This window comes from Henckelia pumila, chromosome 1, assembly GCF_033568475.1.
Source record: "Henckelia pumila isolate YLH828 chromosome 1, ASM3356847v2, whole genome shotgun sequence".
NCBI classification, from domain to species: domain Eukaryota; kingdom Viridiplantae; phylum Streptophyta; class Magnoliopsida; order Lamiales; family Gesneriaceae; genus Henckelia; species Henckelia pumila.
The window spans coordinates 39,510,136-39,582,224 of record NC_133120.1 but is presented as its reverse complement, the minus strand read 5'-3'; the positions used below and the strand labels follow the sequence as shown (position 1 = coordinate 39,582,224).

Genomic DNA, 72,089 nt, shown 5'->3' with positions numbered 1-72,089 from the left:
CATTTTGCTAATTTTCTGGTCACAAGCACACTCCCACATAATCTATCTTTCCATCAGAAGAAAAAAATTTTATCGGATGTCAAGCACTATTTTTGGGAGGAACCATTTTTGTTTAAAATATGTGCTGACTCAATGATTCGGAGATGTGTGGCGGAAGGAGAAATTCAAAGCATCCTCAGTCATTGTCATGATCGTGAGGTAGGTGGCCATACTGGGCCAATCAAAACTGCAGCGAAGGTACTGGAATGTGGGTTCTATTGGCCCGACCTTTTTAAGGATGCGCGCCGGTATGTTTTAGCTTGTGATAGATGTCAGCGGACAGGTAATATCTCTAACCGAAATGAAATGCCTATGAATAATATCATTGCGTGTGAGATATTCGATGTTTGGGGAATCGACTATATGGGACCATTTCCACCTTCTTTGACGAAAAAATACATTTTGGTCGCAGTCGATTATGTTTCAAAATGGGTAGAGGCTGAAGCTTTTGCAACAAATGATGCACAGGTTGTACTAAAATTTTTGAAGAAAAATATTTTTAATCGGTTTGGTACACCCCGTGCAATCATTAGTGATGGTGGCACCCACTTTTGCAATAAACTTTTTGACAAACTTTTAAAGAAATATGGTGTCAAGCATAAGGTATCTACCCCATATCATCCCCAGACCAGTGGCCAAGTGGAAGTGTCCAATCGAGAGATCAAACAGATCCTAGAGAAAAGTGTGATTACTAATCGGAAGGATTGGGCACTTCGACTTGATGATGCCTTATGGGCCTATAGGACGGCATTTAAAACCCCTATCGGCACTTCCCCTTATAGATTATTATTTGGAAAGGCATGCCATTTACCTGTTGAATTAGAGCATAGAGCATTTTGGGCTATTAAGACTCTAAACTATGAATTTGCTGCTGCAGGTGAAAAAAGGTTGTTGGAGCTAAATCAACTGGAAGAATTCCACGACAATGCATATGACATGGCAGTTTCGTACAAGGAACGGACAAAGAGAATACATGACAGGCATATTCGTCAGCGGGAATTCAAGGAAGGAGAGGCTGTGTTGCTGTTCAACTCCTGGTTAAGACTATTTCCCGGGAAACTGAAGTCTAGATGGTCTGGGCCCTATAAGATCACTAGGGTGTATCCATCAGGGGCCATAGAGATCAAAGATGCCCGCAACGAGTCGTTCACGGTCAATGCTCAAAGGTTAAAACACTATGTGGGGGTGATGTGGATTCCATGCCAGTCATCACCACATTGACTGACCAAGACTAGTTTGGGGAGGGTGAAAAGTCAAGCTCTCGACTTTAAATTGAGAACTTCATTCTACTTTCCCTTTTATTTATTCGCGTTTTTTGTTCATTTTAGTTCAAGTGTTAGAATTTTTAGTTAATTTCCTGTCTTTCTCGAGTTGAGTTCTGTTTTAAAATTTTTTGGAAAAAAATGGGGTGCGCTCGCGCGGCAGTTTTCTGCCGCCCGCGCACCCAACTCTCGGTCTTAAAATTTTTTGAAAAAAAGGGGTGCGCTCGCGCGGCAGTTTTCTGCCGCCCGCGCACCCAACCCTCTGTCAAAATTTTTTTAGAAAAAAGGGGTATGCGCCCGCGCGGCACTTTTCTACCACGCGGGCGCCTCGCGCAAAATCAAAAATTTAAAACACCCGATTCCTTTTTCCCTTCTTTATTTTCTCTCTTTCCTTTCTCTCTAACCCTAATTCCCTCACAACCGCCATCTCCCTCACTCTCAATTTCTTCTTCTTTTCTCAATTTCGCAGGTAATTCACTCGAGTTCTCCCATCTCTCGACATGGCGCCAAAGAAACAGAAGATTTCCACCTCTAGGGCCAACCCATCCCACTTAATAGATGGGAAATTTATTTCTGAAGAAGCAAAGGCACGTTATGAGGAAGCCAAGGCCGCTAGGAATCCCATTCCGGAGCGAGGAATTGATCTTTTTGAAAACCGCACCGCCTCCCTTGGCATCGTAGCTCGAGGATGGGCCGAGTTTTGCCGCCAACCTGTCGCGGCATTAGTCCCCTTGGTCTGTGAATTTTACGCCAACGCCGCCGAGCGTACCGATAGCACTACCTTCGTGTGGGGTAAGATTGTTTCTTTTACTCCCGCTGCTATTAATGCGTTATTGCAAACTCCGGAAGTAGACGATAGCCAATTTCAGGCTTTTAAGGCCAATCCGGATTATAATGAAATTTCGAATGAGTTGTGCTATGAAGCTAATGTGTGGAAGGATTCGGTGAAGTTCATATCTTTTAAGAAAAAACATTTGCGGCTGGAACCGGCCTTGTGGTATGCTTTTCTGACCCACAGGTTGATGCCGGTGTCCCATACACATGTTGTGACAATGAGCAGGGCGGTGCTTCTCTATGTTGTGCACAAACAATGGCCGGTTAATGTTGGACAAATTATCAACCAAGAGTTGTACACTTCCATTCGCATGTCCAACATTTCAATTTTCTTTCCGACCATTGTTTCTTTACTGTGTGTGGAAGTTGGTGTCCCATACAAGGACACAAAAGAATGGTTGGACCCAATGCAGGCAGTGGATAACACAATTCTGAAAGCAAAACATGCCTTCCGCGTACGCGAGTTTTCACTTCCTGGCCAGGCCAGCTCTGGCCCTGGTCAATCATCACGGACTGCACCTCGGCCACCTCCTGCTCGCCGCACCACACATGAAACATTGAGTGAAATGTCGGCATGGACGCAACATCAGGAGCACTGTCAAGAGGTAAACGCCGCCTAAAATGAATCCACCCATGCCATGATGCGAGGACTGCTCGCCAATGCTGGGATGGACCCGACCGTTTATCCTGCACCACCGCCATATCCTCCACCGTTCCAGTTCCAATATGCTCCACCGGTTCAGGATCTGCCCGAAGACATGGATGAGGAGGAGTCTGATTAGTACCAGGGGAGTTTTTATTGTTTTTTTTGTTTTTATTTTCTTTTAGTTTGTTTTATTTTTGGTGGTGTTAAGTAGCATTGGGGACAATGCTTGTCTTTAGTTTGGGGAGGGTGTTTGTCTTTTGTGTTTTCAGTATTGTTTTTCGTGTTTTTTTTGTTCGTTTGAGTCGTTTGTAATGTAGTTGCAAGTGTTTTGAATGAAAATCAGAAAAGCCAATGATGAAAAAAATAAAAAAATAAAAAAATAAAAAAAATTTTGGGTTCACTGTTTGTTTTTGCTTAAGTCCATGACTATCTTCTTTGTTTGACAAATCATTTTGAACTAGTATAACCAAGTCGATGAATAGGTCTCAAAACATTCTGTGAGGTACACTTGAATCTGTATTTGAAACACACAAACTTGGATATGATTGAGGCAATTTGTTTGATTTTTGGGCTAGAAAGAAATCTTTCGTGAATTACCTTTAGATGCCCAATTGAGCCTTCACATTTATATGAGCATGAGAGGTGCATAATCTGGATTTTATGTTGGTGTAATCATCGCTTACTACTGATGATTCTTTTTTCTGCACTAATTGAGATCTGTATGAGTTAACTGTGAATTGAGATTTGTCTAGAACAAGTTCGAACATCCCTTGAGGCGCAATACGGGCATACTGTGATTTAGGAGTGATATAGGCATTTCTTTCTGAATTTCGTTTGTGCCTTTCAAACTACCCTTGATTTATTTTGTCCCTAGTACCTTATTTGAGCTTAATAGAAAACGAATGGCACGCGTGAAAACGTGTGGAAAACCCCCATTCGACATTTTTCAAGAACCTACAATTACTACCCATAGCTTAAACACTCATTCCTACCTTGTTGGGAGTAAATTGAATGTAGATCATTGATGTGTATGCTCCTACTGAAAAGCTGAGAAACGAATGGTGTGTTGAGTATTGTTCAAAAAATCAAAAGGGGGTAGCAAGAAGAAAAGAAAAAAGAAGGGATATGTTTAAAAATATGAAAATATTGAGAAAAAAAATGGGGAAAAAGAAAGAGAAGAATGTTGGCAAAAGGCAAGTGAAAGGAAAAAAAAATCTGGAAATCAATGAATGAGAAGAAGTGCAAATTTGTAATTCGAAAAGAGTAGTCTGTATAGAATGATCATTATTTACTCCCTCTTTGAATTCGTGTCCTTCATTTGGAGCCATTAGCCTAGCCTAACATTATAAGCCGAATAAGACCTATTGACCGAGTTACAGTTGCCTAATATACTAGTGGAGAGGGGTTGTGAGAATATTGCCTATGGACTGTTGATAGACACAGTTAATGAATGTGGATTCTTGATCAAAAACATGCACACACTATTTTTCATTGAGTTATACCAGTCATGAGTGTGTGTATTATTGAATGTTTCAAAATCTTAATCCTGATATACCCGAAAAAGTCCTCATGATTCTAGAATGTGTGAATTGAATTTAGAGTAGAGTATTCCAAAATACGGAGTTGCGAGATTTTGAAGTTTGCAAGGTTTGCTAGTTGGTGTTACATTTTTAAAATTTCAGCATGTTGATCGATTGGATTGTTTATTTTGTGGAAAATATTCTGAGGCTTAAGAAGATTAATTTCACTTCCTTGTTTCGTCGTTCTGTTGTGTCTGCATGTTATTCTATCACCTATTTTGCTCAAAGGCGAGCAAAAGGTTAGTTTGGGGAGGTTGATAGGAGTCGTTTTTATGTGTTTTTATTTCTTGTTTTTTGTTTGTTTTGCTTTCGTTTCGTTTACATTTTGTCCGTTCTTTTCCATTCTTGCTCTTTATATTGTTTTATTATGTTCGTATTCACTCCTCTGGTTTATCTATTTTTATGGCAGGAAATCACCAAGAAATGCCGATACTTGGTGGGAAGGTGATGCACAGTAGAGGCCATGCAGATAGAACAAGAAGAAAGGCAAAATTCTGGAAACGAAGAAGGGCGCGCGGGCGGCCACTATCTACCGCGCGGGCACATACACTATCTACCGCGCGGGCGCCCGAGCAGCCAATTTCTACCGCTCGGGCGCGGTCACGTATTTTTGAGATAGTAGCGCAAGGAATTTCGAGGCGCCCGAGCGGCCAATTTCTACCGCTCGGGTGCGTCGCGCAGTTTTTTTTTTTTTTATTATTTCGAGAGTTTATTTCGGAGAGGATTCTGGGGAACTATAAATACAATTATTTCTTTAGTTTTTGAGAGTTACACGGGACGCATATCAGAAGACTACCGGCGGCTGAACGCCTGAGATTTCTCTTCTCCGTTGGGAGTTTTTCCTTTTCTTCTTCTTCTTAATTTATATGTTGAAAATCTTGGAGATTGAATTTTTGTAATGAATTCTAGTAGCTAAACTATTATTTTGTTGGAATCGAGGGGATCCTAATCCCGAAACACTGTAGTGTGATTGAATCACCGGACGTATTGGGAATTGATTTATGTTTATAATTGATTTTATCATGTTTTTCTTTCTATGTTAATGATTAGCTACCTTTAACATAGATTCGTAAATTATGAATTGCTGTCGAGAGATAGGTTTATAATTAGGACGAATGATATAATCCATGGACTTAAAATATGCATAGAGATATGGTATTTAGTACATGTTGATAGCCATAGACCACCAGGTTGAAAGTTTTAGAATTCATAGAACGCAAAGCAATCAGTCGTGATAAATAATTAGAGAGATTTAATTATTTCACTGATTTGATTAGTTTGGCATCACCTCGAGAGAGAGTGTCAATGTTATAGGAACTTCTGTTAAATTTATAAAAATAAATTAAGTTACAATCGTCCAGTTCAATTAGGGAAAAGGTGAACCGAAATTCCAACAAAATCATTTTGAATTGTTATTCTTCACTCTGAGATTTGTTGGCTTGGTTGTAAAATTTAAGTTAATTTATATTGAGTTTTAATTTTAGATGTTAGTTAATTCACAAATCACTTTTTCGATACTTTGTGTAGTTAAAAATTGAAAAGACAAATTATTTTCGTTAGTCCCTGAGGACGATACTCGTACTCAGTATATTATATTATAACTTGAATCGTGCACTTGCGATTTATTCGAGCTTAATTGATAGATATATTTACGTTGATTTTTCGTGGTAGTATTTGCTCGATCAACCTGCAAGAACCAGTAGATTTTGGTTAGCGTACAGTACGGTCCCTTCATCCATATATCCCGATCGAATCAACAACCATTGGTGCATCGAGAGTCGTTCGAGATTCGATAACTATGCATTACATCTTGGAGATCAAATAGTGACATCGCATGTGTTACTAGGAAAACCGAGTAACCTAAAACACATCATGTACTCTGGCCAGAGGTTCGTCACACTAATATCTCCTCAGATCGCATAGGATATCCACACTCACAAGTATGTGGTGAATCCTTGACAACAAAGCATCGACTCCTATATGTGTCGTAACTATACCCAATCCCGACACTTGTTGACCCCAATAGAGTCGGTAAACGAGTCAAAGTACAGTACTAGCATATAGAGTCTCAATGATGTTTCAAGTAGTAAGGATTAATGGTGTACAACCAAAACCGCGGACTTTATCCACTCGATAAGTGATAACCACTTGGAAAGTCCGAATAGGGTAGTTCGATCATTCATCATATGAATTGTTGGAAAACGGTGATCAGATCAATCAGAATTGATACCCGGTGCAGCGGAAGTTTTTAAAATTTTATATGGAACGATTCCATATCATGGGTTCAAAACTTTACGATTAAATTGTGCGTGTAAAAATTAAATAACAATTAAATTTTTACCTTAAAATCTCGAAACGAGATTATGGACACCAACAGATTACTCTGCTCTTGTTGTATATCCCAGGAACTGATGGACGTACAATTCTTCAATCAGGTACACGAACAGAAGTTTAATCCCTCTGATAGATTGCACTAGAAAATGTATCAGAAGTTTCTACGAAGAGAATTAACGAATTTGATCCGTTAAACCAGACTGCAAATTCAAAATTCACAGGCTGGAATTTTCAGAGAGAAAACACAGAGAGGGGGCGGCCACTATAGGTCTCAAAAACCCTAGTGTTCGAAATTATGAGCCTCTGTTGTGTAAATTCTGTACTGCAATAACTTATTTATAATGTGGGCTGCTAACAGCTTAGGGCCCATTAGTAATAAGTTCAAGCCTGACAAGCAAAGCCCGCATGTTCAGAAATTAATATAAAATTCATCGTGACTCAGATTGATAAACCAATTTCACCAATGTGCACAGAAACCATTTCTGCACCTTTTAAAGTCAAGATAAATTTTCTGAATCCGAATTCAGTGATTTCCAAAAATGCCCATCCCTATGTCATTTTAGGAAATCTTATTCTTCTACTCTGATATAAGAAGTCCCACTTCTTTATTCACTAAATTTAACTTTTCAAATTTAATTATCTCAACGGGGATTAAAAATCCATTACTTGTGTGACCCTCAATGGTTCAGGGATACAGCTAGCCGTGGGCTCTCAACTCCTTTTGACTCGGAACAACAATTTCCGACTTGCCCATCGAATCATGGTAAGAGCGCCTAGCAACATCGCCCCATGATTCCCTAGGTATCACTGATAGTGCCTGCAAGAACCAATAGATTTTGGTTAGCGTACAGTACGGTCCCTTCATCCAAATATCCCGATCGAATCAACAACTATTGGTAAATCGAGAGTCGTTCGAGATTCGATAACTATGCAATGCATCTTGAAGATCAAATAGTGACATCGCATGTGCTACTAAGAAACCATTTCTTAAAACACATCATGTACTCTGGCCAGAGATTCGTCACACTAATATCTCATCAGATCGCATAGGATATCCATACTAGCAAGTATGTGGTGAATCCTTGACAACAAAGCATCGACTCCTATATGTGTCATAACTGTACCCAATCCCGACACCTGATGACCCCAATAGAGTCGGTAAACAAGTCAAAGTACAGTATTAGCATATAGAGTCTCAATGATGTTTCAAGTAGTAAGGACTAATGGTGTACAACCAAAACCGCGGACTTTATCCACTCGATAAGTGATAACCACTTGGAAAGTCCGGATAGGGTAGGTCGATCATTCATCGTATGAATATCCATTTGCATGCTTTGAACATCTCTATGTTCCATACCAATGAAACGTGGTACTCGGCATCGCAAATGCTAGTCTCAATCTCGAACGATCCTTATCCTTATTAACGGACGGCTCAATCGACTAGGAACTGTTTAGAATATACAGTGACTATAAGATGTGTTTCATGATAGCCATCCCCATGTTCCACCACATCTTACATACACTATAGTATATTCAAGGTCTTCATCTAAACATCTTATAGTATGTCACAACATAATAATATGATAAAAGATAAAGTAAACGCCTTTATAAAAGTGTAAATTATATTAAACAAAAGATTGTTTATACATAGAGTCATAAAAGCCCTTAGCCACAAGTTGGCTCACCGGGCACTCACTCTTTCAATCTCCCACTTGCCCTAAAGCCAACTAGTCATACTACGCAGTCCCATTGTTTCGCGATGTTTGTCAAATAATGGTCCTGCCAAGGGCTTAGTAAGTGGATCATCGATATTGTCTGCAGAGGCCACTCTCTCGACAGTGATGTCTCCTCTTTCCACGATCTCCCGGATGATGTGGTATTTTCTCAGTACGTGTTTGGATCTTTGATGAGACCTTGGTTCCTTTGCCTAAGCAACGGCACCCGTGTTGTCACAGTACACCGGGACTGGACCAACAACTTCAGGAATAACACCCAACTCTTGGACGAAATTTCTCATCCAAACGGCCTCTTTAGCAGCAGCTGATGCCGCAATGTATTCTGCCTCAGTGGTGGAATCTGCTGTGGTGTCCTGCTTGGAACTCTTCCAAGAGACAGCACCGCCATTGACCATGAACACAAATCCAGAGGTTGACTTCGAGTCATCCACGTCACTTTGGAAGCTAGAGTCGGTATAGCCTTCCAATTTCAGTTCTCTTCCTTCATATACCATGAACATATTCTTAGTCCTTCGTAAGTACTTAAGAATGTCCTTCACGGCTTTCCAATGCATTTGACCGGGATTGGCTTGATATCTGCTCGTGACACTCAGAGCAAATGCTACATCCGGTCTGGTAGATATCATCCCATACATGATACTACCTATGGCTGACGCATATGGTACATGTGTCATTTTCTCTATCTCTTCATCAGTCTTGGGACACATGAACTTGGATAGAGAAACTCCATGACACATAGGTAGATGTCCTCTCTTGGACCCATCCATTGAAAACCTTTTCAATATGGTGTTGATGTAGGTTGATTGAGTGAGTCCTATCATTCTTTTAGATCTATCTCTATAGATCTGAATTCCTAGAATATAGGATGCCTCACCTAAATCCTTCATTAAGAATCTACCTGATAACCATATCTTTGTTGACTGCAACATCCCTACATCATTCCCAATTAGTAGGATGTCATCAACATAAAGTACTAATAATGTCACAGCATCCTTAATTACTTTCTTGTACACGCATGGTTCCTTCGGGTTCTTGATGAAACCAAAATCCTTTATTGTTTCATCAAATTTTTGGTTCCAACTTCTTGATGCTTGTTTGAGACCATAGATTGATCTCTGAAGCTTGCATACCTTATGCTCGCTTCCCATGGATGTGTATCACTCAGGCTGCGTCATATAGATCTCTTCCTTAATGTTTCCATTAAGAAATGCAGTCTTCACATCCATTTGCCATATCTCATAGTCATACCAAGCAGCTATGGCAATAAGGATTCTTATGGACTTGAACATTGCAACTGGTGAAAAGGTTTCATCATAGTCAACTCCTTGTCTTTGAGTATAACCTTTCGCCACCAATCGTGCCTTGTAGGTCAATACCTTACCATCAGGCCCAAGCTTTCTCTTGTAGATCCATTTACACCCTATTGGAACAATTCCATCGGGAGGATCTACTAAAGATCAAACTTGGTTTGTATGCATTGAATCTATTTCCGACTGCATAGCTTCAAGCCATAAATTTGAATTCGCATCAGAAATTGCTTCCTTGAAGTTTCTTGGATCACATCCAACGTCGGGTTCATCTTGATCCCCTTCAAGAAGAAGACCATATCGAATAGGAGGTCTAGAAGTCCTCTCGGATCTTCTAGGTATAGGCGTGTCCATCAATGGTTCCTGAGGTGTAGGATAATTATTTTGTATCTTGGGTTCTTCTCGAATTTCTTCGAGTTCCATCATCTCGCCTTTCTTATCCAATAAGAACTCCTTCTCCAAGAAGGTGGCATTCCTTGAAACAAACACTTTTGTTTCAGTATGATGGTAGAAATAATATCCGATTGAATTCTTCGGATACCCTACAAAATAACATAAGGTGGATCGACTATCCAACTTATCTCCCACTGTCTGCTTCACGTAAGCAGGACATCCCCAAATCCTCAAGTACGAATACTTAGGAGCTTTGCCATTCCATAACTCGTATGGTGTTTTATCCACTGCTTTGGTGTGGACGTTGTTCAACAACAATACCGCCGTTTCAAGCGCGTAGCCCCAAAACAAAGGTGGAAGCTCAGTGAAGCTCATCATGGATCGAACCATGTCCAACAAAGTTCGATTACGACGCTCCGATACACCATTCAGCTGAGGTGTCATAGGAGGAGTCCACTGAGAGAGAATCCTATTCTCTTTCAGATAGTCCAAAAACTCGGTACTTAAGTATTCTCCACCTCGATCCGATCGAAGTTCTTTAATACTTTTACCTAGCTTGTTTTCTACTTCAGCCTTGAATTCTTTGAACTTTTCAAATGCTTCAGACTTATATTTCATTAAATATAAATACCCATATCTTGAATAATCATCAGTAAAGGCAATGAAGTAGGTGTGGCCAAATTGAGTACCAATTCTAAATGGACCACAAACATCTGTATGGATCAAATCCAACAGATTTTGACTACGCTCAGGTTTCCCCTTGAATGGAGATTTAGTCATTTTTCCTTTCAGGCAGGATTCACAAGTAGGTAGAGAGTTAATATCAGACATATCAAACATGCCCTCTCCCACTATCTTGTTCATCCTCCTTGAGGAAATATGACCTAGCCTAGCATGCCAAAGGTTTGCCGGGTTTTGACTATCGATTTTCCTTTTGTTCGTTGTTACCGGTTTATCAACATAATTTATTGGAACATCTTTTAATTTTAAGTTATATAGATCGTTTTCAAGTTGTCCATTTCCAATCAAACATTCATTCTTGTAAATATTGCAAATCTCATTCACAAAATTGCAAGAAAAACCATCTCTATCAAGCATAGAAATAGAAATAATGTTTTTAATCAAATCTGGAACAAATAAAACATCTCTCAAAAGTAACTTAAAATCGTTCTGCAAAATTAAATAAACGTCTCCCACAGCTTTGGGTTCAACTCTAGAACCATATCCGAGCCTCAGTTGGGTCTCACCCATTCTAAGCTTGCGACTTCTTGTCATCACCTGCAAATCATTGCAAATGTGAGATCCACATCCGGTATCCAATACCCAAGAAGTAGTATTAAGTGAAACATTTATTTCAATATAAAACATATCCTTCGCAGTTCGCAACTGCTCTAGATATTCTTTGCATTACGTTTGTAATGACCGGGTTTCTTGCAGTGATGGCAAACATCCTTGGACTTTTCCATGTTTGAAGCCTTTGTCTTGTTCTTCTTCTCGGGTTCGGTTTTCTTGGATGGGGCAGAACGTTTCTTACCCTTTGTACTTGGCCCCTTCGCAGAAGAAGAGGAGCCCACCAAGAGAACTGGTTTATCCTTCTTTAAAGTGGCTTCATATGTTACAAGCATATTGACCATCTCTTCAAGAGAGGCCTCTATCTTGTTCATATTGAAATTCACCACAAAACCGTCAAACGATGAAGGAAGAGAGAGAAGTAATAAGTCCACATTGAGTTCATGCTCCAATACCAAATCAAGCATTACCAACTTCTGAATGAGCCAAATCACGCGTACCCCATGATCATGGACCGAAGTCCCTTCACGCATGTGACACGTCATTAACTCTTTTACAGTAGCGAACCTTTCAGCTCTCGATTGAGCCCCAAAAAGTTCCTTGAGTTGTACGTGAATGTCAGCAGCATTCACGGTATCCTCAAATCGCCTCTGGAGTTCAATAGACATCGAAGCTTGCATATAGCATTTGGCCTTGATATCATGGTCCCACCATATATCAAGTTTGGCCAACTCTTCCGGACTTATATCAGCTGGTGCTTCCTTCGGAGGAGATTTTTCTAACACGTAGAGCATCTTCTCCGAGGTCAAGACAATCTTCAACTTACGGAACCATTCCGTATAGTTTGCGCCAGTCAGTTTATTTTGTTCGAGAATAGTGGATTGCGCGAATTCATCTTAAAGAAATACTGAAAAGAAACAGACAATAATCAGTGATTGTTTAATTAATTTACTAAGACATAAAATAGGTGAAATTTATTTTATGAATCTCACTCCCACTATTTTAACGATTTCACTACCCTCTAGTGAAAACGGAAAACTGTTTTCCTTAGTGGGAACATGAAGTCCAATTGACAAACTATGGTCCCAAATAATATCAGCCAACCATAATTTTCAAAAGGTAGAGCCCAATTGCTTCCAAAGCAACCTCCACGTTTTTACCTCATGCCCAATAAGGGCCCAATAATATGACGCCGTTTATTGTGACACGTCAAGATGACCCATCAATATTAAGTTGTGATGGACGGTTGCCATGTGGATCCCCAATAATATAAGCAAATCACATGGGAGTTCCACTCAACTTACAACATGTGTCGATCCAATGTACAGCTTTCAGACAAACAGGCCCCCCCAATAATATGAGCCGGACCGTATCCGCGGGTAGCATCTCATACATTGATCGTTGATGGAAGGTAGGAACATTAAAACAATATTTAAATTCCCTTTATTTATCTTGATATCAATTTTAAATCATATTTAAAATGAGGGATTTTAATTTTGAAAATTTGTCTCATCATTTAAAATTTGTATGCTTGCGGGATTCATACAATTTAGTCTAAACATGCATACAACGATAATATCATATATTATATTTCAGGATGATCGATTCCATTACTAATCGACCCGTGGTTGCCAATCACGAGTCTAAGTCCAATCCTAGGTGATATGCAAGTATGCAATGCAATCTTATTACATTGTGCTTCCAATTTACATTTCTTCAGTCTTTATTGTCTGCTGGGCCCACCTCCGTCTTCAAATCTTCATCTCCCACTAAGTATAATGTATTTACAATAAATAACTATGACAAGTAGGGGATACATTTTAACGGGTGGAAACGGGTCATAAACCAGGCCCACTTTTATTACATATGACAATTCATATTGGGCCATAAACCAGGCCCATTAATAAATCCAACAACAATAAAAACAAATGTAAATTCCCTAACATACACCTACAAAATTGGTCATGGCAATCGATCATCCTTATCCAATAATATTTAATTCAAAATTAATTTATTGGATAACATGCAATGACAATTAAATTTAAAAAGGATAAAATCATATTCCATATATAAAATCTTATTTTACATACAAAATCATATTTTATCTTTTTATCAAATAAAATCATATTTTACATATAAAATCCAATTTTATACATAAAATCATATTTTACTCAATATTTCCATAAGATCATATCTTATCATCAATTGTACCAAAATAATTAATTTCATAAAATCTGATTTAACGGATAAAATCTATAAATTTTCCAAAAATTCAAATTTATCCAAAAATCAATTTTAAAATTTTCGGACTCGAACAATTCGATCCGACGCCTCGTGGACCAATCAAAAACAATTTTCGATCGGACCAAAATTAGAATTTTAACATATTAAAATTTTAATTAAAAAATTAAAAATAAATTTTTCCGGGCCGCCCGGGACGATCCCGGGCAGCCCGCGCCCCAAAAAGGGCTCGGGTCGGGCAGCCCGTCGCAGCCCCTTGGGCAGCGCTGAGCGACCATCGCTGCCCTGGGCAGCGACACTCGCTGCCCTTGGGCAACGATCCAATCGCTGCCCGTGTTTTTGCCCGTCAAAAATTTAATTTTAAAAATTTGTTTTGTTTCAAAAACCGAGGCTTAAAAATTTTTTGTACAATTGATTAATTTAATCGCTTGATCTGATCAACCTGGCTCTGATACCACTGTTGGAAAACGGTGATCAGATCAATCAGAATTGATACCCGGTGCAGCGGAAGTTTTTAAAATTTTATATGGAACGATTCCATATCATGGGTATCAAAACTTTACGATTAAATTATGCGTGTAAAAATTAAATAACAATTAAATTTTTACCTTGAAATCTCGAAACGAGATTATGGACACCAACAGATTACTCTGCTCTTGTTGTATATCCCAGGAACTGATGGACGAACAATTCTTCAATCAGGTCCACGAACAGAAGTTTAATCCCTCTGATAGATTGCACTAGAAAATCTATCAGAAGTTTCTACGAAGAGAATTAACGAATTTGATCTGTTAAACCAGACTGCAAATTCAAAATTCACAGGCTGGAATTTTCAGAGAGAAAACACAGAGAGGGGGCGGCCACTATAGGTCTCAAAAACCCTAGTGTTCGAAATTATGAGCCTCTGTTGTGTTATTTCTGTACTGCAATAACTTATTTATAATGTGGGCTGCTAACAGCTTAGGGCCCATTAGTCATAAGTTCAAGCTTGACAAGCAAAGCCCGCATGTTCAGAAATTAATATAAAATTCATCGTGACTCAGATTGATAAACCAATTTCACCAATGTGCACAAAAACCATTTCTGCACTTTTTAAAGTCAAGATAAATTTTCTGAATCCGAATTCAGTGATTTCCAAAAATGCCCATCCCTATGTCATTTTAAGAAATCTTACTCTTCTACTCTGATATAAGAAGTCCCACTTCTTTATTCACTAAATTTAACTCTTTAAATTTAATTATCTCAACGGGGATTAAAAATCCATTACTTGTGTGACCCTCAATGGTTTAGGGATACAGCTAGCTGTGGGCTCACAACTCCTTGTGACTCGGAACAACAATTTCCGACTTGCCCATCGAATCATGGTAAGAGCGCTTAGCAACATCGCCCCATGATTCCCTAGGTATCACTGATAGTGCCTGCAAGAACCAATAGATTTTGGTTAGCGTACAGTACGGTCCCTTCATCCAAATATCCCGATCGAATCAACAACTATTGGTAAATCGAGAGTCGTTCGAGATTCGATAACTATGCAATGCATCTTGAAGATCAAATAGTGACATCGCATGTGCTACTAAGAAACCATTTCTTAAAACACATCATGTACTCTGGCCAGAGATTCGTCATACTAATATCTCCTCAGATCGCATAGGATATCCATACTAGCAAGTATGTGGTGAATCCTTGACAACAAAGCATCGACTCCTATATGTGTCATAACTGTACCCAATCCCGACACCTGATGACCCCAATAGAGTCGGTAAACGAGTCAAAGTACAGTATTAGCATATAGAGTTTCAATGATGTTTCAAGTAGTAAGGACTAATGGTGTACAACCAAAACCGCGGACTTTATCCACACGATAAGTGATAACCACTTGGAAAGTCCGGATAGGGTAGTTCGATCATTCATCGTATGAATATCCATTTGCATGCTTTGAACATCTCTATGTTCCATACCAATGAAATGTGGTACTCGGCATCGCAAATGCTAGTCTCAATCTCGAGCGATCCTTATCCTTATTAACGGACGGCTCAATCGACTAGGAACTGTTTAGAATATACAGTGACTATAAGATGTGTTTCATGATAGCCATCCCCATGTGCCACCACATCTTACATACACTATAGTATATTCAAGGTCTTCATCTAAACATCTTATAGTATGTCACAACATAATAATATGATAAAAGATAAAGTAAACGCCTTTATAAAAGTGTAAATTATATTAAACAAAAGATTGTTTATACATAGAGTCATAAAAGCCCTTAGCCACAAGTTGGCTCACCGGGCACCCACTCTTTCATGAATATCCATTTGCATGCTTTGAACATCTCCATGTCCATTACCAATGAAACGTGGTACTTGGCATCACAAATGCTAGTCTCAATCCCGAGCGATCCTTATCCTTATTAGAGGATGGCTCAATTGACTAGGAACTGTTTAGAATATACAGTGACTATAAGATGTGTTTCATAATAGTGATCTCTCTTTATTCACTATCTCATCTTACTTACACTATAGTATATTCAAGGTCTTTATCAAAACATCAATAGTATATCACAATATAACAATATGAAGAAAGATAAAGAAAATGCCATTAGAATGTAAATTATATTAAACAAATATTGTTTATACAAAGAGTCACAAAAGCCCTTAGCCACAAGTTGGCTAACCGGGCACCCACTCTTTCAGTTGGTACCAAGTACTTTGCCTATTTCTAAAGCTCCTTATAGAATGGCACCACTTGAACTGAAAGAGTTGAAAGATCAACTTGAAGATTTGCTGAACAAAGGTTACATTAGACCGAGTGTGTCACCTTGGGGTGCTCCGGTATTATTTGTCAGAAAGAAGGACGGGTCGATGAGATTATGTATCGACTATCGCCAATTAAATCAGGTCACGGTAAAGAATAGATATCCATTACCTCGAATAGATGACTTGTTTGACCAACTGCAGGGTTCTTCCGTCTATTCAAAGATCGATTTGAGGTTTGGTTATCATCAGTTGAGGGTAAGAGAAGCAGATGTGTCTAAAACTGCATTTCGAACGAGGTATGACCACTATGAGTTTATAGTAATGTCATTCGGTTTAACAAATGCTCCTGCTGTCTTTATGGGTTTAATGAATAGAATATTTCAGAAGTACTTAGACGAGTTTGTTATCATTTTTATTGATGATATTTTGATATATTCTAAGAATAAAACTGAGCATGCAGAGCATTTGAGGATTGTTTTGATGATTTTGAGAACTGAGCACTTGTATGCTAAGCTGTCCAAATGCGAGTTTTGGTTGGACAGAGTTATTTTTCTTGGCCATGTTATTTCAGGAGACGGTATATCTGTTGATCCTAGCAAGGTAGAGGCAGTTATTAACTGGCCTAAACCTACGTCCGTACCTGAGTTTCGTAGTTTCATGGGTTTAGCCGGGTATTATCGCCGATTTATTACAGGATTTTCTAGCATTGCGAAGCCGATTACCCAGTTAACACAGAAGAATACTCCGTTTGTTTGGACACATGAATGTGAAGCTAGTTTTGTGGAATTGAAGAAACGGTTGACTAGTGCACCTGTATTATCTATTTCATCAGGTACATGTGGTTTTACTGTTTATTCTGACGCTTCTCATAAAGGTTTGGGTTGTATTTTGATGCAGCGAGATCATGTGGTAGCATATTCTTCAAGGCAATTGAAACCTCACGAGATCAGATACCCAGTACACGATCTTGAACTTGCAGCTATTGTTTTTGCGTTAAAGATTTGACGTCATTATTTATATGGTGAGACCTTTGAGATATTCTTTGATCATAAAAGCTTGAAGTATCTATTTTCTCAAGCTGAATTAAATATGAGACAAAGACGTTGGTTGGATTTACTGAAAGATTTTGACTGTGAGATTAAGTACTATCCAGGAAAGTCGAATGCAGCGGCTGATGCACTGAGTAGAAAGGTATGTGATTTATCCTTATCTACTATGCGTGTCTCTAAGTTGATTGAAGATTGTTGTGTGTCTGGTTTTGATTTTAAGACAGATGTACAACCTGTACACGTTTATGCAATCAAAGCTGAGCCGTAGTTGTTTGTTCGAATTAAAGAAGCCCAGAAAGCTGATCAAAACATTAAGAATTCGATTGAAAGAGTTAGAACTGGACATGAGTCAGAGTTTCAGGTCAGTATGGATGGAATTTTGTTTGTTAATCGACGTATTGTAGTGCTTGATATTGCAACATTGAGACAGCAAATTCTGAATGAAGCTCATTGAAACAAGTTTAGTATCCATCCATGGGGCAAAAAAAATGTATAATGATCTGAAACAGCAATTTTGGTGGAAAAGAATGAAAGCTGATGTGACAAAGTTTGTATCTAGATGTCTAAATTGTAAACAGGTAAAGGCTGAAAGGAAGCGACCAAGTGGTTTATTACACAGTTTGGCAATTCTTGAATGGAAATGGGATCATATTACTATGGATTTTGTCACAAGATTACCAAGATCTTCAAGAGGATGTGATGCGGTTTGGGCCGTGATTGATTGACTTACTAAGTCTGCATGTTTTATTCCTTATCAGATGATGTATCATCATGATCAAATGGCAAATATTTATATCAGAGATGTAGTGCGACTGCATGGTGTGCCTAAGTCAATTGTATCAGATCGAGATCCTCGATTCACTTCACATTTCTGGCATAGTCTACAGGAAGCTCTGGGTACTCGTCTGCATTTGAGTACAGCGTATCATCCTCAGACTGACGGGCAGTCAGAGCGTACTATACAAATTTTAGAAGATATGTTGAGAGATGTGATACTTGATTTTGGTGCGAGTTGGCAAGAATCTTTGCCACTTGTTGAATTTTCTTATAATAACAGCTATCATTCAAGCATTCAGATGGCTCCATTTGAAGAACTGCATGGTAGAAAATGCCGATCGCCATTGTTTTGGGACGATTTTTTTGAAACACCAGTTACAGGGCCAGACATGATCAGAGAGATGTCTGAAAAAGTGAAGTTGATACAGATCAGAATGAGAACAGCGCAAGATCGACAAGAAAAATATGCAAACGTGAGGCGTAGACCCTTGAGTTTTGTACAGGGTGATCGAGTATTTCTGAAAATCTCTCCTTTTCGAGGCAGTGTTCGATTCGGAAAGAGGGGTAAGCTATCACCGAGGTTTATTGGACCTTACGAAATTCCTGATAAAGTTGGTGATCTTGCATACCGACTAGCATTACCTCCAGCACTGTCAGGTATTCACGATGTATTTCACGTGTCTATGTCGAGGAAGTACGAACCCGATGCTTCCCATATTATTCATCCAGATGAAGCTGAGTTGGATGAAACATTGAGCTATTTTGAACGTCCTATTCATGAAAGAGTGGGTGCCCAGTGAGCCAACTTGTGGCTATGGGCTTTGATGACTTTTTGTACAAACGATCTTTTGTTTAATATAATTTACACTTTTATTAATGGCAATGACTTTATCTTTCTTCATATTGTTATATTGTGATATACTATTGTTGTTTTGATAAAGACCTTGAATATACTATAGTGTATGTAAGATGTGGTAGAACATGGGGATGTCTATCATGAAATACATCTTATAGTCACTGTATATTCTAAACTGTTCCTAGTCGATTGAGCCGTCCGATAATAAGGATAAGGATCGCTCGAGTTTGAGACTAGCATTTGCGATGCGGAGTACCACGTTTCATTGGTAGGGAACATGGAGATGTTCGAAGCATGCAAATGGATATTCATAGGATGAATAATCGAACTACCATATCCGGACTTTCCAAGTGGTTATCACTTATCGAGTGGATAAAGTCCGCGGTTTTGGTTGTACACCATTAGTCCTTACTACTTGAAACATCATGGAGACTCTATATGCTAGTATTGTGCTTTGACTCGTTTACCGACTCTATGGGGGTCATCAGGTGTCGGGATTGGGTACAGTTACAACACATATAGGAGTCGATGCATTGTTGTCAAGGATTCACCACATACTTGCGAGTGTGGATATCCTATGCGATCTGAGGAGATATTAGTGTGACGAATCTCTGGCCAGAGTACTTGATGTGATTTAAGAAATGGTTTCTTAGTAGCACATGCGATGTCACTAATTTGATCTTCAAGATGTATTGCATAGTTATCGAATCTTGAGCGACTCTCGATATACCAATGGTTGTTGATTCGATCGGGATATATGGATGAAGGGACCGTACTGTACGCTAACCAAAATCTACTGGTTCTTGTAGGCACTATCAGTGATACCTAGGGAATCATGGGGCGATGTTGCTAGGCGCTTTACCATGATTCGTTGGGCAAGTCGGAAATCGTTGTTCCGAGTCACAAAGAGTTGTGAGCCCACGGCTAGCTGTATCCCTGAACCATTGAGGGTCACACAGTGTAATGGAGTTTTTAATCCCCGTTGAGATAGTTAAATTTAAAGAGTTAAATTTAATGAATAAAGAAGTTGGACTTCTTAAATAAGAGTAAGGGAGTAGGATTTCCTAAAATGACATAGGGATGTACATTTTTGGAAATCACTGAATTCGGATTCAGGAAAATTTATCTTGACTTTAAAATGTGCAGAAATGGTTTCTGTGCACATTGGTAAAATCGGTTTATCAATCGGAGTCACGATGAATTTTATATTAATTTCTGAACATGCGGGCTTTGCTTGTCGGGCCTCAACTTATGACTAATGGGCCCTAAGGTGTTAGTGGCCTGCATTATAAATAAGTTATTACAGTACAGAAATTACACACAACAGGTCATTATTTTTGAGACAGGATTTTCGAAACCCTCCTCTCTCTCTCAAACATATTTTGGCCGAACCCCTCCCTCTCTGTCAGAGAAATTCCGGTCTGTGATTTTGAATTGCAGTCAGGAATAACGAATCAGATTCGTTTAATCTCTTCGCAGAAAAACTTCTGATAGATTTTCTAGTGCAATCTATCAGAGGGATTTAAACCCCATTCGTGGACCTGATTGAAGGAGTTCATCAGTTCCTGGGAGAGACAACAAGAGCAGATTAATTCTGTTGGTGTCCAATAATCTCGCTTCGAGATTGAAGGTAAAATTTAATTAATTGTTATTTGAATTTTACACACACAATATAATTTAATCGTTGAATGGTTCATACCCACACCATGGAATTGTTCCATGATAAAATTTTAAACTTCCGCTGCACCGGGTATCAATCGTGATTGATCTGGGAACACGCCAGTTTTTCCAACAGTGGTATCAGAGCCATGTTGGAAAACTGGCGTTCAGATCAATCACGATTGATACCCGGTGCAGCGGAAGTTTAAAAATTTTATTATGGAACAATTCCATATTGTGGGTATCAACCGTTCAACGATTAAATTTAAGTGTGTGTAAAATTTAAATAACAATTATTAAAATTTTACCTTCAATCTCGAAGCGAGATTATTGGACACCACACAGATTTCTCTGCGCTTCTTGTATCTCCCTGGAACTGATGAACACCTTCAATCAGGTCCACGAATGGGGTTTAAATCCCTCTGATAGATTGCACTAGAAAATCTATCAGAAGTTTTTCTGCGAAGAGATTAAACGAATCTGATTCGTTATTCCTGACTGCAATTAAAAATCACAGACCGGAAATTCTCTGACAGAGCAAGGAGGGGTCGGCCGAAATTTAAGAGAGAGAGGCTAGGGTTTTTCGATTTTTGCTCTCAAAATTATGACCAGTTGTGTTGTAATTTCTGTACTGTAATAACTTATTTATAATGCAGGCCACTAACACCTTAGGGCCCATTAGTCATAAGTTGAGGCCCGAAAAGCAAAGCCCGCATGTTCAGAAATTAATATAAAATTCATCGTGACTCCGATTGATAAACCGATTTTACCAATGTGCACAGAAACCATTTCTGCACATTTTAAAGTCAAGATAAATTTTCCTGAATCCGAATTCAGTTATTTCCAAAAATGTACATCCCTATGTCATTTTAGGAAATCCTACTCCCTTACTCTTATTTAAGAAGTCCAACTTCTTTATTCATTAAATTTAACTCTTTAAATTTAACTATCTCAACGGGGATTAAAACTCCATTACACTGTGTGACCCTCAATGGTTCAGGGATACAGCTAGCCGTGGGCTCACAACTCCTTGTGACTCGGAACAATGATTTCCGACTTGCCCAACGAATCATGGTAAAGCGCCTAGCAACATCGCCCCATGATTCCCTAGGTATCACTGATAGTGCCTACAAGAACCAGTAGATTTTGGTTAGCGTACAGTACGGTCCCTTCATCCATATATCCCGATCGAATCAACAACCATTGGTATATCGAGAGTCGCTCAAGATTCGATAACTATGCAATACATCTTGAAGATCAAATTAGTGACATCGCATGTGCTACTAAGAAACCATTTCTTAAATCACATCAAGTACTCTGGCCAGAGATTCGTCACACTAATATCTCCTCAGATCGCATAGGATATCCACACTCGCAAGTATGTGGTGAATCCTTGACAACAATGCATCGACTCCTATATGTGTTGTAACTGTACCCAATCCCGACACCTGATGACCCCCATAGAGTCGGTAAACGAGTCAAAGCACAGTACTAGCATATAGAGTCTCCATGATGTTTCAAGTAGTAAGGACTAATGGTGTACAACCAAAACCGCGGACTTTATCCACTCGATAAGTGATAACCACTTGGAAAGTCCGGATAGGGTAGTTCGATTATTCATCCTATGAATATCCATTTGCATGCTTCGAACATCTCCATGTTCCCTACCAATGAAACGTGGTACTCCGCATCGCAAATGCTAGTCTCAAACTCGAGCGATCCTTATCCTTATTATCGGACGGCTCAATTGACTAGGAACAGTTTAGAATATACAGTGACTATAAGATGTATTTCATGATAGACATCCCCATGTTCTACCACATCTTACATACACTATAGTATATTCAAGGTCTTTATCAAAACAACAATAGTATATCACAATATAACAATATGAAGAAAGATAAAGTCATTGCCATTAATAAAAGTGTAAATTACATTAAACAAAAGATCGTTTGTACAAAGAGTCATCAAAGCCCATAGCCACAAGTTGGCTCACTGGGCACCCACTCTTTCAATCTCCCACTTGCCCTATAGCCAACTAGTCATACTACGTAGACCCATTGCTTCGCGATGTTTGTCAAACAATGGTCCTGGCAAGGGCTTAGTAAGCAGATCAGCGATATTGTCTGCAGAGGCCACTCGTTCGACAGTGATGTCTCCTCTTTCCACAATCTCCCGGATGATGTGGTATTTCCTCAGTACGTGTTTGGATCTTTGATGAGACCTTGGTTCCTTTTCTTGAGCAACGGCACCCGTGTTGTCACAGTACACCGGGACTGGACCAACAAATTCAGGAATGACGCCCAACTCTTGGACGAACTTCCTCATCCAAACGGCCTCTTTAGCAGCAGCTGATGCTGCAATGTATTCAGCCTCAGTGGTGGAATCCGCTGTGGTGTCCTGCTTGGAACTCTTCCAAGAGACAGCACCGCCATTGAGCATGAACACAAATCCAGAGGTTGACTTCGAGTCATCCACGTCACTTTGGAAGCTAGAGTCGGTATAGCCTTCCAATTTCAGATCTCGTCCTCCATATACCATGAACATATTCTTAGTCCTTCGTAAGTACTTAAGAATGTCCTTCACGGCTTTCCAATGCATTTGACCGGGATTAGCTTGATATCTGCTCGTGACACTCAGAGCAAATGCTACATCCGGTCTGGTAGATATCATCCCATACATGATACTACCTATAGCTGACGCATATGGTACATGTGTCATATTCTCTATCTCTGCATCAGTCTTGGGACACATAGACTTGGATAAAGAAACTCCATGACACATGGGTAGATGTCCTCTCTTGGACCCATCCATTGAAAACCGTTTCAATATGGTGTCGATGTAGGTTGATTGAGTGAGTCCTATCATTCTCTTAGATCTATCTCTATAGATCTGTATCCCAAGAATGTAGGATGCCTCACCCAAATCCTTCATCGAGAATCTACCTGATAACCATATCTTTGTTGACTGTAACATCCCTACATCATTCCCAATGAGTAGGATGTCATCAACATAAAGTACTAAGAATGTCACAGCATCCTTAACTACTTTCTTGTACACGCACGGTTCCTCCGGGTTCTTGATGAAACCAAAATCTTTCATTGTTTCATCAAATTTCTGGTTCCAACTTCTTGATGCTTGTTTTAGACCATAAATTGATCTCTGAAGCTTGCATACCTTATGCTCGCTTCCCATGGATGTGAACCCCTCTGGCTGCTTCATATAGATTTCTTCCTTAATGTCTCCATTAAGAAAAGCAGTCTTCACATCCATTTGCCATATCTCATAGTCATACCATGCACCTATGGCAATAAGGATTCTTATGGACTTGAACATTGCAACTGGTGAAAAGGTTTCATCATAGTCAACTCCTTGTCTTTGAGTGTAACCTTTCGCCACCAATCGCGCCTTGTAGGTCAATACCTTACCATCAGGCCCAAGCTTTCTCTTGTAGATCCATTTACACCCTATTGGAACAATTCCATCAGGAGGATCTACTAAAGACCAAACTTGGTTTGTATGCATTGAATCCAATTCAGACTGCATAGCTTCAAGCCATAAATTTGAATCCGCATCAGAAATTGCTTCCTTGAAGTTTCTTGGATCACATCCAATGTCGGGTTCATCTTGATCCCCTTCAAGAAGAAGACCATATCGAACAGGAGGTCTAGAAGTCCTCTCGGATCTTCTAGGTTCAGGCGTGTCCAGTAATGGTTCCTGAGGCGTAGGATCGTTATTTTGTATTTCGGGTTCTTCTCGAACTTCTTCGAGTTCCATCATCTCACCTTTCTTATCCAATAAGAACTCCTTCTCCAAGAAGGTGGCATTCCTAGAAACAAACACTTTTGTTTCAGCAGGATAATAGAAATAATATCCGATTGAATTCTTCGGATACCCTACAAAATAACATAAGCTGGATCGACTATCCAACTTATCTCCCACTGTCCGCTTCACGTAAGCAGGACATCCCCAAATCCTCAAGTACGAATACTTAGGAGCTTTGCCATTCCATAACTCGTATGGTGTTTTGTCCACTGCTTTAGTGTGGACGTTGTTCAACAACAATACCGCCGTTTCAAGCGCATAGCCCCAAAACGAAGGTGGAAGCTCAGTGAAGCTCATCATAGATCGAACCATGTCCAACAAAGTTCGATTACGACGCTCCGATACACCATTCAGCTGTGGTGTCATAGGAGGAGTCCACTGAGAGAGAATTCCATTCTCTTTTAGATAGTCCAAAAACTCGGTACTTAAGTATTCTCCACCTCGATCCGATCGAAGTGCTTTAATACTTTTACCTAGCTTGTTTTCTACTTCAGCCTTGAATTCTTTGAACTTTTCAAATGCTTCAGACTTATATTTCATTAAATATAAATACCCATACCTTGAATAATCGTCAGTAAAGGTAATGAAGTAGGTGTGGCCATATTGAGTCCCAACTCTAAATGGTCCACAAACATCTGTATGGATCAAATCCAACAGATTTTGACTACGCTCAGGCTTCCCCTTAAAAGGAGATTTAGTCATTTTCCCTTTTAGACAGGATTCACAAGTAGGTAGAGAGTTAATATCAGACATATCAAACATGCCCTCTCCCACTAGCTTGTTCATCCTCCTTGAGGAAATATGACCTAGCCTAGCATGCCAAAGGTTCGCCGGGTTTTGACTATCGATTTTTCTTTTGTTTGTTGTTGCCGGTTTATCAATATAATTTATTGGAACGTCTTTCAGTTTTAAGTTGTATAGATCGTTTTCAAGTTGTCCATTTCCAATCAAACATTCATTCTTGTAAATATTGCAAATCCCATTCACAAAATTGCAAGAATAACCATCTCTATCTAGCATAGAAACAGAAATAATGTTTTTAATTAAATCCGGAACAAATAAAACATCTCTTAAAAATAACTTAAAACCGTTCTGCAAAATTAAACAAACATCTCCAATGGCTGTAGTTTCAACTCTGGAACTATTCCCGAGCCTCAGCTGGGTCTCACCCATTCTAAGCCTGCGACTTCTTGTCATCACCTGCAAATCATTGCAAATGTGAGATCCACATCCGGTATCCAATACCCAAGAAGTAGTATTAAGTGAAATGTTTATTTCAATATAGAACATACCCTTTGCAGTTCCCAACTGCTCTAGATATTCCTTGCAGTTGCGCTTCCAATGACCGGGCTTCTTGCAGTAATGGCAAACATCCTTGGATTTTCCATTGTTTGAAGCCTTTGTCTTGTGCTTCTTCTCGAGCTCGACTTTCTTGGGTGGGGCAGAACGTTTCTTGCCCTTCATACTTGGCCCCTTCTTAGCAGAAGATGAGGAGCCCACCAAGAAAGCTGGCTTATCCTTCTTAAGTGTGGATTCATATGTAACGAGCATATTGACCATCTCTTCAAGGGTGGCCTCTATCTTGTTCATATTAAAATTTACCACAAATCCGTCAAACGAAGAAGGAAGAGACAGAAGCAGTAAATCCACATTGAGTTCATGCTCCAACACCAAATCTAGGGTCGCTAACTTCTGTATGAGCCAAATCACTCGTACCCCATGATCACGGACCGAAGTCCCTTCACGCATGCGACACGTCATTAGCTCCTTAACAGTGGCGAACCTTTCAGCCCTCGATTGAGCCCCAAAAAGTTCCTTGAGTTGAGCGTGAATGTCAGCAGCATTCACGGTGTCCTCAAATCGCCTCTGGAGTTCATCAGACATCGAGGCTTGCATATAACATTTGGTCTTGATGTCATGGTCCCACCATGCATCAAGTTTGGCCAATTCCTCCGGACTTACATCAGCTGGTGCTTCCTTCGGAGGTGCTTTCTCTAACACGTAGAGCATTTTCTCCGAAGTCAAGACAATCTTCAACTTCCGGAACCATTCCGTATAGTTGGCGCCAGTCAACTTGTTTTGTTCGAGGATCGAGAATAATGGATTACGCGAATTCATCGTATGAAATACTGAAAAGAAAAACAGACATATATCAATGATTGTTTAACAATTTACTAAGACATAAAATAGGCGAAATTTAATTTTATGAATCTCACTCCCACTATTTTAACGATTTCACCACCCTCTAGTGAAAACGAGAAACTTTTTCCTTAGTGAGAACATGGAGTCCAATTGACAAACTTATGGTCCCGAATAATATCAGCCAACCATAATTCTCAAAAGGTAGAGCCCAATTGCTTCCAAAGAAACCCCCATGTATTTACCTCATGTACAATAAGGGCCCAATAATATGACGCCGTTTAAAGTGACATGTCAAGATGACCCATCAATTTTAAGTTGTGATGGACGGTCGCCATGTGGATCCCCCAATAATATGAGCCGATCCCATGGGAGTTCCACCCAACTTACAACATTTGTCGATCCAATGTACAGCTTTCCGACGGACGGGCCCCCCCAATAATATGAGCCGGACCGTATCCGCGGGTAGCATCACATACATTGACCGTTGATGGAAGGTAGGAATATTTAAACAAATTTAAATTTCCTTTGTTTATCTTGATATCAATTTTAAATCATATTTAAAATGAGGGATTTTTAATTATAAAAATTTGTCTCATCAATTTCAAATTATTGCATGCTTGCCGGATTCACGCAATTATGTCTAAAACATGCATACAATCATAACATCATATATTATATAGGATGATCGATTCCATTTCTAATTGACTCGTGGTTGCCAATCACGAGTCTTAGTCCAATCCTAGGTAATATGCAGTATGCAATGCAATCCTATTACATGTGCTTCCAATTTACATTTCTTCTGTCTTTATTGTCTGCTGGGCCCACCATCTTCAAATCTTGATCTCCCACTAAATCTAATGTATTTACAATAAATAACAATGACAAGTAGGGGATACATTTTTAGGGGTGGGAACGGGCCATAAACCAAGCCCACTTTTATTACATATGACATTCATACTGGGCCATAAACCAGGCCCATTAATAAAACCAACAACAATAAAAACAAATGTAAATTCCTAACATACACCTACAAAATTGGTCATGGCAATCGATCATCCTTATCCAATAACATTTAATTCAAAATTAATTTATTGGATAACATGCAGTGGCAATTCAAATTTAAACAAGATAAAATCATATTTTACATATAAAATCATATTTTATCTCTTTATCAAATAAAATCATATTTTATCTACAAAATCCAATTTTATAGATAAAATCATATTTTACTTAATATATCATAAGATCAAATCTTATCATCAATTGTACCAAAAATAATTGATTTCAAAATTCAATTTAAGGATAAAATATTAAAATTTTCCAAAAATTCAAATTTATCCAAAAATCAATTTTAAAATTTACGGACTCGAACAATTCGATCCGAAATCTCGTGAACCAATCAAAAACAATTTTTTTTGACCGGACCAAAAATAAAATTTTAACACATTAAAATTAATTTTAAATAAAAAATTTAATTTTTCCCGCGGGCCGCCTGGGACACTCCCGTGCCGGCCCGCACCCGTGGGCGCGGGCCGGGGCAGCCCGCCTGCCCCTTTAGGGCAGCAACAGTTGCTGCCCAGGCGGCGCCTGGCGCCGCCCTGGGCGGCGCCGAGCGTCGCCCTGGGCAGCGCCCAGCGCTGCCCTGCGCAGCGCACAGCGCTGCGCTGGGCAGCGCTCGGCGCTGCCCTGGCGGCGCTGAGCGCCGCCCCTGGGCGACGCCGTGCGCCGCCGTGGGCGGCGCACGGGGCAGCAACAATTGCTGCCCCACCGGGCAGCGATCCAATCGCTGCCCGGGTTTTGCCCAGAAAAATTTTTTTTTATTTAAAAATATTTATTTTGTTTCAAAAACCGAGACTCAAAAATTTTTGTACAATCGATTAATTTAATCGTTTGATCTGAGCAACCTGGCTCTGATACCACTGTTGGAAAACTGGCGTTCAGATCAATCACGATTGATACCCGGTGCAGCGGAAGTTTAAAAATTTTATTATGGAACAATTCCATATTGTGGGTATCAACCGTTCAACGATTAAATTTAAGTGTGTGTAAAATTTAAATAACAATTATTAAAATTTTACCTTCAATCTCGAAGCGAGATTATTGGACACCACACAGATTTCTCTGCGCTTCTTGTATCTCCCTGGAACTGATGAACACCTTCAATCAGGTCCACGAATGGGGTTTAAATCCCTCTGATAGATTGCACTAGAAAATCTATCAGAAGTTTTTCTGCGAAGAGATTAAACGAATCTGATTCGTTATTCCTGACTGCAATTAAAAATCACAGACCGGAAATTCTCTGACAGAGCAAGGAGGGGTCGGCCGAAATTTAAGAGAGAGAGGCTAGGGTTTTTCGATTTCTGCTCTCAAAATTATGACCAGTTGTGTTGTAATTTCTGTACTGTAATAACTTATTTATAATGCAGGCCACTAACACCTTAGGGCCCATTAGTCATAAGTTGAGGCCCGACAAGCAAAGCCCGCATGTTCAGAAATTAATATAAAATTCATCGTGACTCCGATTGATAAACCGATTTTACCAATGTGCACAGAAACCATTTCTGCACATTTTAAAGTCAAGATAAATTTTCCTGAATCCGAATTCAGTGATTTCCAAAAATGTACATCCCTATGTCATTTTAGGAAATCCTACTCCCTTACTCTTATTTAAGAAGTCCAACTTCTTTATTCATTAAATTTAACTCTTTAAATTTAACTATCTCAACGGGGATTAAAACTCCATTACACTGTGTGACCCTCAATGGTTCAGGGATACAGCTAGCCGTGGGCTCACAACTCCTTGTGACTCGGAACAACGATTTCCGACTTGCCCAACGAATCATGGTAAAGCGCCTAGCAACATCGCCCCATGATTCCCTAGGTATCACTGATAGTGCCTACAAGAACCAGTAGATTTTGGTTAACGTACAGTACGGTCCCTTCATCCATATATCCCGATCGAATCAACAACCATTGGTATATCGAGAGTCGCTCAAGATTCGATAACTATGCAATACATCTTGAACATCAAATTAGTGACATCGTATGTGCTACTAAGAAACCATTTCTTAAATCACATCAAGTACTCTGGCCAGAGATTCGTCACACTAATATCTCCTCAGATCGCATAGGATATCCACACTCGCAAGTATGTGGTGAATCCTTGACAACAATGCATCGACTCCTATATGTGTTGTAACTATACCCAATCCCGACACCTGATGACCCCCATAGAGTCGGTAAACGAGTCAAAGCACAGTACTAGCATATAGAGTCTCCATGATGTTTCAAGTAGTAAGGACTAATGGTGTACAACCAAAACCGCGGACTTTATCCACTCGATAAGTGATAACCACTTGGAAAGTCCGGATAGGGTAGTTCGATTATTCATCCTATGAATATCCATTTGCATGCTTCGAACATCTCCATGTTCCCTACCAATGAAACGTGGTACTCCGCATCGCAAATGCTAGTCTCAAACTCGAGCGATCCTTATCCTTATTATCGGACGGCTCAATTGACTAGGAACAGTTTAGAATATACAGTGACTATAAGATGTATTTCATGATAGACATCCCCATGTTCTACCACATCTTACATACACTATAGTATATTCAAGGTCTTTATCAAAACAACAATAGTATATCACAATATAACAATATGAAGAAAGATAAAGTCATTGCCATTAATAAAAGTGTAAATTACATTAAACAAAAGATCGTTTGTACAAAGAGTCATCAAAGCCCATAGCCACAAGTTGGCTCACTGGGCACCCACTCTTTCAAGCCAGGTTGCTCAGATCAAACGATTAAATTAATCGATTGTACAAAAATTTTTGAGTCTCGGTTTTTTAAACAAAATAAATATTTTTTAAATAAAAAAATTTTTTTCGGGGCAAAACCCGGGCAGCGATTGGATCGCTGCCCGGTGGGGCAGCAATTGTTGCTGCCCCGGGCGGCGCTGTGCGCCGCCCAAAGGGGGCGCACGGCGTCGCCCAGGGGCAGCGCTGGGCGCTGCGCAGGGCAGCGCTGGGCGCTGCCCAGGGCGGCGCCAGGCGCCGCCAGGGCAGCAACTGTTGCTGCCCTAAAGGGGCAGCCGGGCTGCCCCGGCCCGCGCCCACGGGTGCGGGCCGGCCCGGGAGTGTCCCGTGCGGCCCGCGGGAAATATTAAATTTTTTATTTAAAATTAATTTTAATGTGTTAAAATTTTATTTTTGGTCCGGTCAAAAATTGTTTTTGATTGGTTCACGAGATTTCGGATCGAATTGTTCGAGTCCGTAAATTTTAAAATTGATTTTTGGATAAATTTGAATTTTTGGAAAATTTTAATATTTTATCCTTAAATTGAATTTTGAAATCAATTATTTTGGTACAATTGATGATAAGATTTGATCTTATGATATATTAAGTAAAATATGATTTTATCTATAAAATTGGATTTTGTAGATAAAATATGATTTTATTTGATAAAGAGATAAAATATGATTTTATATGTGAAATGAGATTTTATATGTAAAATATGATTTTATCTTGTTTAAATTTGAATTGCCACTGCATGTTATCCAATAAATTAATTTTGAATTAAAAGTTATTGGATAAGGATGATCGATTGCCATGACCAATTTTGTAGGTGTATGTTAGGAATTTACATTTTGTTTTATTGTTGTTGGTTTTATTAATGGGCCTGGTTTATGGCCCAATATGAATGTCATATGTAATAAAAGTGGGCTTGGTTTATGGCCCGTTCCCACCCCTAAAAATGTATCCCCTACTTGTCATTGCTATTTATTGTAAATACATTAGATTTAGTGGGAGATCAAGATTTGAAGATGGTGGGCCCAGCAGACAATAAAGACTGAAGAAATGTAAATTGGAAGCACATGTAATAGGATTGCATTGCATACTGCATATTACCTAGGATTGGACTAAGACTCGTGATTGGCAACCACGGGTCAATTAGAAATGGAATCGATCATCCTAAATAATATATGATATTATGATTGTATGCATGTTTAGACATAATTGCGTGAATCCGGCAAGCATGCAATAAATTGAATATGATGAGACAAATATTTTTATAATTAAAAATCCCTCATTTTAAATATGATTTAAAATTGATATCAAGATAAATAAAGGAAATTTAAATTTGTTTAAATGTTTCTACCTTCCATCAACGATCAATGTATGTGATGCTACCCGCGGATACGGTCCGGCTCATATTATTGGGGGGGCCCGTCCGTTGGAAAGCTGTACATTGGATCGACAAATTTTGTAAGTTGGGTGGAACTCCCATGGGATCGGCTCATATTATTGGGGGATCCACATGGCGACCGTCCATCACAACTTAATATTGATGGGTCATCTTGACATGTCACTTTAAACGGCGTCATATTATTGGGCCCTTATTGGACATGAGGTAAACACATGGGGGTTGCTTTGGAAGCAATTGGGCTCTACCTTTTGAGAATTATGGTTGGCTGATATTATTCGGGACCATAAGTTTGTCAATTGGACTCCATGTTCTCACTAAGAAAAACAGTTTCCCGTTTTCACTAGAGGGTAGTGAAATCGTTAAAATAGTGGGAGTGAGATTCATAAAATTAAATTCGCCTATTTTATGTCTTAGTAAATTGCTTAAACAATCATTGATATTTGTCTGTTTCATCTCAGTAATCCACATATTTCTGTTCTCCAACAAAACAAACTTATTGGCGCAAACAAATACAGAATGATTCCATAAGTTAAGATTGTCCTAAGTACGGAAAAGATTTTCTAAGTGTTAGAAAAGGCTTCTCCGAAAACAGCCCCGGCTGATGTAACTAGAGAAATGGTTGGACCATGATCTCAAGGCAAAATGTTACATACAAAATTGGACAAGTCTAAACAAGTTTGCCATCACTGCAAGAAACCCGGTTATTGGAAACGTAACTGCAAGGAATACCTCGAGCAGTTGCGAACTGCAAAGGGTATGTTATACATTGAAATAAATATTTTTTACTACTTCTTGGGTATTGGATACCAGATGTAGATCTCATATTTGCAATGAGTTGCAAATGATGATAAGAAGTAATAGGCTAAGGATGGGTGAGACCCAGTCAAGGCTCGGGAATGGTTCCAGAGTTAAATCTATAGCTATGGGAAATATTTATTTAAATTTTGCAGAACGGTTTTAAGTTACTTTTAAGAGATGTTTTATTTGTTCCGGATTTGATTAAAAACATTATTTCTGTTTCTATGCTAGATAGAGATGGTTATTCTTGCAATTTTGTGAATGGGATTTGCAATATTTACAAGAATGAATGTTTGATTGGAAATGGACAACTTGAAAACGATCTATACAACTTAAAACTAAAAGACGTTCCAATAAATTATATTGATAAACCGGCGACAACAAACAAAAGGAAAATCGATAGTCAAAACCCGGCGAACCTTTGGCATGCTAGGCTAGGTCATATTTCCTCAAGGAGGATGAACAAGCTAGTGGGAGAGGGCATGTTTGATATGTCTGATATTAACTCTCTACCTACTTGTGAATCCTGTCTAAAAGGGAAAATGACTAAATCTCCTTTAAAGGGGAAGCCTAAGCGTAGTCAAAATCTGTTGGATTTGATCCATACAGATGTTTGTGGACCATTTAGAGTTGGGACTCAATATGGCCACACCTACTTCATTACCTTTACTGACGATTATTCAAGGTATGGGTATTTATATTTAATGAAATATAAGTCTGAAGCATTTGAAAAGTTCAAAGAATTCAAGGCTGAAGTAGAAAACAAGCTAGGTAAAAGTATTAAAGCACTTCGATCGGATCGAGGTGGAGAATACTTAAGTACCGAGTTTTTGGACTATCTAAAAGAGAATGAGATTCTCTCTCAGTGGACTCCTCCTATGACACCACAGCTGAATGGTGTATCGGAGCGTCGTAATCGAACTTTGTTGGACATGGTTCGATCTATGATGAGCTTCACTGAGCTTCCACCTTCGTTTTGGGGCTATGCGCTTGAAACGGCGGTATTGTTGTTGAACAACGTCCACACTAAAGCAGTGGACAAAACACCATACGAGTTATGGAATGGCAAAGCTCCTAAGTATTCGTACTTGAGGATTTGGGGATGTCCTGCTTACGTGAAGCGGACAGTGGGAGATAAGTTGGATAGTCGATCTAGCTTATGTTATTTTGTAGGGTATCCGAAGAATTCAATCGGATATTATTTCTATTATCCTGCTGAAACAAAGGTGTTTGTTTCTAGGAATGCCACCTTCTTGGAGAAGGAGTTCTTATTGGATAAGAAAGGCGAGATGATGGAACTCGAAGAAGTTCGAGAAGAACCCAAAATAAAAAATAACGATCCTACGCCTCAGGAACCATTACTGGACATGCCTGAACCTAGAAGATCCGAGAGGACTTCTAGACCTCCTGTTCGATATGGTCTTCTTCTTGAAGGGGATCAAGATGAACCCGACATTGGATGTGATCCAAGAAACTTCAAGGAAGCAATTTCTGATGCGGATTCAAATTTATGGCTTGAAGCTATGCAGTCTGAATTGGATTCAATGCATACAAACCAAGTTTGGTCTTTAGTAGATCCTCCTGATGGAATTGTTCCAATAGGGTGTAAATGGATCTACAAGAGAAAGCTTGGGCCTGATGGTAAGGTATTGACCTACAAGGCGCGATTGGTGGCGAAAGGTTACACTCAAAGACAAGGAGTTGACTATGATGAAACCTTTTCACCAGTTGCAATGTTCAAGTCCATAAGAATCCTTATTGCCATAGCTGCATGGTATGACTATGAGATATGGCAAATGGATGTGAAGACTGCTTTTCTTAATGGAGACATTAAGGAAGAAATCTATATGAAGCAGCCAGAGGGGTTCACATCCATGGGAAGCGAGCATAAGGTATGCAAGCTTCAGAGATCAATTTATGGTCTAAAACAAGCATCAAGAAGTTGGAACCAGAAATTTGATGAAACAATAAAAGATTTTGGTTTCATCAAGAACCCGGAGGAACCGTGCGTGTACAAGAAAGTAGTTAAGGATGCTGTGACATTCTTAGTACTTTATGTTGATGACATCCTACTCATTGGGAATGATGTAGGGATGTTACAGTCAACAAAGATATGGTTATCAGGTAGATTCTCGATGAAGGATTTGGGTGAGGCATCCTACATTCTTGGGATACAGATCTATAGAGATAGATCTAAGAGAATGATAGGACTCACTCAATCAACCTACATCGACACCATATTGAAACGGTTTTCAATGGATGGGTCCAAGAGAGGACATCTACCCATGTGTCATGGAGTTTCTCTATCCAAGTCTATGTGTCCCAAGACTGATGAAGAGATAGAGAATATGACACATGTACCATATGCGTCAGCTATAGGTAGTATCATGTATGGGATGATATCTACCAGACCGGATGTAGCATTTGCTCTGAGTGTCACGAGCAGATATCAAGCTAATCCCGGTCAAATGCATTGGAAAGCCGTGAAGGACATTCTTAAGTACTTACGAAGGACTAAGAATATGTTCATGGTATATGGAGGACGAGATCTGAAATTGGAAGGCTATACCGACTCTAGCTTCCAAAGTGACGTGGATGACTCGAAGTCAACCTCTGGATTTGTGTTCATGCTCAATGGCGGTGCTGTCTCTTGGAAGAGTTCCAAGCAGGACACCACAGCGGATTCCACCACTGAGGCTGAATACATTGCAGCATCAGCTGCTGCTAAAGAGGCCGTTTGGATGAGGAAGTTCGTCCAAGAGTTGGGCGTCATTCCTGAATTTGTTGGTTCAGTCCCGGTGTACTGTGACAACACGGGTGCCGTTGCTCAAGCAAAGGAACCAAGGTCTCATCAAAGATCCAAACACGTACTGAGGAAATACCACATCATCCGGGAGATTGTGGAAAGAGGAGACATCACTGTCGAACGAGTGGCCTCTGCAGACAATATCGCTGATCCGCTTACTAAGCCCTTGCCAGGACCATTGTTTGACAAACATCGCGAAGCAATGGGTCTACGTAGTATGACTAGTTGGCTATAGGGCAAGTGGGAGATTGAAAGAGTGGGTGCCCAGTGAGCCAACTTGTGGCTATGGGCTTTGATGACTCTTTGTACAAACGATCTTTTGTTTAATATAATTTACACTTTTATTAATGGCAATGACTTTATCTTTCTTCATATTGTTATATTGTGATATACTATTGTTGTTTTGATAAAGACCTTGAATATACTATAGTGTATGTAAGATGTGGTAGAACATGGGGATGTCTATCATGAAATACATCTTATAGTCACTGTATATTCTAAACTGTTCCTAGTCGATTGAGCCGTCCGATAATAAGGATAAGGATCGCTCGAGTTTGAGACTAGCATTTGCAATGCGGAGTACCACGTTTCATTGGTAGGGAACATGGAGATGTTCGAAGCATGCAAATGGATATTCATAGGATGAATAATCGAACTACCCTATCCGGACTTTCCAAGTGGTTATCACTTATCGAGTGGATAAAGTCCGCGGTTTTGGTTGTACACCATTAGTCCTTACTACTTGAAACATCATGGAGACTCTATATGCTAGTACTGTGCTTTGACTCGTTTACCGACTCTATGGGGGTCATCAGGTGTCGGGATTGGGTACAGTTACAACACATATAGGAGTCGATGCATTGTTGTCAAGGATTCACCACATACTTGCGAGTGTGGATATCCTATGCGATCTGAGGAGATATTAGTGTGACGAATCTCTGGCCAGAGTACTTGATGTGATTTAAGAAATGGTTTCTTAGTAGCACATGCGATGTCACTAATTTGATCTTCAAGATGTATTGCATAGTTATCGAATCTTGAGCGACTCTCGATATACCAATGGTTGTTGATTCGATCGGGATATATGGATGAAGGGACCGTACTGTACGCTAACCAAAATCTACTGGTTCTTGTAGGCACTATCAGTGATACCTAGGGAATCATGGGGCGATGTTGCTAGGCGCTTTACCATGATTCGTTGGGCAAGTCGGAAATCGTTGTTCCGAGTCACAAGGAGTTGTGAGCCCACGGCTAGCTGTATCCCTGAACCATTGAGGGTCACACAGTGTAATGGAGTTTTTAATCCCCGTTGAGATAGTTAAATTTAATGAATAAAGAAGTTGGACTTCTTAAATAAGAGTAAGGGAGTAGGATTTCCTAAAATGACATAGGGATGTACATTTTTGGAAATCACTGAATTCGGATTCAGGAAAATTTATCTTGACTTTAAAATGTGCAAAAATGGTTTCTGTGCACATTGGTAAAATCGGTTTATCAATCGGAGTCACGATGAATTTTATATTAATTTCTGAACATGCGGGCTTTGCTTGTCGGGCCTCAACTTATGACTAATGGGCCCTAAGGTGTTAGTGGCCTGCATTATAAATAAGTTATTACAGTACAGAAATTACACACAACAGGTCATTATTTTTGAGACAGGATTTTCGAAACCCTCCTCTCTCTCTCAAACATATTTCGGCCGAACCCCTCCCTCTCTGTCAGAGAAATTCCGGTCTGTGATTTTGAATTGCAGTCAGGAATAACGAATCAGATTCGTTTAATCTCTTCGCAGAAAAACTTCTGATAGATTTTCTAGTGCAATCTATCAGAGGGATTTAAACCCCATTCGTGGACCTGATTGAAGGAGTTCATCAGTTCCTGGGAGAGACAACAAGAGCAGATTAATTCTGTTGGTGTCCAATAATCTCGCTTCGAGATTGAAGGTAAAATTTAATTAATTGTTATTTGAATTTTACACACACAATATAATTTAATCGTTGAATGGTTGATACCCACACCATGGAATTGTTCCATGATAAAATTTTAAACTTCCGCTGCACCGGGTATCAATCGTGATTGATCTGGGAACACGCCAGTTTTTCCAACAATTCAAATCCTTGATCACAAGGAAAGACAGCTCAGAAACAAATCCATTCCACTTGTTAAGGTGCAATGGAGTAGACACGGAATTGAAGAAGCTACTTGGGAGACAGAGCAGGATATGAGACAGCGTTATCCAGAGTTATTTCACTGATGTGAGTTCTTATTCAGTATTTCTGCTATCTTATTATTTTATGTGTGTTCATGTTGCATGCGATTTCGAGGACGAAAACATATCTTAGCGGGGGAGAATTGTAAGGCCCGAGATTATTTGGTTTTAATCCGAGTATATTTAATTTGAGAATTTTGGAGTTTAAATTTAAATTCTAATATTCTTAAATTATTTAGAATTGAAATTTAATTAAAAAGGTTTCTCAGGGACTGAATTGCAAATAGTGGAAATTTTAAGGGCCAAAGTGCAATTTTCTATATTTGAGTGGGACACTTGGCATCTTATGTATACATACGTGTATATACATGGATTTGCATCAGATTTATCTTCTTCTTCAACAGCAAAACCGAGACTTCATTTTCTGTCTAAATTTGATCTTGAATCTTCATTATTTCAAGATCCGTCTACCCGAATAAAATTTTGAGCACGGTTTTGGAATCCTCGCAACAAGAGCTTCGTTGTGATGTAAGTATTATCTTGATTCTATATATTTCGAAAATATGTTGTTGGGAGAACTTGGAATTCGATTATGGCTATGCGTTCTTGAGCTTGTATGCGTGATTGTATCGAAGTCGGACCGAAGAACAGACGTCGTTTGAAATTGATATGAATTTCCAAATTTTATTCAAAAATTATGCTATCTGATTTGGCTGGGTTTTGATGATATTTGGTTGGTATGATATGTATATGAGACTTATATGGTTGTTAGAATTGTTGGTTATGAGTTTCGGTTATCGGTTTTGTTACCGTTACGCCGCCGGTTTACGAAGTTGATAGATTTTGACTCCGTATGATTGAGCTGTCGTATAAATGAATGCTTGCTGATGTTATGGCCTTGAATAACATTAAATTCAGATTTAATCAAAGGACATCGACTTCGGGAGTTTCGGTTTCGAATCGGGAGAGAGTTGTTCAAAGTTGGTGAGCTTTAGACTTTGATATTTGAGTTTAGCTTGAGCAGAATTGTGATTGCAATTGTGTATTTTGTAGCTTGTGGATCTAGCTCGTTCTTTATCATGACTACGGTATGATACAACGATGATCAAGTTGGGGTTGTTCGTCGAGACGAGTTTACCTTCTCGATTCCCTTAAATCACACATTACATGGCATACATGTTTATATTGTTGGTTATGCTTGTTGAGCTAGGATAGGATGATTGTGGTTATGTCATCGTGTTATATATGTGAGCTTAAAATTTCTTCAAGCCTTGCCGATATCGTCGATGAGTTATAAACTTCGATATCAAGGATCAATGACAAGTATGTATCATTGATAGATCGATTTCGGTTATAGTATCAGTGATGATCTTGAGCCTGATGATGAGTGGTGCGTTTTAACATCTAAACCGTGTCGTTCATTAAGCCTTGAACCTTTATTGTTTAGCTAATTGCCTTGCAATTCTTATTGTCTATTATATTGAAATGCATGGAACTTGCTATCTATGTTTCAATATATGTTTCTGTTGTTTTATACTAAGTTTTATACTTACTGGTTTATCCGGTTGTTGTTTTGTTTTGTGTGTGCATTGCAATAGAGGATGCAGGGCCAAGTCGTATAAGGTCTTGAACGATTGGAAGTTTAGAGAAGTGAGGTTCCGGGCTAAGAATGTATAAGTGCTGTCAAGAACTTGAGTTAATGTTTATAGCATGTGTTGGTTGTGTTTGTACAAACCTAGTGGATGTAAACTTGGAGTTAGCTTGAATACTGGTAGTATCTTGTAAGTTTGGCTTTTGAATAAAGTTGTCATGTATCTTGTACATGTTGTTCTAGTATGTTTAGCCTTGTTTACATTGCATTACATGTTGTTAAATAACAAGACATTAGCAAAGAGCAGCACAAGAGCACAAGGAAATATGCAGATTTCTGCACTGAAGGGGCCGCTCGATCGGTGCAATTTGACCGATCGAGCGGTGCATGTGAAATACCAAACCCGAGAGTTTGGGATTTCTTGGCCGCTCGATCGGTCAATTTTAACCGATCGAGCGGAGGTACATTTATTTTTTTTTTAATTTCTTTTGTATTACTTGTGCTTAGTTCTAATGCTTAGGGTTGAGTCATTGGATTTAAGTAGACGAGCCCGGGGTTGCCATAGCTGACAATGCTCACCGGCACTCCATGAAGTCGAACGATCTCCTGGATGTACAACCGAGCCATACAATCAATAGTGTACTCTTGGCTATATGGAATGAAATGTGCTGACTTGGTGAGTCGGTCCACCACAACCTAGATAGCATCACAATTCCTCGGAGATACTGGCAAATGGGTCACAAAATCCATCGTGATAAGCTCCCATTTCCACTCAGGAATAGGCAGACTCTGAAGCAAACCTTCAGGTCATCGGTGCTCTTCCTTGACCTACTGACAAACCAATCATTTCAAAACATACCGATACACGTTGCGTTTCATTCCTTTCCACCAAAACCAAGTACGCAGATCCTTGTACATCTTGTTGCTTCCTGGATGAATACTCAACTTAGTGCGATGTGCCTGAGACAAAATCTCCTCCCGCAGATCCTCATCCTCCGGAATCACAAGCCGACCCGACAAACACAAAAAACCTTTTGACTGATAGTGAAATCCAGACGTACTATCCTCGTTGGCTAGATGAGCCAAACGCTGGGTCTTCAAATCAGGCATCTGAGCATCCCGAATCCGCGAATACAAAGCTGGCTCAGATAATATCGCAAACATCTTGATACCCTGCATACCCTTCTTGTGCTTGAAGGTATACCATGAAGAACAACATTCCTCGATCTCACGAGACATCGAACAAGTATGAAGTGCGGACAATCGTACCTTGAAACTTAAGGCATCGACAGTGAGATTAGCAGCACCCTGATGGTACTTAATCTCGCAATCATAGTCCTTCAGCAAGTCCAGCCAACGCCTCTGTCTCATGTTCAAATTTGCCTAAGTGAACAAATACTTGAGACTCTTGTGGTCCGTGAAGATCTCAAATCTCTCGCCATACAGATAATGACGGCAGATCTTCAAAGCAAACACAATAGCTGCCAACTCCAAATCATGCACTGGATATCTATCCTCGTGAACCTTCAACTGTCTAGAATCGTATGCGATCATATGCCCATTCTGAGTTAGAACACAACCTAGCCCCTGAAGAGAAGCATCTATGTAGACCGCATACCTTTCAGATCCTGACGGTAATTCCAACACAGGCGCAGAAGTAAACCATTGTCGAAGCTCACAAAAGCTCTCCTCACACTCTGAGGACAACTCGAACTCAACACTATTCCGAGTGAGTTGAGTCAAAGATCGAGCTAGCTGAGAGAAATTTGCAATGAAGCAACGATAATACCCTACTAGACCCAGAAAACTGCGGATCTGCAACCGTCTTCGGACACGACCAGTTCAACACAACCTCAACCTTACTCGGATCAACAGAAATCCCATCTCTGGATATGATACGGCCTAGATATGGCCTAGAAAAACCACTCAATCCATCCAGAACTCGCACTTACTCAATTTGGCGTACAACTGCTCATCCCTAGGAGTCTGTAGCACAAACCTCAGGTGAGAAGCATGCTCATATGCATCACGCAAATACACCAAAATGTCGTCAATGAAAACCACGACGAACTTATCCAAAAATTTCCTGAAGACACGGTTCATCAGATCCATAAATATAGCTGGCGCATTAGTCAACCCAAACGGCATCACTAGAAACTCGTAATGCCCATAGCGAGTACGGAATTCAGTCTTGGCTATATCTTGATCTTGGACCCTCATCTGGTGATACCCAGATCTCAAGTCAATCTTGAAGTAAATCAAAGTACCCTGTAACTGATCAAACAAGTCATCAATACGAGGCAAATGATACTTGTTCTTCACAGTAACTCGATTCAACTGCCGATAGTCAATGCACAGCCGCATCGACCAATCTTTCTTTTTCACAAAGAGAACAGGAGCTCCCCAAGGAGATACAATAGGACGAATGTACCCCTTATCCAAAAGATCTTGTAACCGATTCTTCAATTCACGCATCTCTGACGGAGCCAGACGATACGGTGCATGAGAAATAGGTGAAGTACCCGACATCAACTCTATGCCAAACTCAACTTTCCTAACAGGCGGAAAACCCGGAATCTCATCTGGAAATACATTTGGGAATTCATTCACAACTGGCAGACTCTCTATACCAACACTCTCAGTGGACGAATCAACTGCATAGATGAGGTAGCCTTCCCCGTCAGACTCTAGAGCTCGACAGGCTCTCAAAGCTGATACCAACGACATCGGAGGTCGCGCTTCCTCACCATAAAAAACCAGCTATCACCCCCAACAACATGAAAGCGTACAAACCTCTGATAGCAGTCCACTGAATCTCGGTAGGTAGTCAATATATCCATCCTTAAAATACAATCAAAATCATCCATTCCAAGAACCATGAGATTCGATATCAGAATGTTCCCTTCAAAGTCTAAAAGGCAACCCATCACTAAACGTTTAGCCAAAGCAGATTGACCCGTCGGAGTAGAAACATAAATCACTATGTCTAGTGCAATGCATGACAATTTATGCTTCTTAACAAAACATGCAAAAATGAAGGAATGAGATGCACCAGTGTCAATGATACAAAGAGCAAGCATGCCATATAATAGAAATGTACTTGCGATGACCCTCCCATTCTCCTCCACTGCCTGATCATGCCTCAAGGTAAACACCTGACTAGATGTCCATGGCTTCAGATAAGAACTCCCCGCAGACTGTCCCTGCGACCTCTGCTGAACGGTAGTATGATAACCCGATCCTGAACCAGAACTAGAACCAGAACCAGAACCAGAACCGCCTCCTTCAGCTAGTGGACAATCCCTCCAGAGATGACCGACCTCTCCACATCAAAAGCATGCTCCAGAAGCTCTACGGCATCTGTCCGTCGGATTATTCTTCCCACAATGGTCACACTTCTCATTCTTTCCAAAACGTACAATGCCACGGAACCAGAAGAAGAAGAAGATCCAGACTTCTTGAAAGACTGAGAACGGGGACCCAAGGAACTCGCAGGCCTAGGCTAAGAGAAAGACCTGTTATGCCGAATGATATCCTCTGCCTGGTGACATCGGATCACCAATCCCTCATAAGTGATATCATCACCAACCGCTACCCGGTCATGAATCTCTGGATTAAGGCCTTGAAGAAACAGATTATACTTCATCTTGGAGTTGTCAGCAATCTCAGGGCAATCGGATAACAAATCGACAAACTTCTGCTGGTAATCGTCAATCAACATGGCTCCCTGACGTAGACCCAACAACTCGCTCTCCTTCGCCTGGCGAAGTGCAGGAGGAAAATATAACTTCTGAAAAGCTGTGCGGAACTCGGCCCAAGTAGCAACTCCTCTCGCAGTAAATAATGGTGCAGAAGTGATCCTCCACCACTTACGGGCTCGTCCCTCCAAGATATAACCAAGAATCTCCATCTTCTGCTCCTCCGTACAGTGGAATGTCTGAAAACGACTCTCTATGCGCTCTAACCACTTCTCAGCATCCTCAGAAGTCTCGCCTCCAACCAAGGGATTAGGACCCATCTTCATGAACCGATGCATACTGAAACAATGATGGTCATCACGATGACGATGATGGAGCTCCCGATGGCGATCACGATCACCATCTCCCCAACGACCACCTCCACTACCATGGCTACTCTGATAATCGTAATTCGCCATCTACAAAATTACCTCACAGTTATCTTATACACTAGTAGAAAAGTCGCAAAAGACTTCGGTTATTAACTGAAGTCGTAGATAGATAATTACCGAAGTAGTGTCACGTGAAGTAATAGGTACTGTTTTACTTCGCGTTATAACTGAAGTCGTAGCCCTGAAATTACCGAAGTCTTTGGTCGATTCATGGAGCCAAAACCGGTTCAGGATTGGGCCGATGCCGAAGTAAAAACATATCTTTTACTTCGGCAATTTCATTAATTAACGAAGTAAAATAAAGTCTTTTACTTCGTTAATTTCATAAATTCTCGAAGTAAAACATAAGCTTTTACTTCGTCGATTAATGAAATTGCCGAAGTAAAATATATGCTTATACTTCGGCAATGATAGTAATTGATGAAGTAGAAGAAAGTCTTGTACTTCGGCAATTTCACTAATTGACAAAGTAAAAGACATTATTTTGCTTCGTCAATAGGTGAAATTGTTGTTCCACTACATTAAAATTAGATACAATAATTACACAATATAAATATATTTTTGAAACATAAAATAGACTAATAAAGTTCATAAATTATTCATCTGAAAACAACGAACATCCATAAATTCACAAGTATATCCACCAAAATAACCCAAAAATATGCATGTATCCACAAGTATTTTCACAAAACTAAAAGTGCATCTATAAAAAATAATCAAATTCTAACTCTATAAACACTAGGGAAAAAAACTATACATTAATCCATCCTTCAACATAAGATCTATCATACTTGCAGGTGTTCCCTCACGCCAATGCCTCCAAGCCTGAATCAATCCAAAGACATATATCCTTTATCAGTAACTAATACTTGCAACAAACTTAGAATAAAAAGATTTGAGACATATATCCTTTATCGATAATTTATATTTTATAATACCTCCTTATTATGACGGTGGCATAACATCTGCAAATGAGCTTCCAGAAACCTGTTCAAATCCCAATTATCGTATAATAAATATGGATTCAAACTCCCATTATGAAAGGATATGCAACTGAATCATTTTTTTGCTGCCAAATCACAAACAATGGGAAACAAGGAAAGATAACATTTATACTCGCTTAGTTGCTTCACAATACACTAAAAAAGGTAACATTTTTGTGAAAAATGAAGACAACTCAACCACCTACATGAGATTATCAGACGAAATCTCCATAAGATGGAGCAAGAGCCCTGTAGCATCGGTACAAAAAACTTGATCGTTATAACCTTGATTTGATTTACTAAGTTAAGATCTACCTCTCAATAGGATCTTCAACAATAACCTTGTCACCGAAATACACAATCTGCATGGTCGAAAAACAATAGGTTTTCTTTCATTAAACAAATTGGAACCATAAAGAGATTTTAAAAGGCTAATTCTTCATTACCACCAACTCAATAAAATAATATGATGACAATGTGAATCAACAAGCGATCCCAAACACAAATTTCATTATCACGAATTATTTTCATTGACATAATCAATAAAGCAAACACCTCGAGTTATTACCTTGAATTCTCCAAAATCCATGCAATCTTTCTAATATTTGCAGCATAGGGGCAGAAAAAGTCTAGAAACAAAACATTAACATAGTAAAAAAAAGGGGAAATCTGAAGAAACAATTCGAGAAAATCAGCATTGATCAATGCAGTTGACCGAGAATATTACTGATGATGCATGGTCCGAGAAGAGGAACGTAGAGACAAAACAATATAACATTGGATCCACAGTACCTTCTTCTCCATTACACAAACTCCTATAGTTATTTTCTCCTGAATACCATCATTCTCCCACTCCATTGCTATGAGGCTCGACATGAGAAAACTTATGTAAGCCCAATTACTCTTCCTTCAACTCCTATCATTTATTTCTCCAACACTGTTGATTAATTAAGAAATAACACCAGTGAACCGATATCTATTAATTATCATTATTATATACATACCAAGTATTGCAATCAATACAAGGGGCCACATGAAATAGAGTTAAAAAGCATTTTACCAAAAAAAGAACGTTTCTAGAAGTCCATTCACCGATCTATGCAAACAAATTAACAATACACACAAATATATGTATACATATATATATATATCTTACCATCTAATAAAGCATGAACCCAATAGAGTAACTGCTCTGGTAATTCATGTGCGTAGACTAAAATATCCTTCAATTTTATTTATTGATAAAAAATAATTGAATGACAATATAATGATTTACATGACCAATTTTAAATAAACTTCTAATCTCAAGCCCATGTTCTCTCCACTTTTCCCACTACCCTTTATTTTCTATACATTATATTTCACACACAACGTTTGTGCGTGTGTAGCTAGTACATGTAAAGAATAAGACAGTGACATATATTAAACAAATGTTGTAGAAAAAAAGTGGACCAAACCCAGATTTTGGTCCTTCAAAGTTCAAATCCTTCTCTCAAATTTCTTCAGCTCTGATCAAAACCTACACCGATTTGAGTAATTTCTATAAAAATAAACATTTGGAAGCACAAGTTCATCAACCAGAATTCAAGATTTTCTCAAGAAACGGGGTTGAGCAACATCATCAAGAATATCCAGAGAACAAATAACTAATAAGTGGTGAGGATAATCTTCCACAAATAGTTTTTTCTTTTTTTATAAAAAAAAGCATAAACTAAGAGCACGAGCCCAAAAGAACAGAGGGAAAAAAAACAAGCGGAGTGCGTGAATCGGATAAAATATAAATTGCTAGCTTCAAATGGAAATAAAGAGATCATAAGCGAAGAAAATTTAAACAGGATATACTTCACTGTAATATGTATCCAATTTTTAGCTTCGATTTAATACGTATTGAAACCTTCAAATCCAACAAGCCTGCAGGTACCTTAACCATTGCAGGAATCATAAGGAACTTAGCTCCAGCTCTGATTGCATCTCTGGCATCTTGCTTGTTTAAAATAGTTCCAACCTGCAATATCAATGATAATTTTGTTCCCTAAAATGAAAAGATTCTCCCAAAAAAATTGAAATTGGAATTGCAATCCTCCAACGGAATTTAAATCACTCCATCCTATTGATGTCGAAGGATATCCATGGACCAAGTTTCGTATGACCTGATAAATTAACGTGATGCGTATTTATGTTCCCAATTTCCAGCAACATTTGTATAAAATGAATGTACCTCAAAAACACTTGGAGTAGACATTACAACTTCCAACTATAAATAGAAAATTAAGATATGCATTAGAACATAGATTAGGAGAAATTTCAAAAATATTAAAACATAATTTGGAAAAGAATCCAACAATTCGATTTCAAAAATATTACAACATAATTTGTAAATAGAAAATTAAGATATGCATCACGGACTTGGAGATTGAAAATATAGAAATACGCGTGAACGAACCTACAGATTTAGAAATCTAAGAATCGACAAGAAATCAACCCTGAAACTCGTCGGAGAAGATGCGCACTGTAACAGGTCTGGAACAGGGCTCGGTTTGGGTAGAATGAGCATAAAAAATAGTGATTCATGGTTCAAATCGAACCTACCGATCGAAGGAACAAAACCCCTCAAACGCCAGCGAGAATAAGGCGAAGGCACTGCTTCCACCACGGGAACTACAAAGGGATTCCTAGGCTCGGGACCGGCAAGGCCGACGCTGCCGCCTTCAACATATTGAGAAACTCCGATGCACTAGAAGAATGAGGAAGCCCTAATAAATGGATTTGCACTTGAAATCGAGAGAAAGGAGGAGACATATAAGTTAATGGAAAAAAAATGAAAATATAGAATTTTAAACGGATCAACCTATTACTTCACCAAAGAAAAATTAAAATTTTTATTTTCAACTTTTAACTTCATCAAATTTAATTTGATGAAGTAAAAAGTCACTTAAAAATTTAAGTGAAGCCCGTTTTTTTAATTAATGAAGTATAAAGCGTATTTTACTTCGTTAGTTTTATAACCGCAGTAAATAACTATGTATTACTTCGGCGATCACTATTGCCGAAGTAAAAACTAGCGAAGTAATATGCAGAAATTGTACTAGTGTATATGCAGAATCTAAATCCCTAGATTACTAAGCATGCTCTGATACCATAAATGTAGTGACTCTTATCGAGATCACCTGCTAATCAGAAACTTAAGCATACAATTAACTTAATTAAAACATTAAACCAGAATAAACTGCGGAAGCATAAAATATTATACAATCCCAAGGAAAGGAATCTGTAAATACCCAATAATTATACAACCAAATCTAATAATGTATTATCCCAAATACATCAGAAATTAAGGACCAAGGAAAAATCCCAGCTGGCCATCCACTGCCTAGTCCCTCTTGGATCCACCCGCCTCATCCAATCGCAAACCTTCCCCATGGAATAGGGTGTCCAGATACACAAAGTACAAGACGTGAGCATAAAACTCTCAAAACAAGAGTATGAGTATATCGTATTATATAAATACGTGAATGCAAGTGTACCGCCTACTGAAACTAGAGGAGGATCAGATGACAAAGACGACCGGGCCCTAGTATGTAGCACGTTGTGCCATCGCTTCAAGAGGTGGCTCCCATACCAAATACCAGTGGATAATCCAGACCCAAATCGATGGAAATCCATCCACTAACAGAATAGGCCAAAACCCTACTACCAGACATCTTAAAAGAGATAGCTCAATATGCAAATGCATGCAGCATAAAATCATGTCATATAAATCATGCAGCCACATAATACATGCATACTCAGTCAGGATATCTTGAACAGTACTTTCTTACCTCAACTACTAGGAAAGCTCTACCAGCTCTAGGTCCAGGCCTATAGTCTGCACTACACTGCAAAATGATACTAATATCATTATATTACTCCAGAAGTCTTAACTAAACTATTGCATACTTCTAAATATTTTTAGGAAGCAAAAGCTATACCTGCGTCCGTCATCAGCCCGTTGCTGTCGCTTGCCTCAAAACTAGGTCACAGCTCCACTATGACGCCTGGACCGTTATGCCACTTCCGGATTCCCAATGAGGATACCACTTAATGTGAGGCCTCGCTCTAAACATCTAATCTCAGATTAAACAATGAATAAGCATACAAGACCCAAGATTAAAAGCAATAGAAGAAGAATTTTTTTTTTTTAAAAGAGCATGCCCGGACCCCGTGCACACATCCGTGCATGGGTCTGTGCATTTAACTAAAGCACACATGGTGTAGTAACCCGCATCTCAAATTAGCGATTAATGAGTAATTAATCACATGATCATGTTATTGATTGTTAATACATGATTAGGGAAGTCCTGTTGGACTAACGGACTCCAGAAATAGATCCAGGATACTCGAAATGGTGGGCATGGCTCGAGAAGTTCGGACGCTCCGAACCGGAGTTCGGAGGAACCGAACGTGATCAGAGTCAGGATCGGAGGCCCGAGGAGTTCGAACGATCCGAAGAGGGGTTCGGAGGATCCGAACCAGGATCAGAGGCTACATCGGTGGGATCGGAGGACCCGAACAGGGTTATGGATTACGTCATCAATTATGTCAGCAAGGTGACATCATGGCTGACGTCACTGATGGGACTTCGGAGGACCCGAAGTTAGGATCGGACGATCCGATCGTGTCCGGACGATCCGAAGTCATGATCGGAGGATCCGAACCAGTTCGGAGGGCCCGAAGCCGAGTTCGGACGTCCCGAACTTCGTCTATAAATAGGGGAGCCGAGGTTCATTTGTGACTCGCTCATCTCCTCTCTTCTCTCTCTATTCCTAAGCCTTCTAACTCAGATCTAGGGGGATCTAGGCATCCTACGGGAAATCCGGAAGTGGCTTAGTGATCTAGACGTCGTCGCGGAGCTGTGGCCTAGTTTTGAGGCTATCTACAGCAAAGGGCTAACGATGGGCGCAGGTATAGCTTTGGCATCCTAAAAATATTTAGGAGTATGCATTAGCTTAATGAAGGCTTTTAGAGCTTTATTGTTGATGCATGGATATTTGCATTGTATTAGCAGTAGACTGGACTATAGGCTTGGAGTATAGTCCAGTGGAGCTAGGTTTTGACCAGTAGTGTTAGAGGTACGTAAGTACTGACCGAGATAGCCGACATGATATATTTGCATGTATGTTGCATGAGTATGTGTTATATGTCTTATCATGTTTTAGCATGTTTTACCGTCTTAGCACATACATGATTTTACGTGTGACTGCATCCAGAGAGATGTGATTCATTGACAGTCTCCATAGGGAACCGTGATCTCATATTGGACTCGAGTCAGGTATGACAGTTTCCATATGGGACTTGTATCCTATTTTGGATTCGGGTCAGGATGGGGTTGGCTCAGCCCTGATATGGAATATACGAGTACCCCGCGGATTAGCTTTCTAGCCGGTACTGTATATTCCCGGCGCCATGAGCAAGTGTTTTCACTTGAGTTTTAAATCATATTGTGTGCGCATATCTGTATTTATATCATTGCTTTCGTGTTGAGCGTTGTCGCTCACACCCCTGTGTTTGGGTATCGTGGTGTACCTTGTGGCGGGGCAGGTTTAAGGCTGGACGTTACAGGCGGCTCTCAGCAGGATTGAGCTTTGGAGAGTGCGAGGTTGTAGAGGGTAGGGATTTGTTTACCCTGAACCTTCGATTTGGTTTTATAATAATATTTATACACGATTGTTATCGTCGGTTGTATTCTGCTGATTGGATTTGTTGTATTTAAATTATCCGCTCCTTACGCTTTAAAATTTAATTGCATGCGCTTTTATCGTAACTCTGATTAGTTAGTGGATCCGGGTTGGGTCGCTACATTTTTGGTATAAGAGCGCATTACACTGGGAATTTCGTAAAGCGGATTAAGTTATTATCTGTTATTGTGTAACAGATGGCAGATTACGATGAGAGCCACGATAGCGGAGGCGGCGGTCGTTGGGGCGATCCGAATGATCGTAGACGTCGTCAAGGACAGGCTGAGGAGCGCAAGCGAGTGAGCATGCGCAGATTCAAGGAGGTTAGCTCGAAGCCTTTGTCGGGAGGTGAGACAGCTGAAGAGGCGTAGGATTGGCTTGAGAGGATGGAGCAGTGTTTTCAGGAGTTCCGTTGCACAGATGAGGATAGGATGGAGATTCTTGCCTTCATGCTTGAGGGACGAGCGAGGAAGTGGTGGAGATCTACTTCCACACCGTTCATAGCAGCTAGAGGAGTAGCCACTTGGGCTGAGTTCCGTGCTTCTTATCAGAGGTTGTATTTTCCTCCAGCTCTTCGTCAGGCGAAAGCCAGTGAGTTGCTGAGTTTGCGACAGGGGACAATGATGATCGAGGAGTACCAGCAGAAGTTCTTTGATCTGCTACCTTTTTGTCCTCATGTTGCTGATATTTCTATGGCGAAGTTTGACCATTTCCTTCAGGGTTTGAACCCTGATATTCATCGAATGGTTGTTGTGGGCAGCGATGGGACTTATGAGGATTTGGTGGACCATTGTCGCCAGGCTGAGGACAGTATTCGGAGGAATAGGGGACTTTACTCTTCTTCTTCCAGGTCAGCGAGTGCCAGTGCTTCTGGCCCTAGGGGTCAGTCTTTCAAGAAGCCAGGAGGTACTTCTTCTTCTTCCTCTGGATCTGGTGGGGTGCATAACTTTGGCGGTCAGAGGTCTAACCGTTGTCGTCAGTGCAGACGCAGACATCCGTCAGGGTAGTGTGGTCGATCGACCAGTGCTTGTTTCCAGTGTGGCCAGGAGGGTCACATGAAGAGGGATTGTCCTATGCTGATTGGGGCAGCGAGTGGTTCTAGAGGTTCTCTGGCATCTATTCATCCACCTCAGTATCAGCAGCTACCTTTCCAGCAGCAGCTTTTGCAGCAGCTCCAGCAGCCGCAGCAGTCTCAGCGACAGCCTACTCAGACTCCTTCTTGGGGTCATTCTTCTTTGAGGCCACGTGCCCAGGGTCAGGTCTTTGCGCTTAACCAGGAGCAGGCAGAGGCTGACAGTGATCGGATGATTGCAGGTATCTGTAGTTTATGTGGTTTTCCTGCATATGTTTTAATTGATACCCGCTAAGAAGTATAAGTTGTCATATATTCCTCTAGACGTGTTATTAGTGGTTTCTACTCCTATGGGTAGCGAGGTTTTAGCCAAGCGTCTAGTTGTGGGTTGTATTTTGGATTTCGAGGGGCATCAGTTTAGTGCTAACCTGATGGTTCTAGCGATGAAGGATTTCGACTGCATCATTGGGATAGATCTCTTGACTACCTACCGAGCGATATTGGATTGCTATCAGAGGTTTGTTCAGTTCCGACCGGAGGATGACGAGTCATGGTATTTCTATGGTGAGGGAGCGCGACCCCCAATGCCGGTGGTTTTTTCTCTGAAGGCCCGACGTGCTTTAGAGTCTGTCGGGGAAGGCTACCTTATCTACGCCATTGACGCATCACTGGGAGAGCCAGATATCCAAGAGATACCAGTGGTTCGTGACTTTCCAGATGTATTTTCGGAGGACATTCCAGGTTTGCCACCAATGAGGGAGATCGAGTTTGGCATCGAGTTACTGCCAGGGACTACACCGAATTCCAGAGCTCCTTACCGTTTGACACCGTCAAAGATGAAAGAACTGCAGAAGCAATTACAATGTCTTCTTGATAAGGGTTATATTCGACCCAGTGTTTCGCCGTGGGGAGCCCCAGTGCTGTTTGTCAAGAAGAAGGATGGTTCAATGCGGTTGTGTATTGATTATCGTCAATTGAATCAAGCGACAATGAAGAATAAATATCCTCTTCCGTGGATAGATGATCTTTTTGATCAGTTACAGGGTACTTCTGTATATTCGAAGATTGATCTTCGGTCTGGGTATCATCAGTTGCGAGTTCGGCAGGAGGATGTTCCTAAGACAGCATTTCGTACACGGTATGGGCACTATGAGTTTCTAGTGATGCCGTTTGGTCTGACGAATGCTCCTGCTGTTTTTATGGATCTGATGAACAGAGTTTTCCGTGATTTTCTGGATAAGTTCGTGGTAGTGTTCATCGATGATATTTTGGTGTATTCTCGCAGCATGGATGAGCATGCCTATCATCTCTACACTGTACTGCAGGTCTTAAGGGAGAGACAGTTGTACGCGAAGTTGAGTAAGTGTGACTTTTGGATTGACCGAGTTGTGTTCCTTGGTCATGTCATTTCTCAAGAGGGCATATCTGTTGACCCTAGCAAGACAGAGGCTATTCTGAATTGGTCACGTCCGACTACAGCTTCTGAGATTCGTAGTTTCCTTGGTTTGGCAGGATACTATCGACTTTTTGTGGAGAACTTCTCTCAGATATCTAAGCCTTTGACTCAGTTGAAGAAGAAAGATGTTTCTTTCGTGTGGTCTGATGCTTGTGAAGTCAGTTTCCGTGAGTTGAGACGTCGTTTGACGACAGCTCCAGTTCTTGCTTTGCCGTTTGGATCAGGTGGTTTTGTAGTCTTCACTAATTCTTCTCTCCAGGGTTTGGGGTGCGTGTTGACTCATAATGGCCACGTGATCGCTTATGCTTCTAGACAGCTGAAGACTCACGAGGAGAACTATCCCGTTCATGATCTAGAGCTTGCAGCCATTGTCTTTGCTTTGAAGATATGGCGTCACTATTTGTACGGAGAACGATTTGAGATCTTCACTGATCATAAGAGTTTGAAATATCTGTTCACTCAAGCTGAGTTGAACATGCGGCAACATCGTTGGATGGATATGTTGAAAGATTATGACTGTGAGATTAAGTACCATCCAGGTTCTTCTAACCCAGTTGCTGATGCGCTTAGTCCCAAGGTCTATGTGAGTTCCCTTCGTACCAGTTCAGTTTTGAAGGCAGTGGAGGAGTGTTGTTCTTTGGGATTCACATTCTGTCATAAGAAAGAACAGCAAGGAATTCGTGTTTCTTCTGTGCTTGTAGAGCCAGCGTTGTATCGACAAATCCGTGAAGCTCAGAGTTATGATCTGAAGATGCAGAAGTTGGCTCGTTTGGCTGAGGGAGATAATACTTCTGGTTTTCATCTACAAGGAGATGGTCTGTTGTGTCTTTCTGGTCGAGTTGTGGTACCCGAGGATTCTACTTTGAGAAATGAGATCTTATCGCAAGCTCACCATAGTCGATTCTCTGTACATCCAGGCAGCATGAAGATGTATAAGGATCTTCGCACTCGATTTTGGTGGAAAAGGATAAAGCGCAGCATTTATCAGTTTGTGTCTCGATGCCTTGTGTGTCAGCAAGTCAAGCCAGAGTTTAGACGACCCGGAGGGTTACTTCACAGCTTAGATATTCCTTAGTGGAAGTGGGAGCATGTGACGATGGACTTTGTCACCTGCTTGCCTATGTCTTCCAGGAATTGTGATGCTATTTGGGTTGTCGTGGATAGATTATTGAAGTCAGCGCATTTTCTTCCCTATAACCGCGATTATACCTTTGATAGGATGGCGCAATTGTATGTGCGGGAGATTGTTCGATTGCATGGGATTCCATTGAGCATTGTCAGCGATAGAGATCCGAGATTTACCTCGAGGTTTTGGGGTAGTTTCCAGCGAGCCCTTGGTACTACTTTGAGCCTGAGTACGGCTTATCATCCAGAGACGGATGGACAATCCGAGCGTACTATTCGCACTTTAGAGGATATGCTTTGCGCAGCGGTGATGGATTTTGGCCCAGCATGGCAAGATCATTTACCCTTGGTGGAGTTCGCTTATAACAATAGTTTCCATCGCAGCATTGGCATGGCACCATTTGAGGATCTTTAAGGACGTCGTTGCCGTACACCTTTGTTTTGGGATGTGGTCGGCGAGCGTCAGGTTGAGGGTCCTCAGATGATTCAGTAGATGACTAATGCAGTGGAGTTGATCCTACGCATGATTAAGGCGGCCCAGGATTGACAAGCTAGCTATGCGAACACTCACCGGAGACCGTTACACTTCGAGGTGGGAGAGCATGTGTTCTTTCGTGTGTCAACTTTCCGGAAGGTAATGAGATTTGGTCGCAAGGGTAAGCTGACACCGAGATTTATCGGTCCTTTTGAGATTCTCGAGAAGGTTGGGGACGTGGCTTATAGTTTGGCCTTGCCACCCGATCTTTCGGAGATTCACTATGTGTTCCACGTGTCCTTGTTGAGGCAGTACGTGGCGGACGAGTCGAATATTTTTCATCCGACCGAGGTAAAGGTAGATCGGGATCTATCATATGTGGAGAAACCCCTATGGATTCTAGACAGGAAAGACAAGGTACTTCGTAACAAGCGTATACCGTTGGTGATGGTACAGTGGCAGCGCCGAGGTACAGAGGAAGCTACTTGGGAGTTGGAGAGTCGGATGTTAGCCGAGCACCCCGAGTTATTTTGAGATTTTATACTTCCTTGTATCGAGTTGTACTTGTTCCGTTGTAATAAAGAACATTCGTGTTAAGTTTCGTACTTTTCCTCTGACTTTCATTTCGAGGACGAAATTTCTTAAGTGGGGGAGAATGTAGTAACCCGCATCTTGAATTAGCGATTAATGAGTAATTAATCACATGATCATGTTATTGATTTTTAATACATGATTAGGGAAGTTCTGTTGGACTAACGAACTCCAGAAATATATCCAGGATACTCGAAATGGTGGGCATGGCTCGGGAGGTTCGGACGCTCCGAACCGGAGTTCGGAGGAACCGAACATGATCGGAGTCAGGATCGAAGGCCCGAGGAGTTCGGACGATCCGAAGAGGGGTTCGGAGGATCCGAACCAGGATCGGAGGCTCCGTCGGTGGGATCTGAGGACCCGAACAGGGTTAGGGCTTATGTCATCAATTACATCAGCAAGGTGACATCATGGATGACATCACTGATGGGACTTCGGAGGACCAGAAGTTAGGATCGGACGATCCGATCGTGTTCGGACGATCCGAAGTCATGATCGGAAGACCCGAACCAGTTCAGAGGGCCCGTAGCCGAGTTCGGACGGCCCGAACTTTGTCTATAAATAGGGGAGCTGAGGTTCATTTGTGACTCGATCATCTCCTCTCTTCTCTCTCTATTCCTAAGCCTTCTAACTCAGATCTAGGGGGATCTAGGAGTCCTACGGGAAATCCGGAAGTGGCTTAATGATATAGACGTCATCGCGAAGCTGTGGCCTAGTTTTGAGGCTATCTACAGCAAAGGGCTAACGACGGACGCAGATATAGCTTTGGCATCCTAAAAATATTTAGGAGTATGCATTAGCTTAATTAAGGCTTTTAGAGCTTTATTGTTGATGCATGGATATTTGCATTGTAGTAGCAGTAGACTGGACTATAGGCTTGGAGTATAGGCCAGTGGAGCTAGGTTTTGACCAACAGTGTTAGAGATACGTAAGTACTGACCGAGATAGCCGGCATGATATATTTGCATGTATGTTGAATGAGTATGTGCTATATGTCTTATCATGTTTTAGCGTGTTTTATCGTCTTAGCACATACATGATTTTACGTGTGACTGCATCCGGAGAGATGTGAGTCATCGACAGTCTTCATAGGGAACAGTGATCTCATATTGGACTCGAGTCAGGTATGACAGTTTCCATATGGGACTTGTATCCTATTTTGGATTCGGGTCAGGATGGGGTTGGCTCAGCCCTGATATGGAATATACGAGTACCCCGCGGAGTAGCTCTCTAGCCGGTACTGTATATTCCCGGCGCCATGAGAAAGTGTTTTCACTTGAGTTTTAAATCATATTGTGTGCGCATATCTGTATTTATATCATTGCTTTCGTGTTGAGCGTTGTCGCTCACGCCCCTGTGTTTGGGTATCGTGGTGTACCTTGTGACGGGGCAGGTTTGAGGCTAGACGGTCCAGGCGGCTCTCAGCAGGATTAAGCTTTGGAGAGTGCGAGATTGTAGAGGGTACGGATTTGTTTACCCTGAACCTTCGATTTGGTTGTATAATAATATTTATACACGATTGTTATCGTTGGTTGTATTCTGCCGATTGGATTTGTTGTATTTTAATTATCCACTCCTTACGCTTTAAAATTTAATTGCATGCGCTTTTATCGTAACTCTGATTAGTTAGTGGATTCGGGTTGGGTCGCTACACACGGACCCCGCACCACCTTCATGTCCGGGTCCGTGCCTAATCAATGCACTAAAAACTGGTGTTTCTGTCCAACTACATGGACCCCTACCTAGAGGTGGCACGGGGTCCGTGCACTCACAAAATTTCAATACTACAACAAAGGAGAGGGGACACGGACCCTTGCACGGACTTGGCACGGGGTCCGTGCCCTATTGCACCAGAAAAAGTTAAGCTTTAGCAGATCAAATTCCATGCTAACTCAATCCAATTCTTGAATTCCAACATGGTACAAACTCATAAAACATGCATAAAAGTACAAGGTAGGTCTAGAGTTATACAATCTCAAAATAGTAGAACATGCTTCAGCCTAGCTTATTCAATACAATACAAAACAAGTTCGAATACAATCTAAGTTCGATTACATATTCGACTTTCAAACACCAAGTCCTCACTTCTATCAACTCAACCATCTAGCCATGCGATCTCTGACTCGGTCTTGCCCCACATGTCGCCAAGCACACATACAAAGACAAGACAATAGCCGGATAATCTGGTGAGAATAAAATTTCCAGTATAAGCAACAAACATGCAATATCAAATAATATATCAACTCAAGATATACGAATATCAGCAATGCAATTCAAGAGGAATCTAAAATGAAGTGCATGTCTTTAAAGTCCGGGATTATCAAGTCTGGATAATCAAAAGGTACTTCGGTTATTCTCTTCATCTATTGGGATCCCGAGGATAAAATACCACAAACAATCACACTGAACTCCCCTTTCGAGGTGGATGATGTGTACTTCAATCCTCTAGACTCTGAAGCAACTATAGAGAGTTAAGTCGGTCATTGCAGTAATTCTCCTGCCAATGCCCCCTGCTATAATTCTCAGAACATCTAATTCAAAATGAAATAAATCATTTGGCTCAATATGAATGCAATGCAAATCAGAACTCATTCAACTAAAGTCAAGCAAATCAGTTAACATGCAAGTATGTGATTTCTTTGGAACACTCGAATCAAGTCGGATGCGAGTTAATCATTTCATTCAAGTCTAAGTCGTCTTATACCTTTCTCAATTCAAATGTTGCTCCAACTGAATTGCTACAAGGACAAGAATTCCTATCACAATCCAAACGAATATCAATTCAACGAAAAAGGGGTAATCTGGATACCAAACCTCGATCGACTCTTCGATGATTCAAAATCAAAGAACTCTGAGTCAAACGATGCTCAAACAAGTCTGAAAGGAGATAATTAAAAAATCAATCAATCCAATCAAACAATTCCCAAAAACTCAAACAAACTCCCAAAATCCGAAAATCTCAAACCGGCGGCATATTGGCTATATTCTGATCAAACCGAAAACATAGACAGCAGTATCATATCGATATCAACTCAAATCAATACCAAATCAACAAATAGAACTCAAACCCATCAAATCTCAAAATCCATATTTTTGAAAATCACTTCAAAAATCATAACAATTCCAAATGACACTCTATCTCAAAACCGACTGAGAATAAACGATAAGAACTCGGTTGAGAACAACATGACCGAAACTCAATCGATCCTAACAATATCCGAAAATAGAAAGTGTCCGATCGAAGAAAAACTTACGATAAAACAAAGCTCTCGCAGCCGTGATCACTAATGTGCCTTCAGAAATAAAATCTAACAGACGGATCGAGCAAAACCTAGAAATACAAAGCTTGAAGAAAGCTTGGAGCGCCTTCAATGGAGGGAGACGTGAATGAGGAGGAGGGTGGAGTATAAGAATGGGTCAAAGCATGCTTAAATATCTAACAATCTCCAATTTTGCACTTTAGTCCCTGAAAATTCCAAAATTTACAAAATAAACCCTGATCAAAATCAAGTCGGCTCTTGAACTCTGTAATCTCCAATTATCTCAAATAAGCTAAATTAAGATAACTTTGGGGCGTTACTCCTAGAATTCCTTAGATCTAAGTTAGAAGGCTAAGGAATCGAGAGAGAAGAGGAGAAAGTGCGAATTGCAAATGAGCCTCGGCACCTCTATTTATAGACGGAGTTCGGATCATCCGAACCCCACTTCGGAGCCTCCGAACACATTCGGACCATCCGAACTTGACTTCGGAGCATCCGAAGTCCCATCAATGTGTCAGTCGTGATGTCATATTGCTGACGTAATACCTGATACCGATCAATTGTCTGATCCTTGCCGACGGACCGTCCGAACCCGTTGGGAGCCTCCGAAGGCTCATCAGATCGTCCGAACTCCTTCGGACCGTCCGATCTCCTTATTCGTGCCGTCCGATCTTAGGATGTTTAATTGTGATTAGTTAATTAATCACCTTACTTGGTTACGGGCTACTACATACCCTACCTGATGTCAACGAATTTTCCTAAAGAACACCAACTAAGTAAACAATTGACAAACTCTCTGTCCACTAACTCCAATTGTGGCAACATCATTGTACACAATTTTTTGTCTTAATGCACTCTTCGAGGTTGTTGCCTTGAAATACACTACCATCCTTCTGAAACTCTCAGATGGACTAACATCATCCTTAGCATTAGTAGTCTGTATCGAACGCTTACCTCTATCTCATCACTAGAGATAGTATCGACGAAAACAATTTCGGTTAACCTATCCTAGATAACGAAAATCCTTGACTCACTAACTGGGATAACCAAATTGGTTCACCTCAATCCCACACAAAATCTATCAATACCAGCTATCTCAACCTCTTAATGACACATCATATCAGAACACACTGGGAGATCAGCGACAACAATCCCGCCAGACTCAGAAAAACAAGTCTTAGCTGTTGTCTCATCCCATGAAACAACTGATGCTAACCTGCTAATGCTCATGGAAATCCATAAGCACTTGTCAAATCCCCTCTCAAGAACAACTCTTGAGAATTCTGCTTGAAGAACCCAAGAAAAATACTCCGACTAACAGTCCCCCAAAAATTGTCCACTGACAATCCTGGAACAATCATTAAATCCCATTTTCGCAAACTGGATCAATAATTGCTAACACCAAGAAATGCTCAGATCAAAATCCGTCACTGGTATCCTCAGCAAGGCTGCCATCGAACTATGATCACAAGAGCCAACCTATTACCACTTTCGTGATATGTAGAATCCTAAAGTCCCGATTCCCACATTCCTGGAGATCCTTAACGTCTGGAGAATGCACTTGAATCGCTGCATCTAATCATACCATGATTATAGTACAATCTCAAGTACTTCCTGATTCGCTATATCCCAAATCAGCACCGGTTGGAATAATCTGATCGATAAAGTCGATCTACTGTGGCTCTTCCTCTGCCTGACGGTATCAACCCTAATCAGACAATTAATTATCAATGAACATGCTCCTGATAATTATATCCCTTGTTAATACTGAAACAAATCAAGACTGAGGTAACCTACCACAATGTCCCACCTGGAATCACCACCAAGTGTACACTGGCATAAGTCACGCTTCCCTCATGCCTCAAATAGTTCTGTATAATCCTTAGCATCTGATATAATCCACTATTGAGAAAAACTTTCATCGTTGGAAAATACTCTCCTCCGAGTCAATGTCCCAGACAGTTTAAAAACTCATTTCCTGGATAACTCCTATCACAAGAGATTCCAATCACCGACTAGATCCACTAGTCTAGCAGTATCCCATAGACTAAAACTATCTGCTCAGAGTACACGCTCGTCTAGGAAATCCCTCCAAGACTGGTTCTCACAGTAGAAAAACTCAACTTTAATATCTCTGACAACAGCTAGAAGATATCTAAACCACTGATATCAAACTTGACATCTAATAAAAGGTCATACCTCGTTGTGACTGTTATCAATTCCCTAGACTGAGTAGCCTTTCCACCGCCGATCCTGAAGCACAAAGGCTTCCAGACAACCTCTGATGTACAAAGACTCCCAGAGTAATGCTGGCATAGGGTCACGCCCCATCACGTCTAGACATGGTCATAGTCCACAACTCCCGGCATATACTGGACCCGGCATCCCGATTAAATCCCATCATCATGAAGTCTTAACCTTACGAAGGTCAAACAGACTACTGTTATAAGGAAACAACTTAGAACAAACTCATGTCCCCAAACCGAACAATATTCCCATGAATCCAAATGAATCACCTGATCATTGACACTAACTCAACCCACTGACTAACCAGGTCAATCTTAGGGAAATGCCTAGACTAACCACAAGTCAAACACTTACAGCTGGCTTACTCAAAATATATGAGTTACAATAGTTGAACACTAATAAACTAATACCAAGCCAAACTTAGCAAAATCACCGCAGTCATTCACGAATTACTGGATAAATAATACATGTATCATTACTTCAAGTTATGTACAATTTATTTTATTACAATCCCATGTAATACAATTTATAGTATTCCAAAAATACAATGAAAATGTACAACCAATAACTTGAAATGATATAACCAGATTCTGATGATTCATTACAACTGAAATACTGTTTACAATTACATCAATACAGTATTTAAAATCACCGTACTTGTCTTCGTTCCTTGAGCATGAAGCTTCTAATAGACACACACATTAATTCAATCATACTCCTGACCAAATCTCTCTACCCGTCCTCCTGCAAAGACATCCGGAGAAATGATCCGTGCTCGCTAACCAGCTATGCTCTGCATCAGTGCTTGTCAGTCAACCTCTTTTGTTCACGATCTACCGCCAGCGTTATTCTTGTAACTAATTCATGATTTTTAACATGAAGTTTCCCGTGTGCTTACCGAACCATCGATACAAGCATTGATGGGCATGTTTGTGTTGCATATTTTATTATCATTTTATTGTCATTTGTGCGTGCATTCATTTGTTTTAATTAAGTTTTTGTTGGTTTTTCATACATCGTGTCTACATTACACGCTCCCATTTTTATTGTATAGGACGTAGCATTTTGTCGAGGAAAAGATGGAAAAGCTATTGCGCGAGAATGAATTACGGAGCAGCAATGACAAGAAAATCAAGCATATAGATAAAATAATGTCCTGCATGTATTTAATGACCTCACGCTCAAACCCAGTCATGCCTTAGCTACTTGAGGCATTCCCTGGTGAAGGTCTTTATGAGAATCTCTCCAACTACGAGTGGAGAATCTCTTCGGATTGGGACCACATGGGTTGTTACACACCATTCTTTCCAAAAATTCCTCAGATTTATCTGACGCAATATACTCGTTCTTCTCTTCCAGGCTTCTCCGGCTGGAATCCATTTGTTCTTCGATCAGCATCCCAATGCATCAAATGATGAACCGTCCACAGCAGACAGCCTATCTATCGATATGCTACTACTGATTTTCTCATCACTGTTGCATTCCTGGTAGCAAAGACTTCTGCCGCAAATCTTGGCAATGAAGAACCAAATCATCCTTCTTTAGGTCTCATCAATCCTACAAGGATAATCCAAAGTCTCAGTACTATATTCCCAAGTCTCTTGCATGCATCTCTGATACCATAAATGTAGCAACCCTATCCGGATCCACTAGCTAATCAGAGTTAAGAGGATAATTAAGCAGGAATTAAATAAATCTCTACAAAATACTTAAATAAAAACAGACCGGCAGAATACAACCGATTAAATAAACCAATATACAACCCAATAGAATTACAAATAATCCTAAGAGTAGAAACCTACAGCTAATCCTGCTGTCTTCAAGGTCATTGGCTACTCCAAGCTCCTGGTGCTCAACCCTACACCTACATCTGCCCCGTCGAATGGGGTGTCCAGATACACATAAAATACTGGACGTGAGCTCTAAGCTCAATATGAAAGCACAGATAAACATACAAATATGATGCATGCAAATGACAGGGTATCCATATAAGGGATAACTGTATACAAACTGCTAAGATTGGCGCCTGGGACATGAGCTCGTCACATCAGGGTCGCTAACCACTGTGCGCGACCACTCACTCCCAAATTTCGGACGCGGACCACGGAGTCCTCTAGATACCAGTACCTAAGGGTACTCGACATCAAAACGTCCAAACAGGGCTGAGCAACCCTAACTGGCTCATCTCAAAATATGTATAGGCAGAATATGATATGAACATGCCACATAACGATAACATGCAAACACATAAATGCAACATAAAAGCATGCATATCCGCTGGCAATCTCAGTCATTACATACGTACCTTTACTACAGGCAGTCCTAGCAGTCCAACTCTAGGTTCCAAGACTATCATCAACTCTACAATGAAAATATCCATGCATTATCTAATAAGCTTTAAAGACCTTAACTAAGCTATTGCATACTCCTAAATAATTTAAGGAGACCATAGCTATACCTGCGTCCGTAGTCAGCTCACTGATGGAGACTATCCCGCAACTAGGGGCATACCCCTGCTACAGCTCCACAGCCTCGAGCACGACTCCACTACACAAGCACTATCCCGCTACTATGTCAGACGCTATCTAACTATACTAAAAATATTTCCAACTCCAAATCTAAAATAAGAGTACCCATAGCCCTAAAATAGAGCCACGTGGGCAAAGGATAGGAATTCGGAATTCGCACAAATGAGGATCTCGGACCCCATATTTATAGAACACGATCGGACCGTCCGATCATGACTTCGGAGCGTTCGATCTTCTTTGGACCGTCCGATCGCCTCATCGGATCATCCGATCTCTGCCACGCGTCCAACCAATCGCATGCAACCATACACCTGTCCCAAACACTGTTTGGATGGTCCGATTTGGCCCTTTGGATCGTCCAAACTCAATATTACATCATCTATGATGTCATCCATCTGATGATACAATTACACGTGTCCTTGCTCCAGTTCGGATCATCCTAACTCCACTTCGGAGCATGCAAACTGCTCGCATCCTCCAAACTATCTCCCGTACACGGCCACTTTGGATGGTCCGATCCCAGATCGGATCGTCCGATCCCACTCGCCCGTTCAGACTATTTTCACGTATTTTGGATCCATATTTGAACTCCGTTAATCCATCTAGAACTTCCTTAATCATGTTTTACTTAATCTAAACATGATCAAATGATTAATTACTCATTAATCATTAATTCTGGATACAGGCTACTACATGCCAAGTGCGAATGACTATCGTGTTTCGAGACCGAATAGGAAGCGTTACCACATGCTGGTGTACCTTGGATAGTTCGTTCTAGTCAGGCATTGCGGAGGGGAATTTCCTAAGTCTCGATATGTGCATAGTTATTGATAGAGATATAGATCAGGAGGAGGTCCAACATAGTTGAATCCTATTAGTTTTGATATTGGGATAGTGTCAACGGAGTTTGACTAGTCCATCGATGGAGAGCCATAGATGAGTAGCCTGTGATCAAGACAACGTAGCTTGTCAGAGATGCGATTTTTACCATTGCAACGTAGGCGTATGGTTCCGAAAACCAATGGTTAAGGGTTGACCTTAAGAAGATAGTTTTGAAACGATGATAACTTTCATCAGGGTACAATGTTGAGTTATACCGAGAAATGTGAACCGATATTAGTGTTAGACGTGGTGAGTTGAGTTCCTAGCGTTGCTTTGGAAGCTTGGTTGTGCTTCATAGAGTTGTGGGAAGATTACCCCAGTCTAGAAATCATTGTTAAACAGTTACGTTGAAGTATAGCTTGGCATCAATTATATTCCCTTGCAGAGTAATACCTGTTTTGATGTAACAGAACAGTGTTGGGAGAGTGCTTCCCTACTATGGGTATTTTTCATGAGAGTTTTGAGAACTACTAGATGAATGAATCTAGTTAATGATTCAACGAATGTCACAAGCCAGTTACGTTATGACTTGGGTTTTGTCTGTATAAAATTCCCTTGGGATGGTGAATTTGAACAAAACGAGTGTTTGCGTTCAATATGATCAGTGACATCGTGGTTAGTTCAATTGGTACAAGATCAGTGCCCAGAGGTTACTCGTGAACAATCGTCTGATTGAATTCGGTATTGAAATCAAGTAACAGAGGACACTGTGTGTTCCAAGACATTGTCGATGTATTGGGGTCATCGAGATAGCTTGTCTTGATGAATAGTAGTTTGACATGCTGACGTTGGGACGCGACTAAGAACCAAATGACATTGTGTAAATATCTGTAGTTGCAAGACACGATCGTGCGAGTGTCAGCTCGGTAAAAGAATCTTTAAGAGATTCGCTTTGGGGACAGAAGGTGTATCGGGGTTGGGATACTTTAGAGTCAAGTAAGTTTGACCCTCGTCGGGGAGCACATCAGTTTCCAGTTTCTGCGAGAACCAAACTGAAGAGTTTGGGAAATACTAATGCGGTTCAATATTAATGAAACTTGCAGAATTGTGACAAGAATCTGAGTTTTTCGGAAGCTATTTCGACCAAATGCTCAAGAAAGGTCTACAGTACGTTCTCGGGATTTACCCTAGATTTCGAGGATGAAATCTTTTAAGGAGGGGAGAATGTAGTAATCCATATCCAGAATTAATGATTAATAGATAATTAATCGAGTAATCATGTTTAGATTAAGTAAAACATGACTAAGGGATTTCCAAAAGGATATAAGGAGTTCAAAAATGGATTCAGAACAATTGAAATAGCCGAAAAGGGTTCCGAGTCTTCGGAGGGATCGGAGGCTCCGAACAAGAGTTCGAACGGTCCAAACGGATCGGAGACAGTGACCCAATGTCGGAAGCTCTGTTGAGTTTGGAGGGTCCGATCATGAATAGTGCCAGCTATCCGAAATATTACATAATTGATGACGCCACAGAGGGGACTTCGGACCCTCCGAACTAGTGTTGGCAGGCGTCCTCTGGAAGCTAGACACGTGGTTGGCCGAGGGTGTTCAGATGCAGGGATCGGACGCTCCGATCACTGTCTATAAATAGAGGTACCAAGCTCATTTCTCAGTGCACCTTTCCTCTTTATCCTCTTTTCTTCTAGTTAGTTTTAGGGGCTTTCTATGCGTCCTACTGAAGGGTCGGAAGTGTCTAGGTGCTACGGGACTAGTAGCAGAGATGTGCCTAAGTTTTGGGACTGTCGCCATCAGCGGGCTGACGACGGACGTAGGTATAGCTTTGACTTCCTAAAAATATTTAGAAGAATGCTATAGCTTAGTTAAGGCTTTTAGAGCATAAATAATGATGCATGAGTATTTTGAATTGTAGAGCTGATGTTAGGCTTGGAACCTAGAGTGGTACTTCTAGGACTGCCTTTAGTAAGGTACATAAGTACTGACCGAGATAGCCGACATGATATATATGCTTATATGTTGCATTTTTATGTGCTTTGTATTCCATATTTTACTGCTTTAGCACAAGCATTTTTTTATATACTGTACTGCATCTGATGTGATGTGAGTCATGACAGTTTCCATCTGCGATGAGTTTCTCCTTATGGATTCGTGTTTGATTGTGGGGAGGCTCAGCCCCCGGTTTTGATATTAGTAGGAGCGACCACGACGGTGGAGTAGATGCTATAATGATAGGGGAATATACGATTATCCCGCGGACTAGCTATCTGGAATGGTACTGTGTATTCATTGGCGCCCCTAAGCAGACTGTTTTACCAGAGTTTTAAAGTCATTTGTATGCTGAATATATGTTTATATATCATTTCTTCCATACTGAGTGTAGTCGCTCACGTATAGTGTTTTTTGTATGTCTGGACACCCCATTTGACGGGGCAGGTGTAGGTACAGGTAGTGCGCCCAGCGACTTGGAGTAGCCGGTGATCAGAGAGGGGCCCAACATGATTAGCTGTAGGTTTTATGGTTAAGATTTATTCAATTGAGTTGTATATCGAATTTATTTAACAGATTTTTATTCTGTCGGTCAACATTTATTTAAGCTCTCCGTAGTGTAATTCTGATGAGTATTAATTGCATTTTTAATTATGCTCTAATTCTCTGATTAGTAGTGGATCCGGGTTGGATCGCTACATATAAAGCTTTCTTCAATTTGTAGACATGATCCAAATGCTTAGGGTCTTCAAACCATTAGGTTGTTTGACATAAACTTCTTCATGAAAAATACCATTAAGAAAAGCATTTTTCACATCTATTATATGACAAGAGATAGCAAATCACAATCGAACAGATTCAATACGAGCAACAAGAGCAAAAGTTTTATCAAAATCTACCCCTTCAACTTGAGTATACCCCTAAGAAACCAAACGAGCTTTATTTCTAACAATGTTCCTCGACTCATCGATTTTGTTTTTTAAAATCCTCTTAGTACCGATCACATTACCATGAACAGGAGGGGGTATAAGACACCATACATCATTTTTAATAAATTGCTCAAGTTCTTCATGCATCACATTTACCCAAAACTCATCTTTTAAGGCCTCATGAACATTCTTAGGTTCAATAAGAGACAAAAAGATGGAATACATTACCTGAGAAAACACAGAAGCTATCATTTCACACTAACCTGATCATTTTTCTATAATCCATTTTTTCTTTGCCTTGGGTCCGCATGTTTTCCTGCAAACTATCTATTTACCTGAGATGTGGGATGATTCTTCTGAATCTTCCTTGGAACTTCCTGTTCATCATTTTCTTATACCACATCAGCCTGTATTTCTTCAGCATGATGATCTTCTTCAGGTTGAGTAAGCTGGCAATCCGATATTGTACCGTCGATCTTGGCAACATCAAGGACAACATTGGGAGTTTACAGTTGTTCATCCAGCAAGTCTTGGATGTCATCTTCTGCCATCTTTCCTTTGAGTTCTGAGATATCATCAAACACCAAGTTAACAGACTCCATAATTTTCCTAGTTCTCAAGTTGTACATCTTGTAAGCACGACTATTAGTTTCATATCCAAGAAACATGCTTTTATCACTTTTAGAATCAAACTTAGCCAAATGATCTCTATCATTCAACACATAACAAATACAACCAAAGACATGAAAATATTTGATATCAAGATTCTTTCCCATGATAATTTCATAAGAAGTCATAGTGAAATAATTTCTCAAATACATCCTATTCGAAATATGACATGCAGTATTCAGAGCTTCATCCAAAAAATGCTTAGAAATTTTCTTTGAACTCAGCATCACATGAGCCATTTCCTGCAGGTCCTGTTTTTCCTCTCAACTATCCCATTCTGCTGAGTCTTTGGGGCGGAAAATTCTTGAGATATTCCTTTATTATCACACAGACCTGTAAACAATGAATTTTCAAACTCTTTTCCATGATCACTTATAATGCGGCTCACCTTCATATTATACAGGTTGGTAATTTTAATAAGCAATTTCTTAAAAACATCAAATGTGTCAAATTTTTCCCTAATGAATCTTGTCCAAGTAAATCTTGAAAAATTCATCGACACACACAAAAGAATATTGCTTATCACCAAAGCTTTCAACTTCCATAGGACCCATAAGATCCATATGTAAGAGCTCCAAACACCGTGTTGTCCCATGGTGTTTTAACATCGGGTGCGCAACACGAGTCTGTTTACCCTTTTGGCATGGTCCACAAACAAATGGAATCCCAAAAGTAAGGTTAGGCATTCCTCGTACAACTTCAAACTTACTCAGATTCTTCAAGGTTTTGAAGTTTGCATATCCTAGCTTCTGGTGTCATAAATCTAATTCGCTTACCTTAAAGCTTTGACAACCACGTTCTTCACCAATTTGGTAGAAATTATCGGTTGACTTAGTACCTGTCATAACACAAACATTAGCTTTATCAAAACTCTCACATGAATTTTTATTAAATTTCACAAACAGGTTATCTTCATACAATTGACTAATGCTAATTAAATTCGAATTTAATCCTTTGACATGAAGCACATTTTGATGCTCTGGAAGTCCTTTCACATTCAAAGTTCCTTTGACAACAATATTTCCTTTTGCACCTCCAACATAGGTCACACGTCCATTATTTTGTTTCACATAATCAATGAGGAACTCCTTTGATTCAGTAATGTGGCATGAGCTGCCACTGTCAAAATGCCATATACCTACAATGTCAGTTTTTAATGAAGTATAAATGACAAAACAGTTAGGTTTCACCTTAGGTACCTAGACCATTTTACCAGATGACTGTTTCTTGGCAGTGTTGTAGCTGATGTTGCCAACACCGTAAGACAACTGATCGAGCAAATACTACCAGTGAAAATCAACTCAAATAGCTCGAATAAATTGCAAGTGCACGAGTCATGTAATAATATAGTTTACAGAGTACGCGTATCGTCCCACAGAGATTGATTTTTGACAAAATTATTCAAGTATTATTCTTTTGCTAATTAAGATGACATAGAGGAAATATTAATAAATTAATGCAAAAGGATGAAACAAAGAAGAAATAAAGAAATTAAATCCAGAAAAATAAATAAACGATTGTTAGGATCTTGGTTCACCTACCCCTTAATCTTCTCTAATGATTGAATTTCAATTCTCAAGCGATACTTTTGACAGAATTTCCTAATCTATCAATATACTATGTCGAGCTATATTAATCTAATTAACGAATTGTAATAACCAAGTATCCTTGTGTTATTTAAAAATTGCAATTGCATTAACGATTTGTGGAATTTTCTAGCTTTTGACCTATTGGACTATGACTATCAACATGTATCCAACCTCATATGTCTATGCAAGTTGTAGATCCATGGATTATATTACTCTATCATGTTATAAAATTTTCTTTCGGTTTCAATTATAACACACAAAATCAATTCGAAGTTGATCAATCTCCAAAGATTCAATAAACACAATAATATAATCAAGAATGCATAAAAACCAAATTCGATCTTCAAAAATAATTCAAAACAAATTTTTTGGGGTAGGATCCCCTAAATCCCAACAAACAAAATTAATCTAAGAAGAAAAGAAGAAAATTCGCTTCTCTTCGGTTGTTGTTCTTCCTTAAGTTCTTCACGTTCTTCACCCTCTTGATGGCCGCCGCCTTTCTCTTCAACTCTCTCCCCTCGATGTTTCTTTTATCTCCTATTTATATGTCTTGAAAGCCCATCAAATAAAGCCCAAAAACTCACAACTTTTAATTTTCAAAAATTCAGATTTTTTCTCCCGTTTGAGTCGCGCCTAGGCGCTATATTTTCTGTCCCAAAATTTTTTTCTCGTGCAGGTCGCGCCCAGGCGCCTGATTTTCTTCCCAGTGCGCAGTTTTCTTGAAAAAATCATATCCAAAGTTCTAGCAGTCGGAGCGAGCTGAAATTTTGACAGAAGCTTTAAAACATCTAAACTACAATTTGAACGATGGAGATCAGATTTGGATCAATCTAGAGTCAAAAATAATTTTTGGACCATTAATGCTTTGTGATTCTTTCATGCGTCAATTCTCGGTGCTTAAACTCTTTCTTTCCTCCATCTTTTGCCTACAACCAATCACAAATTATTAGGAGTGATCCGAATGAAACAAATATTCAATAACTAAGAATGAATGACCTTGAAAACACAAAATCATGAAAAACAAATGCAAAACAATGCAATAAAACACGTAAAAACGACACCTATGACATCCCCATACTAACCTTTTGCTTGCCCTCGAGCAAAATAGGTGATAAACTAACATGAAGACACAAAAGAAATTAATGAAACAAATCAACACACGGATGATCCCATGGACTTTTTGCCTTAGTGAACAACAAAATACCCTTGAGACTTTTCGCAATACACCTTTTCGATTGCACGTGAAATTGTTTGTGTGATATTATTCCCGTGTTATACACTTCAAGTAGAATAAGTTATATGACTGCAAAATACACGGAATAACACATTGGTGCAAATATCTCTCGCATGTATCCCTTCCTTCTAGCTACTCCTAGTAGTCACACCTTCCTCAAGCTTAGTATATAAAAATATGGGTTATTTGTATTTTTAACGCACCGTCGGATTTTACACCCGGCTTAAATTAGCCCCATAAATTACCTGCAAACTTAGCTACAACTTTGATAGGATTAGGATTTCAATCCCCTCGTCTATAGCCCGGATGGAGCTTCAACCCCATTTATTGCCCGCAAACTTAGCCTTGAACTTAAGGATTAGGATTTCAATTCCTTGTCCATGGCCCGGATTGAGTTGTTTTTTTTTTCTCCTTTTTTCACATGGTGCACATACAAGTCATCCATTTTTGAAGTAAAATAAAAAAAAACGAGATCATAAGTGCACTACTAGAGTATCACCAAAGTTCACAAGACACATTTTGAGTTTTCTAAACAACTAGTGTCATGTAATGATCAAGCAGTATCAACTTCATCACTCTTAGTACATTCCACAGGTTTAAAAGTTGTGCATAAATATATTCACAGTGCAATTCAAGGTCTTCGAATTCAATTCAAGGGTAAATTTTTTCAAATATTCTTACATACTTCTAATTTTTCATCTACATCATAGGCTACCATATTCTCATCCGAATTTAGCACATTCATGAGACTAAACAAAAGTACAATACTAAATTATGCATGCAAAAAGGAATAACTAAACACAAAATTTCAAAAATTAATCCCCTCCCCATACTTAAATCTTGCATTGTCCCCAATGCAAAACATAAACATGACTATGAAAAAGCACAAAAGAACAATAACACACAATGCAAAGAAAACAAAAAAATGAAATGGAAAACTCCCCTGATCAATCGTCGTCCTCATCGTAGTGGTGCACATCCAATTTCTCTTGCTACTTCAAATTCTTAGGCCATCAATATTCCCATATATTCACCTTGAAAATCAAAAATTTTGAGGGATTAAACAAGATCAACTCAATATGAAGCAAAAATTAGAATATAAGTACAATTAAATAAGATAAATAAAGTGAAGTAAAAATAATCTTGGGTTGCCTCCCAAGTAGCGCCTGATTTTCAGTCTTCAGCTTGGCCCTCAGAATCACTCATCAAAGAGTGGTTGACGCCCAAAGTAAGTGTCATATGACACCACAAATGAGTCTTTTTTTCATGTGCCCTCAAGCTTGGCTAGATGTAAACAGGATAAGCTCATCACCTCAACAACACTCCATAGAAGCTGATAAACATGGGAAGGGAACATCTCTGTGGGCTCTCAGAGAACAAATTCTTGTGAAATTGGTGTTGGCGGTGTATCTGAATATATTGTCTCCTTCAACACTTCTTCCGGCTGAGTTTCAATGGGAAGAGTAGACTCAAACACCTCTAGATCAGCATTAATTGATTCACATTCCAAATCATGGTTCTCTAAGTCATCATCATCGAACCAAATTTGGGGGATCACTGTTTGAGTATCTTTCTTCACTTCATGTTCTCGGTGGTCATGAAAAATTGATATCTTCATATTCTCTATCTGCTCGACAAGGTGGCACCAAGAATTGATTTGATCTTCTATAGCTCTCTCCGTCAATGCCACGTACTTGCTCACCATATCCTCTAGTGAATGTAAGATCAATTGAGAATAACTTACCTCATCCTTTTTTTGAAGCTCGAATGGTTGGTTTGTAAAATCTGGGTAATGAGTATCTTGTGGGTACTGGTGGTTTTGAACCTGTGGTGAAAGATCCCAATATCGTTGGTAGTCAAATTTTTCCATATCATCTAATATGTGTATCACACTGTCATCATCTCGGAAAAATAGTGGACAA

The 72,089-nt window shown here is 40.0% G+C and overlaps 1 long non-coding RNA gene across 6 annotated transcripts; it reads right to left on the bottom strand.

Annotated features, from left to right (window-relative positions):
* Nucleotides 1–44,065: 44,065 nt before the first annotated feature.
* On the bottom strand, nt 44,066–47,235 carry LOC140872185 (uncharacterized). 6 transcript variants are annotated; one of them, XR_012147767.1, is made up of 5 exons: nt 45,246–47,235; nt 45,022–45,082; nt 44,660–44,815; nt 44,409–44,457; nt 44,066–44,295 (listed from the first exon to the last, which is right to left on the bottom strand). It is a non-coding gene; the product is annotated as an uncharacterized lncRNA (long non-coding RNA). The 6 variants fall into 6 exon arrangements; XR_012147769.1 differs by having other exon boundaries at nt 45,022–45,972; nt 46,375–47,235; XR_012147772.1 differs by having other exon boundaries at nt 45,022–46,458; nt 46,672–47,235.
* Between the last annotated feature and the right edge of the window lie 24,854 nt (nt 47,236–72,089).